General features: G+C 35.8%; 1 non-coding gene across 1 annotated transcript; it reads right to left on the bottom strand.

Annotated features, from left to right (window-relative positions):
• Nucleotides 1-55,984: 55,984 nt before the first annotated feature.
• On the bottom strand, nucleotides 55,985-56,091 carry LOC137757544 (U6 spliceosomal RNA). Its single transcript, XR_011072385.1, has one exon. It is a non-coding gene; the product is annotated as a U6 spliceosomal RNA (small nuclear RNA).
• Nucleotides 56,092-72,089: the final 15,998 nt, after the last annotated feature.

Below are 72,089 nucleotides of genomic sequence, written 5' to 3' on the forward strand. Positions count from 1 at the left end.
ACATGAGGATGAACCAACTGAGATTTTCCTGCCTGAAAAATAAAATAAAAAAGATGAAGAAACATCATCAGAACTTCAGAAACTTGTGTAACAGCATCTAGCGACAAACATATGCATAAAAACAATTCTAATAGTTGAAGAGAATGAGAAAAGGACATAAAGGATATTTGAAGAAATAACAGATATCACTTCCCAAATTTGATTTTAAAAACATAAATCTACACATCCAAAAGCACAACAAAATCCATGCAGAATAAGCTGAAAGAGATCCACATCAAGATATACATTGAAAGCCAAAGAAAAAGAGTGAATCTCTAAAGTAGCAAGAAAGAATAAGCTCATTGCATGAAAGACAGTCTCCGTAAGGTAAACAACTGATTTCTCATCAGAAACCATAAGAGGCAGAGGGAAGTAGGATGGTATATTCAATGTGCTGAAAGAAATAGTATCAATATAACCCAAGAATCTATATCCAGCAAACTATCCTTCATAAAATGTAGGAGCAATTAAGACATCTCCATACAAACAAAAATTGAAAGAACATGTCACTAGCAGACATGCTATAGAAGAAATACTAAAGAGAGTTTTTCAAGATGAAATAAAAGGATACTAGATAAAAATCTGAATACATACGAAGAAATAAAGAGCATTAATAAAAGTAACTACATAGGTAAATATAAGACAGTATAAATATATTTTTTATTTAACTCCTTAATTTTACAACCTGATTATAAGACCAATTTCATAAATCAATAATTTAATACAATATTGATGTTTACAGAGAATAAAGATGTAACTTGTGTAATAATAATAGCACAAAAGAGGAAAAGAGAATGGAGCTACAGCGTAGAAAAGTTTTTGTATACTATTGAAGTTAATTGCGTATTAAACTAAACTACACCTTTGTAAATTAAGATATTAATAGTAATACCATTGGCTGACACTAAGAAAATAACTAAAAATACAGCAGTCCCCTCTTATCTCCAAGGGATATATTCCATGACCCCCAGTGGATGACTGAAACCATGATGGATAGCACCAACCCCTATACATACTGCGTTTTTTCCTAAACATGTGTACGTATGATAAAGTTTAATTTATAAATTAGGCACAGTAAGATTAACAATAACTAATAATAAAATAGAATAATTATAATAATATACTGTAATAAAAGTTATGTGAATATGGTTTCTCTCTCTCCCTTAAAATATCATATTGTACAAATGTAATGCCTTTTCCACCGTAACTAAGCACTTATTACACACTGTGGTTATATCATTTGCAGTTTGAGGTGCAGCAGAAAAACTAGTAGGAATTTCTTTTTCCTTTTTCACAATTTCATGGATAGAAGATTTATTCTTACTGTAGATCATTAGCAAACTCAGCATACAATGTTTTTCTTTCCCAATTAAGTTGATAACTTTAAACTTTTCACTTAAAGGAAGTACTTTATGGCTTCTTTTTGGCATATCCAAATTGCCAGCATCACTACTCTTGTACCTTGTGGCCATTATTAAGTAAAATAAGGGTTACTTGGATAGAAGCATCACAGTACTGTGACAGTTGATCTGATAAGTGAGACAGCTACTAAGTCACTAATGGGTGAGATACGATGGACAAAGGGATGATTCACATCCCAAGTGGGTCAGAGTGGTATGGCATGAGATTTTATCACAATACTTAGAATAGCACACAATTTAAAATTTATGAATTGTTTATTTCTGGAATTTTCCATTTAATATATTTGGGAGGCAGTTGACTATAGGTAACTGAAACCATGGAAAGTGAAACTATGGATAAAGGGAGACTAGTGTATATATAGTAAAAAAAAAAAACAAAACAAAACATGGCAACTAAAACTATCTACTAGAAAGTTATCAGCACAAAAGGAGCAAGTAATGGAGGAATAATAGAAAAATAAAAATAAGACATAGAAAATATAGTGCAAATTTGCTAACATAAATCATACATCATCAGCAGTTACATTAAATGTTAATGGATTAAACATTCCAATTAGAAGACGGATGTTGACAGATGGGTAAGAAAAAATAACTTTATCCAACTATAAGCTTTCTATAAGAGGTGCACTCTAGACTCAAAGACAAAAATTAATTGAAAGATGAACATGTTATACCATGCAAACAATATCTAAAAGATACCTGGAATAGCTACAGTAATATAAAACAATATACAATTAAAATAAAAATTGCTATTATAGAAAAGAAGTACATGTCATAATAATAGAAGTATAAATCCACCAGGAAAACTAAACATTTTTAAATGTCGATACACCTAATGATGGAGCCCCAAAATATATGAGGCAAAAGTTGACAGAAACAAAGGGAGGAATTTAAAACTTAAAAATAATAATTGGAGACTTCAATACCTCATTTCAATAACAGATAATAAAGAGGCAGAAGATCAACAAGAAAATAGGAGACTTGGGCAGTTCAAGATGGCAGCGTAGGAAGAGCCTGAACTTACCTCCTTCCATGGACACAACAACTCTACAGCTACATATGGATCAATTTCCTCAGAAAAGAACCTGAAAACTAGACGAACACCTGTTCCACAAGATAGGATAAAAAGGATCACATCAAAATGGGTGGGAGAGGCAGAGAAACACTCCCACCAAAAACCCCACCCCTGGTATGGTGGCACACAATAGGGAGGGATCTCATCAGATGGACACTTTTCCCAGAGGAGCAAGGTGTTGGCACCCCATATCAGGCTTCCCAGCCTCTGGGACCTACACCAGAAAAACAAGTCCCCAAAACCTCTGGCTTAGAAAACCAACTGGGCTGATGTCCAAGGGTCCCAAAGTACTATAGGAAACTGAGACTCCCCTCTTAAATGGCTCATATGTAGTTTCACTCACCCTGAGACCCAGTGAAATAATAGCAGTTTGAAAAGTGCAAATACTATATGTGAAGGAGAGTCATTTGTGAATCTAGAAGTATCAACTGGGAGGGCGAGGAATGGTGGAAATGCTCCCCCGAGATGAAGACACTGGTGGACACCACCTAAACTGTGGGTGAGCTTGGCACAGAGGCAAGTCATCACAGCACTGTCATGCTGCCTTGCTGAAGCAGGAGATCTCTGGTGGTTGCAATGCCTGCCCACTTCCTGGCTGGGGCAGGCAGGCATTCTCCTGCTCCCTAGCTAAGTTCTGCAAGTGCAGGAGGCTGCAACACTCTCCCAGTCCCTGGCTGGGACTGGTGAGTGTGAGCCATCACTGCATTATCCCTCTCCTAGTCTAAAGCTGACTTGACACTCCCCTACCCTTTGGCTAGGGTTGGCAAGTGCAAGCAGTAATGGCATTCTCCTACTCTTGGCCTAAAGCTGATGCACACATACAGACAAGGTACTCTCCTGCTGCATGGCTGAAGCTTGCAGGTGTGCACAGTCAAGTCATTTTCCAGCTGCCTTTCTGAAGCAAGAACACAAGCTCTGCACCCTACACTTACCAGCTGCCTAGCTAAAGCCAGCGGGCACAAGCAATCCACACAATAGTATACCACTTGAACTCCTGGCCCTGGTGGCCAATGTGGGTAGTGTTCCTGAGCTCCATAGGACTGTAAAAATTAGAAAGATGGTTCTTGTCAGATCACTACCCCCAGGGCACTGCACAGACAGCAGACTGAAACACAATCTCAGTCTTCCTGTGACAAAGGCCTATTTACTTAGTTTGGAGCTTCACCCTGAGGGATAAGCTTCAGGTTTCCCACACATGTAGAGGCTAAGGAGGCACCCCCATGGAACATAAACAGGAAGACACCATCCTTGTGCACCCCACTGGCCTTGCTCCAGCTCAACAAGACTCCCCAGAATGAAGCTTATACATTCATCAGGAGCCTCAATTTTTGCAACTGTCACCCAGGGTACACCTCCAGATCTCCTGGTCTGGAGGCCATCAGAAATTACGATTGTGTCCCCAAAGGACTGTATATATCTGCATCCTTTAATAATTACTGCCTAAGGGTCTGGCTTCCAATCAGCCTGAAACTAGGTGTTAAATGAGATCCTCCCCTTGGAATACTGAAAGCTCTCAGCATACTCTCAAAAACAGGAGCATATCAAGAATAAATTAGGCAGCATAGATAACCACAAAGATTCAAATGGTAAACAAGAGCTCTGGCAGGGTTGAACAAGAAGGACCATCACCTACACAAAGCCACTCCACCAAGACTGAGAGAGGTAGCAGTTTTGCCTAATACATAGAAATAAACACAGAGAGCCAAGAAAAATGATGAAACAGAGAAATATGTTCCAAATGAAAGAACAACATAAAACCTCAGAAGAAGACCTTAAATGATATGCAGATAAGTAATCAACCTGAAAAAAAGAATTTGAATTGTCATAAAAATGTTTACCTGACTTGGGAAAAGAATGGATGAATACAGTGAGAACTACAACCAAGACTGAGAAAATATAAGAAAGAATCAATCAGAATTGAAGAATACAATAACTGAAATGAAAAATACACTAGAGTGAATCAATAGCAGATTAGATGATACAGAAGAATGGATTAGCAACCAGGAAGACAGGGTAATAGAAATCACCCAACCAGAACAGCAAAAGGAAGAAAAAAATTTTTAAAAGAGGATAATTTAAGGTATCTCTGGGCAACACTGAGCATACTGCCATTCACATTATAAGGATCCCAGAAGGAGAACAAAGAAAGAAAGGGACAGAAATTTTATTTAAAGAAACCATGGCTGAAAACTTCTCTAACCTGTGGAAAGAAACAGATATCCAGATCCAGGAAGCACAGAGCAGCCCAAACAAGATGAAACTAAAGAGATCCACATTGTAATTAAAATGTCAAAAGTTAAAGAGATAATTTTATAAGTGAGAGAAAAACAATTAGTTACATATAAGGGAACCTCCACAAGACTATCAGGAGATTTTTCAGCAGAAATTTTGCAGGCCAGAAGGGAGTGGCATAGTATATGCAAAATGCTGAAAGGAGGAAAACTCACAAGCAAGAATACTCTTATCTGGGAGGGATAGACCATCCAGATGGAATATCAGTAAGGAAATATTGGCCTTAAACAACATGAGAACAGATGAATTTAATAGATTTATACAGAACACGTCTCAAAAAACTGCAGAATACACATTTTTTTCAAGTGCACATATAACATTCTCCAGGATAGATCACATGTTAAGCCACAAAATGGTCTTAATACATTTAGGAAGACTGAAATCATATCAAGCATCTTTACCAAACACAATGGTATGAAACTAGGAATCAATTACAAGAAGAAAACTGGAAAAAAATAAACACATGGAAACTAAAGGACACACTACTAAACAACCAATGGGTTAACTAAGAAATCAAAGGGAAATCAAAAAATACCTGGAGACAGATGAAGTTGGAAATGTGATGTTCCAAAACCTATGGCATGCAGCAAAAGCAGTTCTAAGAGTGAAATTCATAGCAATACAGACTTAACTCAAGGAAAAAGAAAAATCTCATATAAACGATCTAACTTTACACCTAAAGGAACTACAAAATGAAAAACAAACAAAACCACAAGTTAGTTGAAGGAAGGAAATAATAAAGATCAGAGTGCCGACAAATGAAATAGAGACTGAAAAACAGCAGAAGAGATCAATGAAACTAAGATCTGGTTCTTTGAAAAGATAAACAAAAGATAAATCTGTATGATAAAAACTCTCAACAAAGTGTGTATAGAGGAAACATACCTCAACATAATAAAAGCCATATATGACAAACTCACAACTAATATCATACTCAATGACAGAAAGCCAAAACCTTTTCCTCTAAGATGAAGAACAAGACAAGGTTGCCCACTCTTGACACTTTTATTTAACATATTATTGGAAGCCCTAGCCACAACTTGAGCAAGAGAAAAAGGCATCCAAATTGGAAAGGAAGATGTAAAATAGTCAGTATTTTCAGGTGACATGATACTACATATAGAAAATCCTGAAGACTCCACCAAAAAAATTAGAACTAATAAATGAATTCAATAAAGTTACAGGATACAAAATTAATATAGAGAAATCACTTGTGTTTCTATACACTAATAACAAGCTATCAGAAAGAAAATTTAAGAAAACAATCCCGTTTAGAATTGCGTCAAAAGGAATACAATACCTGGGAATAAATTTTACCAAGGAAGTGATAAACCTGTACTCTGAAAACTATAAGAGATGGATGAAAGAAATTGAAGATGACACAAATAAATAGAAATCATACTCATGGACTGGAAGAATCAATATAATTAAAACATCCATACTTCCCAATGCAATCTACAGATTAAATGCAATCCCTATCAAAATACCAATGGCATTTTTCACAGAACTCAAAGAAAGAATCCTAAAATTTATATGGAACCACAAAAGACTCCATAGTGAAAACAATCTTGAGAAAGAAGAACAAAGCTGTAGGTATCACACTCCCTGATTTTAAACTATATTACAAAGATATAGCAATCAAAATGGTATGATAATGGCATGAAAAGAGAAACATAGATCAGTGGAACAGAATAGAGAGCCCCAAAATAAACCCACATATATATGGTCCATTAATCTATGACAAAGGAGGCAAGAATATACAATGGAGAAAAGACAGTCTCTTCAACAAATGGTGTTGGGAAAACTGGACAGATACATGCAAAAGAATGAAACTGGACCACTATCTTACACAATATACAAAAATAAATTCAAAATGAATTAACTAAGGGTGAACCCTAATGTAATGTATGGATTTGGGGTGATAATGTTGTGTCAATGTAGGTTCATGAATTGTAACCTACATTGTATAGCACTCTGTTGGGGATGTTTATAATGGGGGAGGCTATGCATGAGTCTTGGCAGAACATATATGGGAAATCTCTGTACTTTTCCCTCAATTTTTCTGTGAACCTAAAAGTGCTCTAAAAAATAAAGTCTGCTTTAAAAAATAAGCAATTACTTCCAGGGTGTAGGATACAAGGTCAATGTACAAAAGTCAGTTGCTTTTCTATATACAAGCAACGAGTAATTGGAATTTAAAATTAAAAACACAAGACCATGTACATTGGAATAAAAAATGAAACGCTTAGATATAAACCTAAAAAATATGTTCAAATCTATTTGAGGAAAACTATAAAACTCTAATGAAAGATATCAAAGATCTATTAAAAGTAGTGATATTGGTTCGTTTGTACTTTAGTACTTTAGTTTAGAGTAAACTGAAGTCCACAGGTGGGTAGGCTTACTCCTAATGTGTTGCAACCTACAAAGCAATACCATGATTTCACATAATGAAGGGGTACTATTCTTCATGCTTTGTAATTGACTTCAGATTTACCATGGATCCTTTTCAACTTACGATGGGGTTATGTCCCAATAAACCCATCGTAAGTTGAAAATATTTTAAGTCAAAGACGCTTTTAATACACCTAACCTACTGAACATCATAGTTCAGCCTAGCCCACCTTAAACATGCCCAGAACACTTACATTAGCCTCCAGTTTGGCAAAATCATCTAACATAAAGCCTGTTTTATAAGAAAGTGTTGAATATCTCATGTAATTGAATACTGTACTGAAACTGAAAAACAGAATGGTTGTCTGGGTACAGAATAGTAGTAAGTGTATGGGTTGTTTACCCTTGTGATCATGAGCTAAGCAGGAGCTGTGGCTCACTGCTGCTGCCTAGCATCACAAGAAAGTATTGTCTCACATATCGCTACCACAGGAAAAGATCAAAATCTGAAGTATGGTTTTTACTGAATGCACATTGCTTTCATACCATCATAAAGTCAAAAAATCGTTTTAAGTCGAACCATCGTAAGTCGGGGACCATCTCCAGTTTTCCGATTACTTCTCAAAATGACTTTTATGTTTGAGTATTCTTCATTTATTCTTTTGCTCATTTATTCATTAATTCATTTAAAACATAGTCTTTAAGTTCTTATCATATTCTAGACACAAAATCTCAGACGCTTATTTCCTTGTCTCGATACTAACTGTGCTAGTAAATTCCTTGGGTATCACCCATACATCAGGCACACTTAAAATGCCAAATATCCCCAATATTGCTTTGTGCTTTGTTTTAAATGGACCATCACCAATTCACCTGGGACTTTAAATTTAGTTGTTCTATGACTACACATATTCTTCCCTCTTACTTAAGCTGGTGTCTTTTATCTGCTTTCAGTCAGCCTTATATGATCATATTAATAGTAATAATAAGAACAATAAGAACAACAACAATAGCAGTAGTAGCAGCCTGCTTACTAAGTGCCAATCACTGAGTACTTTTCATTTGTTATCTCATTTAATCCCCACAATACTGAGGATCTAGGATCAATATATACATTTTTAAGATGAAAAAACTGAGATACACAGGTAAGGAACTCACCCACAGTCACACAGGTAGCCATTATTAGAACTAGGATTTAAACATAGCCATTCTGGTTCCAGGAGCCCTCTCCTAATCACTATATTACCTTCACTATAATTTTCAATAGATCTAGTGATAGCAATGATTATTAAATATAGTATTATGATTCCTAATTTTCGCATTCCAATTGTATTTGTGAGTTTGATAACTTTTAGAAACATTGTGGGTCCATTTTATCCTGAACCTTAATTCTGTTACATACTTCCGATGTGTTACTATCTATCGTAGTCAGTTGCATAAAGAACTTAGGCATTTAGGTTGTTTCCATCAACTATACTTCAATTAAAAAATAAATAAAATTAAATTTAAAATAAAAAAAAAAAGAACTAAAGCAGAAACAGTGTCTGGCCAAACGTGGTACCCACCTTTGGCACCATAACTGGCCAAGGATATAATCATATGATACTAACACGGCAGCCTCCATCATGACTCTATGGATAGTGTATGAGGCAGTTCTCATAAGAGTGCAGTTTCCAGAGACTTCCCTGGTGGTGCAGTGGTTAAGAATCCACCTGCCAATGCAGGGGACACGGGTTTGATCCCTGGTCCGGGAAGATCCCACATGCCATGGAGCAACTATGCCCATGCACCTCAACTACTGAGCCCATGCGCCGCAACTACTGAAGCCCATGTGCTCTAGGGCCCATGTGCCACAACTACTGAGCCTGCATGCTGCAACTACTGAAGCCCGTGCACCTAGAGCCTGTGCTCCACAACAAGAGAAACCACCGCAATGAGAAGCCCGTGCACTGCAACAAAGAGTAGCCCCTGCTCACCACAACTAGAGAAAGCCCTTGTGCAGCAACGAAGACCCAATGCAGCCAAATAAATAAATAAATAAAATAAAATAAATTTTAAAAATATGAAAAAGAGTGCAGTTTCCATAACTTGAAAGGGGTCTGCACAGATCAGATGGAAAATCCAAATATGCAAAATAAAACAGAAAAACTTCTCATCCTTTCCTATATCCCTTCTCCATGGTGGCTACTGAGATCTCTAAAGCTCCACAAAACATAGCCTAAAACTTATATAGGGGAAGACAATTGGATTGAGAATCAAAGGTGAATTTGAATTCAAAATACTGTGACTTTGAACAACTCATTTGAACATTCTGACCCTCACAACACAGGGGTAAAATGATTACCCTTAGCTTGTGTGTTAATCCAATGAAATAAAAATGAGTTTATGGATGTGAACAATGTTGGAAGTTGGATATGATTATTGTACTCTTCAGACATAGATTCAATGCAATTCCTATCAAAATTCCAATGGCATTTTTTATAGAAATAAAAAAATCAAACCTAAAATTTATGTGGAACCACAAAAGACCCTGAATAACCAAAGCAATCCTGATAAAGAAGAACAAAGATGGAGGCATCAAACGTCCTGATTTCAAACTATACTACAAAGCTATAGTAATCAAAACAGTATGGTTCTGGAATAGAAACAGACACATAAGCCAACAGAATATAATTCAGAGCACAGAAATAAACCCATACATATGTGGTCAACTATTCTTTGACAAGGGTGCCAAGTATATTAAATGGAGGAAAAGATAATCTCCTTAATAAATGGTGATGGGAAAACTGGATATCCACATGCAAAAGAATGAAACTTGACCTCTACCTTACACCACTCACAAAAATTAACTCAAGATGGATTAGACTCAAATGTGAGACTTGAACAAATAAAACATCCAGAAAAAAAATCATGGGGAAAATGCTCCTTGACATTAGTCTTGGCAACAATTTTTTTGGATGTGATAGTGATACCAAAAGCATCAGTAACAAAAGGAAAAATCAACAAGTGGGACTACATCAAACTAAAAATCTTCTGAAAAGAAAACAATCAACAAAATGAAAAGGCAACCTACAGAATGGAAGAAAATATTTGCAAACCATCTATCTGATAAGGGGTTAATATCCAAAATATAAAAGGAACTCAAATAACTCAATAACAAAAATTTTAAAAAAATAATAATAATCCAATTTTTAAACGGGGAAAGGATCTGAATAGACATTTTTCCAGAGAAGATATAGAAATGGCCAACAGGTAAATGAAAAAGTGCTCAACATCACTAATCATCAGGGAAATGCAAATCAAAACCACATTGAGATATCAGTTCACACTTGTTAGAATGACTATTTTCAAAAAGACAAGTGCCAGTCAGGATGTACAGAAAAGGGAACACTTGTGTACTGTTGATGGAAATGTAAATTGGTACAGCCTTTATGGAAAACATATGGAAGTTCCTTAAAAAATTAAAACAGAACTACCATATGATCTAGAAGTCCCACTTCTGGGTATATATATCTGAAGGAAATGAAATCACTATCTCAAAGACATCTACACTCCCATATTTATTGCAGCATTATTCACAATAGCCAAAACTGGAAACAACTAAGTGTTTGTCAATGGATGAATGGATAAAGAAGATGCTGTATGTACATGTATGCGTGTGTATATATTTACACATATAATGGAATATTATTCAGCCATAAAAATGAAGAAAATCCTGCCATTTGTGACAATATGGATGAAGCTTAAGGGCATTATGCTAAGTGAAATAAGTCAGACAGAGAAAGACAAATACTGTAAGATATCAAGTATATGTTAAACATAAAAAAAAGAAAAACAACACTTACAGAAACAGAGAGTAGATTGGTTGTTGCCAGGGGTGGTAGAATTTGGAAAATGGGTGAAGGTGGTCAAAGGGTACAAAATTCCAGTTATACGATGAGTAAGTCCTGGGGATCTAATATACAGCATGGTGATGATAGTTAACAATACAATATTGTCTACTTGAAAGTTGCTAGAAGAGTAACTCTTAAAAGTTCTCACCACATATACACCTATGTGAGGTAATAGATGCATTAACTAACTCTACTGTGGTAATCATTTCACAATACAGACAGTCCCTAACATATGATGACTTGACTTAATGATATTTTGACTTTATGATGGTGGAAGAGCTATATGCATATAGTAAAAACTGTACTTCAGATTTTGAATTTTGGCCTTTTCTCAGCTAGTGATACACAGATCTATTCTCTCTCCTGTTGCTGGGCAGCAGCAGTGGGCCACAGCTCCCAGTCAGCCATGCAGTTATGAGGATAAACAACTCATACACTTACCACCATTCTGTACCCAGAAAACTATTCTGTTTTTCACTTTAATTACACTATTCAATAAATTACATGAGAAAAACAAATATCGTATATTAACACATATACGTGGAATCTAGAAAAATGGTACAGATGAACCTATCTGCAAAGCAGAAATAGACACAGACGTAGAGAACAAACGTATGGATACCAAGGGGGGAAGGGGGGGGTGGGATGAATTGGGATATTGGGATTGACATATATATGCTACTATGTATAAAATAGATAACTAATGAGAACCTACTGTATAGCACAAGGAACTCTACTCAGTGCTCTGTGGTGACCTAAATGGGACGGAAATCCAAAAAGGAACAGATATATGTATACATATAACTGATTCACTTTGCTGTACACCAGAAACTAACACAACATTGTAAAGCAACTATACTCCAATAAAAATAAATAAATAAAAAATAAAAAAATAACATGAGATACTCAACATTTTCTTATGAAATAGGCTTTATGTTAGATGATTTTGCCAAACTGTTGGCTACAGGAAGTGTTCTGAGCACGTTTAAGGTAGACTAGGCTATGCTGTGATGTTCGGTAGGTTAGGTGTATTAAATGCCTTTTTGACTTAATGATATTTTTCAACTTAAGATGAGTTTATTGGGACATAAGTTGAGGATGATCTGTATATATGTATATCAGATCATCATGTTGCACCTTAAACCTATGCAATGTTATATGTCAGTTATATCTCAATAAAGCTAAAAATAAAAAAAGATAAAGGTACCTAAATGATAAGGTACACATGATTAGCCAGAGCACTCTCCAGAAACCTTAATGAGATTTTTTAACTGTTCAATCTGTGGGCTGAAATGTCAATTGCCACAACTCTCATGATATAATAGATAACAAGAACAGTGGGATGGAAGATTGCCCAAATAATTAAGGGTTACAAAGGCAGTATATTTAAAAGGAATGATTTTGCAGGTGCTATGATGATCTTTTAAATGAGTCAGCTTGACTAAGCTACAGTCCCCAGCTATTCAATCAAACACTAATCTAGGTGTTGCTGGGAAGGGCTTTAAGGAAGATTATTCTGGGTGACTTGCGTGGGACTGACTACATATATAATTTGTAAGACCTCAGAAGCATGGCTGAGGCTTCCCTGAGAGAGAAGAAATTCTACCTGGGTCTAGGCCATTGCCCACAATCACATAATTCAATTTCTTGATTGTGTGTGTGTGTGTGTGTGTGTGTGTGTGTGTGTGTGTGTATGTTCTATCTATCTACATATCCTACAAGTTCTGTTTCTGCTGTTGAATACTGACTGACATAAGTGTGTGCCACGTGCACACACCTACCCCTCGGGCCCCAATTCCTCTAAGAGTTGTCAGCATCTCATCTCTCTTTACCTTTAAAGGACTTTGCTCCTGCAGGTATCTACTCTTTCTCCTGTATCTTCAATCCTCTATACCTCTCTGCTGGATTGTCTTCCTTAGCATTCAAACATTTCCTGGGATCTCCTGGGATCTCACAGTTTCCTAGATCTCTAATTACAGTACTCATTTTTAGTACTGTTGTCAATGACTGGGTAGACAACTCTGCTTACCTGTGGAATTCAGTATTAAGAAGTATGATTTTTTTCAGATATAAGCTGAATTATCTAATAATAGCTTTATTAACAATAAAGGTGATATTTTGGTCTCTAACCGTGGATTCTTTGTCTTGTCTCTTAATTGGCTCAGAACTTGGCCAGGGCAGAGGGTATTATTTATTTATCACCTTGCAAAACCCCCAAAAGTTTAGGACTTGGAACAGTACATTCAAAATAATTTTTTGTATTACTATAAAGATCAGTCATATTTTGAAATCATGAGTACAATGGATGCCTATTTGGTGTTCTCTTCTGGGAATTGCCTACTTGACTAATAAGGCTGAACTTCTAGAAACCATATATTTGATTTTGTCACCATGCTTCTGGCTATAATACATTGTTGTGGAGGTGGGCAGCTGACACAAGTTGAGGTATTCAGTGTCTCCTTGGGCTTAGAAAAGATGGAAGGGCGAAGAGAGTGAGAGAGGTGTGGACAGTGCATCATGGGAATTAAGATTAATATATACAAAGTTACAGGGTATAAAACTTATGATACTTTCATGGAATGATAAACAATGCTCCACTAATGGAATTTGGAATACATGAGAAGCATGGAAAGAGATTTGAGTGTAGAAAGATAGTTTGAAGTCAGATCATGAAAAGCCTTAGTCCATGAATGGTATGGAACTTTTCCTGAATCGTATAGGTTTCTTCTGAGGAATTTTTATCACAAGAATGGTACTGTTACATGATGCGTGCAAAAATGTTTGGAGGACCATGAGATTGGAGGCAGAGACAGTATTTCAGAGACCATTGTAATTGTTCAAGTCTGACTTCAGGAATAGCAATAGAAAAAGAAAGAGAAGGTAGATTAATGAGATCTTTAGAGCATAAAAAATTGGGGTAGTTGGTGATAAACTAAAGTCACATATTTATTTATTCAACAAATATGACTATTGTGTGTTAGTTACTCACAAAATACTAGAACTCAAAGGTACCTTAGATAATTTAGTTCAGTGCCTTCATTACCAAGCTGAGCAAACTGAGGCCAAGAAAAGAGAAGCAATTCCTAAGATAACATAATAAATTAGCGAAGTAAAGAACTGAGATTAGAACAGTCTTCTATTTATTAGTGAAAGGGTAGGGTTTTTTCCTTCCAAAACACATTAACATTCATAGCAAAAATATTTTCTATTTTAAAATGAGGGAAATTGCATCTCCTACCAGTTAACTCTAAAGAATTCTGATAAAATATTTTGCCTGACCATATGTGCGTGGGTTTATCTCTGGGCTTTCTATCCTGTTCCATTGATCTATATTTCTGTTTTTGTGCCAGCAGTCCCACTACTGGGCATATACCCTGAGAAAACCATAATTCAAAAAGAGTCATGTACCAAAATGTTCAATGCAGCTCTATTTACAATAGCCAGGACATGGAAGCAACCTAAGTGTCCATCAACAGATGAGTGGATAAAGAAGATGTGGCACATATATACAATGGAATATTACTCAGCCATAAAAAGAAACGAAATTGAGTTATTTGTAGTGAGATGGATGGACGTAGAGTCTGTCATACAGAGTGAAGTAAGTCAGAAAGAGAAAAACAAATACCGTATGCTAACACATATATATGGAATCTAAGAAAAAAATAAAAGGCCATGAAGAACCTAGGGGCAAGATGGGAATAAAGACACAGACCTACTAGAGAATGGACTTGAGGATACAGGGAGGGGGAAGGGTAAGCTGTGACAAAGTGAAAGAGTGGCATGGACATATATACACTACCAAACGTAAAATAGATAGCTAGTGGGAAGCAGCCACATAGCACAGGGAGATCAGCTCGGTGCTTTGTGACCACCTAGAGGGGTGGGATAGGGAGGGTGGGAGAGAGGGAGACACAAGAGGGAAGAGATATGGGAACATACGTATATGTATACCTGATTCACTTTGTTATAAAGCAGAAACTAACACACCATTGTAAAGCAATTATACTCCAATAAAGATGTTTAAAAAAAAAGTAACTGTGATTAAACTTCAAAAAAAAAATATTTTGCCTGTCTAAAACATGTAAATATAAACAATTTTCCCAGTTTAATTTCTACTAATTAAAGAGAAAAATCTACCTACCTCATTAAATCTGTAGAGGACAGCAACTATAGAAGATTTATGAAGACATTTGGAAGGACATATGTTTAGAGAGTCTATCCAAAGCATAATATGAATAGAAATGAGAAAAAAACAAATGAAAGTCATATTAGCAAGTATAAAATGCATGCTGCTTAAATCTCATATTTAGACATCCTTGGTTCCAAACCAAAAAGATAAAAATGTTGGCATTTCTCGTAATTGTTGTGTGAATGAAATGAGAACATGCATAAAGCATATATTCCACACCTGGCCCACTTTAGCAACACAATAAAAGGAGGCTATTGTTACTGTTGATGGTTTCATTGTTATTATTTGCACATAATCAGGCAGACATTATTCACAATGAAAAATGATTTCTATGATTTCTGGATTTGTTAGCATCTGTGTATCCTTCACATTGATTTAAATAAGTTCAGTTCAGTTTAGTAGTTACTGATAACAAACTATGTGCTAACCACTTTTCTAGCCACTGGAATTAAAAGAAAAATTAGTCCTTTTTCCAAAGTCATAGTCAATTGGGAAAGTTATTCATATGTAATGGATTATTTTAAGAAAAGATATATGTGCAAGGATAAGTATGATATGGGAGCAGAGATGATTATCATTAAACCTGCCTAAATGTGTATAAGGATGCTTCTTAAATGTGGGATGCTTATACTACATTGTCAGAGATAAAGAGACACTATCCAGGCCAATGAGATTCCAGGTAGACGGAATAGCAAGAGCAAAAGTACAGAGGCACAATGTAGTATGGGACATTTTAGAAATTATAAAGGAAAACACTGGAGTAAGTGTATGTATACATATATTGATACTTACACACATACATATATATATGTGTATATGTGTGTGTATGTATATATATATATATACATACACACACACACACACATATACACATATATCCATACATATATCCACCCTGTGTGGGTATATATAAATATATATATATACACACACACACACACACACACACGTATATATACATATATATCTCCACCCTATCCCACACTTATTCCAGTGTTTTCCTTTACAATTCAGAAAATATATATTTTATGTAATAAGTGAATACTAAGAACATTTTTGTACCAAAAATGAGAACATAAATGAAATGGACAAATTCCTATAAAGATGCAAACTACCACAACTGACTAAATAAGAAATGGAAGATTTGAATAGATTTTTAATAATATATATGTGCATATAACCTGGCTCTACCGCTGCTCTTTGAGTGTCCGTGCCTTGACACTGGAGCCACTGCCACAGCAGTATCACCTGTATCCCAACCTCAGAGCCACTGTTGCTCCGTGAATGCCTGCACTCTGGACCCCGGCTCTGTGACCAGTCCACAAGGGACTGTGCCTTGCAAACCTATAGCAATGCTGCAGTGAGAGGACCTGAGCCCCAGGCACTGGAACCACCAGCAGCCTGAACTCTGGAGCCATAGTCCCTCCAAGTACGTTCATGCATACACACACATATACATACACAAACCCATGCTACTCGATAGCAAAACAAACAATCTGATTGAAAAATGGGCAGAGGAACTAAATAGACATTTTTCCCAAAAAAGACATACAAATGGCCAGGAAGTACTTGAAAATGTGCTCAACTTCACTAATAATCATTAGGGAAATGTAAATCAAAACTACAATGGGGTATCACCTCACATCTGTTAGGATGGCTATTATCAAAAATGAAAGAGATAACAAGTATTAGCAAGGATGGAGAAAAGGGAACACTTATATACCTTTGTTGGAAATATAAATTGTTCCAGCCATTATGAAAAACAGTATAGGTATCCCTCCAAAAATTAAAAGTAGAACTACCATATGAACTAGCAATACCACTTCTGGGTATATATGCAAAGCAAATGAAATCAGGATCTCAAAGAGATATCTGTACTGCCATGTTCACAGCCAGGATATGGAATATATGGCTATATGTGGTGTGTATATATATATATATATATATATATATATATATACACACACACAGTGGAATATTATTCAACCTTTAAAAAGAAGGAAATCCTGGGACTTCCCTGGTGGTCCAGTGGTTAAGACTCCACACGCCTAATGCAGGCGGCCTGGGTTCGATTTCTGCTCAGGGAACTAGATCACGCATGCCGCAGCTAAAAGATCTGACATGCCGCAACTAAAAGATCCTACGTGCCACAACTAGGACCCGGTGAGGCCAAATAAATAAATAAATAAATAAATAAATATTTAAAAATAAAAATACAATAAAATGAAAAGAAGGAAATCCTGCCATTTGTGGCAACATGGATGAACCTAGAAGCTATTATGCTGCGTGGAATAAGACAGCCACAGAAAGACAAATACTGTATCACCGCACACGTGGAATATAAAAAAGTTGAACTCATAGAAGCAGAGTAGAATGGTGGCTTCTAGGAGCTAGGAGGGAGGTCTTGGGCAAAAGAGGAGATGTTGGTCAAAAGTGTACAAACTTTCAGTTATAAGATAGATAAGTTTTGGAGACCTAATGTATAGCATGATGACTCTAGTTAATAATAATGTACTGTATACTTGAAATTTGCTAGGAGGGTAGATCTCAAGTGTTCTCACCACAAATAAACAGGTAACTATGAGATGACAGATTTGTTACTTCTCTTGGTTTTGGCAATTATTTCACAATGTATTTATATAATAAAACATCACACTATATACTGTAAATATATATAATTTTCATTTGTTAATAGTTCCTCAGTAAAGCTGGAGGAAAAATGCTAATTATTGGTAAGAAGAGTGAAATTTGTGGCATTTTAACTTACTCCAGTTTCATCTTCTCTTCCCTATATCTGCAGTAGTCATGAAAATAACAGATTGCTTCCTAGGTATTGGTGCCCAGTACTGGAGGGAACAGAACAGACCTCATTCATAATAATTATAATTACAGTTGCCCCTTTAACAACACACAGGTATGAACTGTGCAGGTCCACTTATATGTGGATTTTTTTCAATAGTAAATACAACAGTACTACATGATCTGCACTTGGTAGAATCTGTGGCTGCAGAACTGTAGATATGGAAGGACCATGGATATGGAATGCCAACTATAAGTTATACCCGAATTTGCAACTGCATTGAAGGTTGGCACCCCTAACCCCCACATTGTTCAGGGGTCAACTGTAATTATTTGCTCTGAGCTGTATGGTGACTTCTTGGAAGATCTGCTCCAAAGACTTGTTTTTATTTCACTTAACTGGGAACTGGCCTAGTGCTAAGGCTGCAATAGGCTCAGGGGGTATTTGTTGTATACATTTACAGAAAATGTCTTAGGTTGCTTCTGCCTGAGGTGATAGATAAAGTTTCCGCCAATCAATACAATAACCAAATACCTTGGGAGGAAAGGGTGGGGAATGAGATGTTTAGAGGACCTTGGAAACATTAAATATATTCCTGGCAATCTAGAAAGCCACACACGTGCTCAGTGCTGTGCACATGTTCAGGGAAGACCTGAGAAGGCCCTATGATTTCACCTCCTGCTTACTTGAAGCACTATGGAAGCAGTAAGTAAAGGCTAAACTATGTGTACACTGCCTAGCTATGTGTTAAAGGCATGCTTCAACACACACAGATAGTCCCTGGGCAAAGAATGGAAGACTTTTTTGGGGCTATAGATGTTTAAAGAAACCTCTGTACAATTATTAGCTGACCACTGAGCTAATAGAGCAGAGTCTTCAGTGACCACATTTGAAAAATAATACAGACATTACAGCATTTAGTACAGGTAAGTCACTAAACAAACACATAACAAAAAACAGAATAAGCAGTAGCAACAACAAATCCTGGGAAGGGAAAAGAATATGCTATTTAGAGTAGGCACATCATAATCAAAAAGGCCATCTAAAAAATTAGGCAGAGAAATAAAAAAAACGTACAAGCTATACACAGGGAAAAAATATCAACAGAAACTGCCTGAGGAAGCCCATTGGACTTTCTAAAGAAAGACTTTACATCAGATGTTTAAATATGTCAAATAAACTGAAGGAAACTATGTCTAAAGAACTAAAAAACGTAGGGAAATGATGTTTCACTAAATTGAGAATATCAATAAAGTGATAGAAATTATTAAAAAGAGCAAAATAGAAATTTTGGAGTTGAAGAGTAAAATAACTGAAATGAAAAATTAACTAGAGGTTCTCAGAATCAGATTGTGGAAGGCAGAAGATAGTTTCAGTGAGCATGCAGATTGGTCAGTTGAGCTTATCCTGTCAGCAACAGAAAGAAAAGAGAATGAAGCAAAATGAATAGGGCCTCAGAACCTTAGGCACATCATTAACGGTACCAACACATGCATAGTGGTAGTCCTTGAAAGAGAGGAGAGAAAGGTATGGGGGAAAAATCTATTTAGAGAAGTAAATGCTGAAAACTTCCCACATTTGATGAAAAGGATTAATCTACACATCCAAGAAGCTCAATAATCTCAAAGTAGGATAAACTGAAAGAGATCTATACCTAGACACGTCATAATCAATTTGTGAAAAACTAATGATAAAGACAATCATGAAAGCAGCAAGAGTGATTCATCATATACAAGAAAATCACAATAAGATTAATAGTTGATTTCTCATCAGAAACCATGGAGGCCAGAGAGAAGTGGGATTACAATTTAGTGTACTTAAAGAAAACATAGTGTGTTAACAAATTCTATAACTGGCAAAACTATCCTTTAAAAATGAAGGAAAAATTAAGACATTGCTAGGTAAAAACCAAACAAACAAACAAACAACGAGAGTTTGTCTTTACCAGATCTGCCTACAACAAATATTAAAGGCAGTCCTTCAGCCTAAAATAAAAGGACCCTAGATAGTAACTCAATTCTACATAAAGAAATAAAGAACACCAGAAAAGGTAACTACATAGGGAAATATATTTTTATATAAAGTAAAGTATTTTTCTTTATAAATTCTTTTTTACTATTTGATTTAAAACACAGTTTCATAAATCATAAGTCTAGGTTGATGGGCATACAATGTATAAAAAGATGTAATCTGTGACAACAACAGGATAAAGGTGGAGTGGCGAATGGAGATATACAGGAGCAGACATCTGTGTACTATTGAAGGTAAGTTGGTATTAGCACGTTCTAGGTTGTTATATATTTAAGATGCTATTTGTAATCTCCTGGGCAACCACTAAGAAAATAACTCAAAGATACAGTAAAAATATAGTAAAAAGTAAGATTAAAACAGTACACAAGAAAATATCAATTTAATTGTAATGGAGGAAATGAGGGGAAAAAGGACACCAACATATCAAAAACAAACAGCAAAATGGCAGAAGTCCCTCCTTATCAGCAATTACTTGAAATAAATATGGATTAAACTCTCCAATTAAAAGGGAGAGATTACCCCCACACCTATAGTCAATCTTTGACAAAGGAGGCAAGAATATATTCAATACAAGGAGAAAAGACAGTCTCTTCAGCAAGTGGTGTTGGGAAAGCTGGACAGCCACATATAAATCAATGAACTTAGAACACACCCTTACACCATACACAAAAATAAACTCAAAATGGCTTAAGGACTTAAATATAAAACATGACACCATAAAGCTCCCAGTAGAGAGTTTTAGGCAAAACATTCTCTGACATAAATCATAGCAATGTTTTCTTAGGTCAGTCTCCCAAGGCAAAAGAAAAAAAAGCAAAAATAAACAAATCAAATCTAATCAAACTTATAAGCTTTCATGTAGCAAAGGAAACCATAAATAAAACAAAAAGATAACCTACAGAATGGGAGAAAGTATTTTCAAATGATGCTACTGACAAGGGATTAATTTCCAGAAGTACAAACAGCTCATACAGCTCAATATCAAAAAAACAAACAACCCAATCAAAAAATGGGCAGAAGACCTAGATAGACACTTCTTCAAAGAAGACATACAGATGGCCAAAAGGCACATGAAAAGATGCTCAACATTGCTAATTATTAGAGAAACGCACATCAAAACTACAATGAGGTATCACCTCACGCCAGTCAGAATGGCCATCATCAAAAAGTCTACAAATAATAAATACTGGAGAGGATGTGGAGGAAAGGAAACCCTCCTACACTGCTGATGGGAATGTAAATTGGTGCAGCCACGATGGAGGACAGTATGGAGGTTCCTTAAAAAACTAAAAATAGAGGTACCATATACTCTAGCAATCCCACTCTTGGGCATATATCTGGAGAAAACTCTAATTCAAAAAGATGCATGCACCCCAGTGTTCATTGCAGCACTATTTACAATAGCACAGACATGGAAGCAACCTAAGTGTCCACTGACAGATGAATGGATAAAGAAGACGTGGTATACAATGGGATATTACTCAGCCATAAAAAAGAATGAAATAATGCCATTTGCAGCAACATGGATGGACCTAGAGATTATCATACTAAGTGAAGTAAGTCGGACAAAGAAAGACAAATATCGTATGATATCACTTATATGTGGAATCTAAAACAAATGATACAAATGAACTTATCTATGAGACAGAAATAGACTCCCAGACATAGAAAACAAACTTACGGTTACCAAAGGGGAAAGAGGGGGAGTGATAAGTTAGCAGTTTGGGATTAACAGATACATACTACTATATATAAAATTGATAAACAACAAGGTCCTACTGTATAGCACAGGGAACTATATTCAATATCTTGTAATAACCTATAATGGAAAAGAATCTGAAATATATATACATATATCAATATAAATATATATATATATATATAGCTGAATCATTTTGATGTACACCAGAAACTAATACAACATTGTAACTCAACTGTATTTCAATTAAAGAAATAATAAAATAAAAGAGAGAGATTGGCACAACAGATTAGAAAACATGATCCAACTATATGCTGTCTATAGGAGACTAATTTTAGATCCAAGGACACAAATATGTTGAAAATTAAAGAATGAAAAGGGACATTCCATCAGAATAGCACCCTACAGAAAGCTGGAGTGGCTACACTAATATCAGACTAAATAAAACTTAAGTCAAAAATTGTTATGAGTTAAGGAAGCGTGGATGGATCTAGAGACTGTCATACAGAGTGAATTAAGTCAGAAAAACAAATATTGTATATTAATGCCTATATGTGGAACCCAGAAAAATGGTACAGATGAACCGGTTTGCAGGGCAGAAATAGAGACACAGACGTAGAGAACAAACGTATGGACATCAAGGGGGGAAAGTGGCGGGGGTGGGGGTGGGGTGGTGGGATGAATTGGGAGATTGGGATTGACATACGTACACTAATATACATATTAGTGTACAAAATAGATAACTAATAAGAACCTGCTGTATAAATAAATAAATTTAAAAAATTTTTTTAAGTTAAGGAAGGACATTATATATTTATAAACATGTCAATTCACCAAGAAGATATAATAATTAGAAACATATACACACTTAATAACACATACACACTTAATAACAGAGCCCCCAAAACGTTTGCAGCAAAAACTGGCAGAATTGAATATGGAAATCAATATTCTATAATAAGAATTCTTTCAATAATAAATAGAAAATCTAGACATTATCAGTGAGGAAATACTAGATTGAACAATACCATATACCAAACAGCCCTAACAGACGTCTATAGAAGACTTCAACCAACAAAAGCCGAAGATACACTTTTTCAAGTTCACATAGTACATTTCCAGGATAGACTACATGTTAGGCCACTAATTAAGTCTGTACAAATTTCAAAAGATTAAAATCATACAAAGTATCTTCTCCAGGCAAATGGAATGAAAATAGGGAAACTGGAAAGTTCACAAATACGTGGGAATTAAACAACACAGTCTTAAACATCCAATGGGTCAATGAAGTGATCATAAGGGAAAGTAGAAAATACTTCGAAGAGAACAAAAACACTCTAGCATAGCAAAATGTGCGGGATATAGTGAAAGCACAGCTTGGAGGGAAATTTCTAGCTGTGAAAGCCTCCATTAAAATTAAGCAAGATATCAAATCAGTAACCTACATTACAACTTAAGGAACTAGAAAAAGAGCAAACTAAATCCAAAACTAGCAGAAGAGAGGAAATAATAAAGATTATAGCAGAGATAAATGAAAAACAATAGAGAATTAATAAAAATAAAAGTTGGTTCTTCAAAAATAAAAACAAAATTGACAAATCTGTAGCTAGAATGACTCAATAAAAGAAGACTCAAATTACTAAAATTGAAAGTGAAAGGGGTTATTACTACTGACCTTTCTAAAACAAAATTAATTATAAAACAATACCATAAACAACTGTACACCAACAAATTATTTAACCTAGATAAGATAGAAGAATTACTAAAAACACAAAAACTACCAGAACTGACTTAAAAAAGCAGAAAATCTGAAGAGAATAGTAACAAGTAAAGATTTTGAGTCAGTAATCATAAACCTCCCAACAAATCAATCCCAGGGCTTCACTGGGTAAATACCAATATAAGATGATGGTACTCTTCCTAATTAATTCTATGAGGCCATCAATACTCTGAGACCAAAACCAGGAAACGATACCACGAGAAAAAGTAAACTACAGACCAATAACGCTTATGAATATAGATGAAAAATCCTAAACAAAACACTAGCAAACCAAATCCAGCAGCATTTTCAAATGCAACATGACTAGCTGGGATTTATACCAGGAATGCAATGGTGGTTCAACATATAAAATCAAAGTTATACAGCACATTAACGGAATCAAGGAAAAAAACCCACAAATGATCATTTCACTTGGTACAGAAAGAAAAAAAAAAACACTTGACAAAACCCACTAACATTTATGATAAAAAAAAAAAAAAAGAAACACCACCCAACATACTAGGAATAGAAGTGAACTTCCTCAAACATGATAAACAGAATATATGAAAAACTCATAGGTAACATCACACTCTATGACTACAATCCGGTACTGAAATAAACAACAGTATTTCCAATTATGGAGCCAAACAAAGCTCTATGGTAAAATAAAATGAGAAAACTGTTTCCATTTTACCTTACTTGGCGTTGCATCTTCGTGCTCAGCTGAGGTCTCCTAAGGCTTCTAGCCAATGATTTGAGTATGTTTGGTTATAAATTCTGGCACATTCCTGTGGAAGGTGAGACTCCTTTAGTAAGTAACTTTGGCTTGAGGATTCCTCCCCATCAACCTGGCCAAACCTCTCCTAGAAATGCAGTGCAGTATGAAACTCTTTCTACCCAGTTTTCGTTTCTCCCCCTTCCCATTCTTCATACAAGTCACACCTGCGTTGTCATCTGAAGCTCTCCTACCTACACCTGAGTATTTTCCCCAATAGACCTCCGGCATATCTAAACATGCCTCAGTGTCTGCTTCTCAGTGGACCTGAGCTAATATATTCTGTATGCTCCAATTACACGTATCTCTTTTATGTATAATTGTATTATGGCACTTACCATACTGTACTCTAATGATAATTTCTTTATCTTCACTCTCAGCAGGCTTCAACCTTGGTGAAAGTAGGTGCTGCATTATATTCATCTTTGTAATCCTCAGAACCCAGCCTATTGCCTAAAACTACAGTCCAGTATTTATCTTTTCCCATCTTCATACAACTGAAGGTTATGTTATTTAGATAACAGTGGCCTACTGGCTGTGAGTGATGGCGGAGTACAAGGCAGAGCCGCATGTTACAAATGGTTTACAGATGTATGAAGATGTCATCAGGTTAACTAATTGGGACCTGAGGCAGCTGCATCTCCTGGGCTGATTAAGTACCCTGAGCTGCCTTGTCTTTTTATCCCAGGGGCTGTACAAATATCATCTTTCTATTGGTGCTATGACATGAAATCGTTTAGAAAATGTTATTATAGAATATACCAGAATCTGCGTCAGAGGACATTTCTGCAATTTGCAAAAAAAAAAAAAAAATAAGTTGTAGTGGATTTTGATGTGTCCATCCCCTCCCACAATGGAAGTCCCTGACTTTGCACATTGTAGTAGTTCGTTAACTGTTTAATGAATGAAATATGTTTCACTCTGCACAAAAATTTTTAAATTGCAATAAATAGGTATAATCACATAGTGGGCTTAATAAACATTTGCTAAACTGAAAATTGAAACTGAAAGTAGAAAATACTAGGATGAGAATGAGCTTCACGCTTTCGGATGAACTTTATAACTTCTTGTTATCAAATTATCATCAATTAATTGGCTCTGCCTTTGGATGGATTTTCTGCTAAAGGGGGCTATTTCGACAAAGATCAAAGTTCTGAATAAAGTCTTAATGCAAACTGGAAAAAAATATGCCGGAAGAAACTCATATGCATGAATAATCCATAATAATGAATTGGCAAATAGGATCCTGGGTGAAAACATGACTTTAGAAATTATGAGCCTCCTTATTTAATTTTCAGTATGTTAAACCTGATTGCTAGATAGACTCATGAAGCACTGAAGCTTGAAGGGGCCTCAGAGATCTAGTCCTGCTGTCTCATTTTATAGAGAAAGAAATGGGGACTCTGAGAAAAGTGATTGGGCAAGGTCGCAGAATGAAATGGTGCCATAGTCAAAAATAGAACTAAAATTTTCTGGATCTTAGTCCAGTGTTTTGGTCTGTCTTCTCAGAATTATTGTTCTAGGAAATGTTAATATTTAAGGTCACTGATAAAATGTCTCCCACAGGAGGTATATAACTGGCAAGAAACCAAATTGGTGGGAAAAGGCAAGGATTAAACAGAGGAGTAGCTGTGGAGGAACCAGATTTTGAAGAAAGAGGAAAAAGGGGGTTTTTGCTGCATCCCTTACAATTGGACCCAAGCAAGATATACACGATAGTATATGCTTTTTCAGAACCCAGACTTATGTGTAGTTATAAATTATCTCATTTTTTATTAATGTATACTTCACATACAATAAAAATCATACCTTTGGTGTACGTTGCTGTGAAATTCCACAAATGCACATAGTCATATAACTATGGCAACATTCGAGGTATAAAAGAGTTCCATTATCTCAAAAAATGTCCCCATTCCCATTGATAACAAACATCTTCTCCCACCTCCATGTGCTGAAAGCTACTGATCTCTTCTGTCCCTAAGTTTTGTCTCTTCGAAAGTGTCTCGTTTTGGGTCTGATTACTTTGAATTAGCTAATGCCATTCAGAGCCATCCATGTACCTTCAAGGTACATGGACGAATGAGTTAACTACCAGTAGTTAACTCGTTTTTATGGCTTAGTAGATTCCAATGTATGAATGTATCAAAATCTGTAAATGTATCAAAATCTGTTTAACGATTCCCCAGGTTAGGAATATGTGGGTTATTTCCAGTTTTTTATTATTACGACCAAAGCTATGAACATCCATGTGCAAGTTTCTGGTTTATATATGTTTTAATTTTTCTTTGGAAAATACTTAGGAGTAGAACGCCTGGGACATGTAGAAAGAGTATGTTTAACTATACAAGAAACTGCTAAGCCAATGCCCTTCTGAGATTGCTCTATTTTCCTACCAGATGCAGAAGATAATCATGAAGGTAAAAATAGCCCTTCTGTAACAACTGTCACTTCTTCAAGAAAGCCACCATTTCAAGAGGGCCAATACTTTTTGGCCATTGCCACAGGCTGAAAAAGAAAGTGACTCAAAATCAGCCAATTTAGGACCAAGAGACTCAGGAAACTGAACCACATCAAGTGGAGCCAGTAACTATCGTGTGTGGGCCAGAGACCTCAGAACTCTCTACTGTATTTCCAGAGGTCTAAAATTGTCAACCATGTAGAGGCCAAATATTACAACAACAGAATATATAAATGGTGATGATTAAAATAAAATTAACAAGTTAGGAAAAGTCCTTCTTTCCAGGGGATGTGTGTATATCTTCATGAGTTCTCTGATGATGGGAAGAAGGGAAGGAAAGGGGACAGGCAGGTGTGTGAGAAGGGAGAAAAATGGAGTCCTGCAGGGTTGAGGACCACAGCAGCAGGCCCACAATTAGCCAGACATCGGGGGTGAGGACTGAGTGAGGACTGAGCACTGAAGACAGCTTACCAGAACCCAGATGGAAAGAGGTTTTGAGGTGTGAAAGGTGACAATGACACTCCTGAAAGACAGGCAGACAAAGGAATTGCCAACTGGTGACCTACCTCCTACTGATGTTTGTTGCACCTCACAGTATGTTGTAAGCATCTGAAGACCCTCAGAGGGAACAAAAAATTCACTGTATCAAAAGTCACCCACAGCACCCCCAAAGACTGAAATAAGGGAATAACGAAGTAATGGGAAAAAGTGTTAGAGGACACAACCTCAACCTTGATTACTCTACTTTCTTGCTAAGACACTTGGGGTGGAGCAGTAGCCTTGCAAAGGCGGGGCAGTGGGAGGGAGCCTCCCCAGTGCAAGAGCTAAAGGGGAGCGTTTTCTACAGAGATTTTGAAAACAAAAATAAAACAGCATAGAAGCTGGTCTCGTTCGCATTAACTATATCATTTCTAAACAATGTCAGCGAGTAAATAATCTCTCCCCCCAACTCTTTGTTGGTGTAAATTCTAAAAGATTGCTATGGTTAACATTCAACTTTAATTATATATATGTATGATTATATATGGTTATATGATACATATGAATCATATAATCATATATATGTTTGCATGTAATTATAATGTACATGTATAATTATCGAATTACATATACATAATATATGCATATATGTATATATAATTATGTTTATTATATAATATATATACATAAAACTATATATATACATAAGATTTTATACATATGTGTGTATGTGTGTGTGCAAGATTCAAATTAGCACATTTTTTGTACTTATGTTTAGTCATTGTGCAGCATATTTTATTTGGAGAACTTTGTTACACAGCTGGCCCCAGACACAAGCTGACTCACTTACTTCTGCTCCTTTCTAAGGTATTTTCTGAATGATCTGGAATTATTTGAGCTTGCTTCAATTGCACTTCCTGTCTGCAATCTCTATAGTAATATATGACACACATACCTCAGCTTTTACACAGTAGCTTAGAAGTAGACAATGAAAGCACAGTGATTATAAAGACAAAAAAAAAAAAAAAAACCCTCACTTTTTACAGTTCAGTCATTTTATGTAACCACTTGTTTTTATTTGTCTAAATCCATGAAACAAAGAATGAACTGCTAGATGTAAACTTTTTGAAGGTGTGTACAAAATTTTACCGTATTAGAACAAAGTATTTTACTGAATTTGAACAATATCTTTAAAAGTGAAATTTATTATTCTTTAATTGTTATTTATTTTTAAACTGCAGAGCAAATCCAGAAATTAAAGCACTACATTTGTTTTATGACTTAGTAGTTAAGTAAATTGTACTGTTTGCAAAGTCTTTGCTTTCCTTAAAAAACTCCTTATTTTTAGTATTATAAAGTGTTCTATAAAAGTATATTTACTGTATTTTTTCTGATTATTATTATTTCTTTTAATTCATGCATACTACTGGGGGATTTTTCCTATTTAAGAGAATGTGTTAAAAAAAATATGCCTCTCTGAGTGTCAAATACACTTATTATGCCACTGGAAGGGAATATTTTATTGCCCAAAATGCTTTGTAACTTGGCCCTAGTGTCTGGGTTTTTGTTTTTGTTTTTCTGTTCTTTGCTTTCATTTTAAACAGCTTTGTTGACATATAAATGACTTGCAATAAATCACACATCTTTAAATTGCAGTTTGATAAGTTTTGATATATGTGTGCATCTGTTAAACCATCACCACAGTCAAAAGTGAATACTCTGATCACCCCCAAGAGTTTCCTTTTGCCCCTGTGCAATCTCTCTGTTCCACCCCCTTGTTATCCTTTTATACCCAGATAACCATTTACCTATTTTCTGTCACTATAGTTTAACTTACATTTTCTAGAGGTTTCTATAAATGGAATCATGCAGCATGTACTATTTTACGTCTGTGTTCTTATATCTAACTTATTTCAAGCAGCATCATCATTTTGTTTGTTGTATACATCAATATGTCATTCCTTTTTAGTCCTCAGTAGTAGTATTACATTGCATGGATATGCCCAAATGTGTTTATTCATCCACCTGTTGGTGGGCACTTGAGTTATTTCCATTTTTTGGCTATTACGAACAAAGCTGCTTTGAACATTTGTATACAAGTCTTTTAGTGGATATATGCTTTTATTTATCTTTGATAAATACCTAAAAGTGGAATATCTAGAATATAAGGTAGGTATATGTTAACTTCATAAGAAACTGCAAAACACTTTTCCAAAGTGGTTGTACCATTTTATTGATAAATTTCTACCAGCAGTGTGTGAAAGTTCCACCAAATCTTCACCACACTTGCTATGGTCCAACTTGGTAATTTTAGGAATTCTAGTAAATGTGTCATGGTTTCTCATTGATTTTAATTTGTATTTCCATAATGATTAATGATGTTCAGCATCTTATTATGGTCTTATTGTCCATCTCTTTATCTACACGTCCTTAAATGTTTGATATACTTCTCCACTCACACATCTGGTCTGATTTAGCCTTCGTAGTTGGGGGTCTCCTGGGTGATGTTGAACCTCCCCCAGCTGGAGAAGTCTTCTGATGGTTTCCAGTAGGATGGAATCCTACTCTTCCCCAGGAATGGAGGGTTTTTCTGTTCTCTTCCCCCAGCTGTGATGGGTCTTCTTCACCTGTGCCTTCAGGACAACAGGGTTTTTTGCACTTCGACCAGGGGTTTTAAAACTCTGGTTTCATAGGGGACACAGGGAAATACAGTCCAGTAAGGGCTATGTACCATTCCCAAAGTAGCTGCTGCTCCCCACCCTCAGGCCTGCACCAAGACAGAGTTTCTCTGGTCTCTAGGCCTTCTCTAATTCATTCTCATAATCATCCAGAGAGCTTCACGGAGAAGTCTGCAATTGCTTTGTATCTTCATTGTATCTGTAGATCCCAGGAGTTCTATACCTTCATGCTAGCCCATGCTGCCTTTAGTAATTCTTCAGAAACGTTAGCTGTATTTTGCTTATAGTTTATGTGTCTAGCATCTACCCCAGGTAAGTAGTGCTCACAGCCCTTCTCTCCTGGAAGTGCCTGTCCTTCCTTAGATTTCAAGCTAGTGGCTTGCCCTGTATCCTCAGTTCTCCGATGAGTTCAAGAGAAGTTGTGATTTTTCAGATTATCCAGCATTGTAAGGTGGGAGCAACGCTCCTTCTAGATTTCTGCACCCTAAGAGGAAGAAGGAAATCTATCCTTTGTTTTTCATATCTAATAATATTGCATTATAATAGTGTAGTACATTCTGAAAAAAAGTTGTTGATTATTTGACATTCATTTGGGTCTAGCATATTTTTTTAAGTTCCATTTACACTTAAAAAGATTATGCATACTGTTGTTGATAGGTATAAAGACATGTATGTATAGAATTTTTAAAATCCACAAAATATTAATATACATTAAAATATGTAATATTTATTAGTCTTTTATTGATGTTGCTGTATTTTCTATATATTTACTTAATTTTGTCTTCTTGATCTATCAGTTTCTAGTAGATTATGTTAAACTCTACAAAAGAACTACTGACTTATTTTCTTCTTCCCATAATTCTGTCAGATGTGCTTCATGTATTTTGAGTCTGTATTTTAGTTCCACTATTGTCATATCTTTTTGATCTATTGTTTCTTTACCAGCACATACTCTCTTTCTTTGTCCTTTATGTTTCTGCTTTCATATCTTATTCATCAGATAATAAAATGTTTACCTTCCCTTTGAAATATTATGGTGTACTTTCTTATTCCTTCATTTTCTTCTTTCTTTTTCTTATGGCATAGTATTTGACCTTAGTTCTGTCACCTTATTTTATCCTTTTCAATTTTGATTTTCTTTTGCTATTTGAATCTTTCACCTTTTGGCACCCTTTTATTTTCAATCTCGGTATCGTTTTTACCTTAAATGTACCTCTCACAGATACTTTGTTTCTAGATGATGTTCCTCCTTTCCTTCATTCTTATCTTCCATTCTATAGAGTCTGTTTTCTTCTGCTTCTTTAATGATATACTTTCTAATTTTATGTTTTGTATTGATTACCCTTATTCTATTAAGACCTAGACTTATATTTATTGTTCATTGTTAGTGTCTCCACCTTATAAAATGCCTATGTCTTGCTCCCAGTCAGATAAGAAGTTCAGCACCTCAAATGAAATTTCCCCTTCCCCTCCTCCATGCCTATTTAACTCACCATATCAGAGGTTTCTTCCCCCTATTGATACTACTATACTTCCTTATGTTTTCATCGTTATCTATATTCTTCCTTCAACACCATATTCTTCTTCTCTTCCTCATCATCCTCTTCTTCATCCTTTTTCTTTATTATTTACTCTAACCTGGCACTGCTGGTATCCAAGGAAATGTGTACAATAGAAACAACTATAAAGGTTAAACCCAACCTCCCTCCTGCCCCCCACCTACTGCCCTACCTTCTTCTTAGCTTGGGCTGCTATAGTAAAAAAACAATCCATCAACTAGATGCCTTAAACAACAAACACTTTTATTTCTCATAGTTCTGGAAGCTAGGAAGTCCAAGATCAAGGTGCCAACAGATTTGGTTCTTGGGGAGAGCCCTTCTTTCTGGTTTGCAAGTAGCTATCTTCTTGTGTCCTCATGTGGCAAAGAGCAGAGAATGAACCAAGCTCTCTCCTGTCTCTTCTTATAAGGGCACTAATCCCATCATGAGGGCTCCACCCTCATAATCTAATCACCTCCCAAAGCCCTCACTTCCTAATACCATCATATTGAAGATTAGGATTTTAAAACACAAACATGCAATCCATAACACCCCCCAAAACACACACACACACACACACACACACACACACACACACACACACACACACACACAATGTCCAACTGCATTCTAGCATGTTAGGCATCTCTTTCAAGACTGGGTTGGTTGTTGAATGCATCTCTGAATTTGATCAACCTCCCTACCTCACCTATACTATCTCAGGGTTAGGTTGATGAAGTGAGGCAGTAGCCTGGGCTCATTCACCATCTTGTCAAGAACAACTCTGTCAGCTTCTCATTTATTCACTTCAACAAAAGCCTCTGTGTCAACTTTCTCTCCAGTCCCCTGAACGCTGCTTCCTCCCTTCACATCAGGTTTGGTATCTGTACATTATATTTTTTAAATATTATCAAACATTGACGTAGAATAATGTAGTAAAAAGAATGCAGGCCCAGAAACCTCATGTCCAAGTCACAACTCATGATAGGCTTTATGTATTCACCTGCAGTGTGGGGAAAATAATGAAATTGCTGCTACCCTAAATGGGACTGTTCGAAAGCACAAATCAGATAATGGAAATACAAATCTTTGGATACTGTTACATAATATACAAATCTATGGGCTGTATCAATTATTACTGCTATGGCCATGTGAAACAAGGACCCAGAGCTTTCTCGGAGCTCAGCCATAGACCTTCTGTGAAATCCAACAACTCAGATGTCACTCGCTGGGAAGCCTCCATATATGTCCAAGAAGGAATTGTTCTCGTTCTTGTTTGACTGCTTACACTTATTTGTTCTTGAAAACTGAACTAACTGCTAAATCTGGCTTTTCTTTTCATCCAGATTAATTGTACCCTTCATGTCTCACAAAAATCTCTGTAGTTATCTTTATTATAGTTTGCATATAACAATGGTCTACTCTCACATTTTTTTCTCTCTGACTAAACTCTCAGAATCCCCATGACAAAGACCATGTCTCTATATCACTGATATCTAACCAACGTAGTTCTTGGTCCTGATAAGGTACTGAGTTTAGTGGCACTGACATAAAACAGCATTACAATTTGGAGATGCTATTTCCACTTGATGCTGAAGCTGTGGAGCACTGGAATGGCCTAAAAGTTAACTGTGGTAGGAACACAGGGGCCTCCATGAGCCACACACTGACTAACCCATCTCTGAATCATGAGTGAATTAATTTATGCTTTTGTTTACATCCAAATGCACTGAGCACACTTCCTATTCTCTGTAACTCTTCTCCACAACGTCTGTGAGATTAGGTTTCAGATTTGCATCATCAAAATTGAGGTTAATAAAAGAAACTATTTCTTTAGAACATGGCGTATCATTTAGACCAATTACTTGTAAACCAAAGGAATACATTCATTTAATAATGTTCCTGCTGATAGCACTGAAAAAACATTAATTTATTGCCAAGTTACATTGTAAAACTCTTTTAAAATAGGACTAAATGAAATTATTTAATAATAAAATCTAATAATGCTTCAGAAGACAACCTAAACTAAGCATCATGCAAGTCAAATAATAGAAGTATCAAGGACAATGAAATTAGTATTTTTATATTTGAAAGCAATTGAGATAGACGTGTACTCATAAATCTTTATGGTTACAATTGAGTTGAAGAGATGAAACAGATTAATTTTAACTGAAGAAAATAGAATAATAGAGGGAAGAGGAGATTATAGGTATGATTCATTCAGAAGAAACATTATTTGTTATTTGGGGGGTATAATGTAGGTTATGCTAAATACATTTAGTCCAAGGTGGGTGTCGGGAAATTGAATCTGAAACCATGAACATTACGGAAATCTCCATTTTCATCTCCAAGACATTATGAAAAGGACTTTTCTTTATACTAAATCTTGAAAACATAAGAATTTATCTAAATGAAAATAGATTTTCTCTTTATTATATCAGCAGCAGATAATTTCTGTGAATGATCTTTACTGAGTTTTGAATAATATTGTTTAATATGTTTGGTGTGCTGCAGTTAAATCTAATAGTTGTAAATCTTGAACATTAAGCTTTGTTTTGTTTAATAGTAAGAATGTGTGCTTCCTCAGTCGAACTCAACCAAATATTTTCCAGAATGATTCTTTTGCCATGAATACTGTGAGTGCTTATTGAACCATCCTTAGTGATTATACCTTTGTAAAAATAATTAAATAAGAGAAAAGTAATGATTATTGGTACACTTGACTTTGTGCCTTCTATATGCCAGGTGCTAAACTAGGTAAACCATTTTCATGCATCCTCTCTAGTGGCAATATAGTGATTTCTTGCTTTTTTGGAATTGTGACTTTTCTATTTGATATTATAACTACACATGCCAAATATAGGGCTCATTGGACTCTCCCCAGAGGACTAACTTTGGAGTCCAAGCTGTAAGATCCCCTACATTTTTAGACAAAACCTCCCAACAGGACATGCTTACACACATCTCGTATAGTAGATTGCTGTGAACAATATGCTGATTTCCAAGATCAGCTCTGGAATAATCTTGGATTACAGGAAACCATACGTCATACCATATACAAAATATAATTCTAAATGGATAAAATATCTAAATGTAACAACTAATACTATAAAACTCTTAGAAGAAAACACAAATGTTTAAGTATTTGGGGCCCTGGATTGGCAACAGTTTCCTAGATCTGACATGAGAAACACAACCAAGGAAATAATAGATATCATCCACATTTAAAACTTTTGTGCATCAAAGTGAAAATCCACTTCAAATTTCTTTTGGTTAGCGAATAAAGGTACTAATGGAGGGCTTTCATAAAAGCAAAGTGGCATAAAGCAAACTTCCAAAAAGCGGGGGATACCTGTATCCCCCAGGTCAAGGTCCTTAACTTAGTCACTTCTCCAAAGTCCCTTTTACCGTGTAAGCTAATACATTCACAGGTTCTGGGGATTAGGGAGTAGACATATTGGAGGGGCCATGACTCACATCACAATCACAGTTAAGAAAGACAACATGACAAGTACTTTAGTATCCCACGTATCTCTCTCCTCCCCACAGATAATTAATACCCTGATTTTTGAGATAATAATAATTCTCTTGCTTTTTCCTATATTCCTGCCACTTAAGTACGCATTCCTAGATAATAACTTGCTTCATATCGAAGAACTGAGTAGCAAGCACAAATCGAGCTGTGTTAGGAAGGGGTAACATTGCCACTATTAAGTAAAGACTCCCAGGATTAGATAAGCTGAAAAGTCAGTTCACAGGTTCCCTGAAAGTTTATAAGATCCCCTGTTGGGAAAGTCAGTGCATAAATTCATAGTGAGCTCCAGGAAGGATAGGGCTAACCAAGGTCAGGGCATCTGCCAGACCTGTAATGTGAACCAGGTACTGAATGTCTGGCAGAGATACGGTCAGGTTGGAAATGCATTTTCTTCATAATTTAGAACTTCCTGCTCCATTATCTTGATTCCAGTGTTGATCTTTGAGATCTTTGTCTTGTAAATATGTGTACCTACTAAGGATTAATATTTATCGAGTCTTTTGTACTTTAAAGTACAAATTATTTCCTTTAATTACAGACTGATTTTTATGGTCTATCTACACTCGTTTACAATTGCATCTTACACTTCTGCATTTATTTTATGTGAAAGTTTGAAAAACAGCGTTCTAATCAGACACTGATTCTCTTCTAAAGCATGGTTTCCCTACAGTTTAAGAGGATTCAAGCATAAAAGCAGGTTATATTATTCATTGCTGACTGGTATCCTAAGATCACTTTTCCTCCACCTTGAAATTCTATAGTTGACCTTTGAGCAATATGGGTATAAACTGCATAGGTCCAGTTATACACGTATTTTTTTCAATAGTAAATACCACAGTACTACACAATCTGCGTTGGTTGAATCTGTGGATATGGAGGAACCATGGATATGGAAGAACCAGGGATACAGAGAGCCAACTCTAAGTTATACATGGATTTTCGATTGTGCAGAGGGTCGACACCCCTAACCCCCTCTCCCCCGTTGTTCAAGGGTCAACTATATTATTCTTCCACACAAGACTCACATATATACCCATATGTACACTCAAACACAACCAGCCCAGGCAGAGCTGATATTTACCCCGGACAATTGTTTGGAGCACAGAGGGGTTGCTCTGCTTTCCATCTAGGCTGGTGTTGCCTGTGGTGATTACAAGGTAGCAGAAAACTAGGCGAGGATTAGAGTCCACTGACTGAGAAACTCAGGCTAATTTTTTGTGGAACAATCTAAGGTGGATTTTATTATGAGTCAAATCAGTTGCCTAGAATAGGTTTTTGATAAAGGCATCAATAATAATGGTACAGTGAAATCAGAGAACACTTCCAAGGACTGAATTTTTAAATTTTGTATGTCCATAAAATATTATATTGAGAAAATAAAGCCTTTATGGGCCTTTAGGGACTTTTAAACAAGAACATACATGCAAGAAAAAAAGGAACTTTCCAGTATCACTAAATGAATGAGGCTGAAGCAGTGGTGAAAATGTGGCTGTTTACGCATAACTACAATACTTCATTAGCATTGATGGAGAAAAGAAAGCATATAAAAGTACATATCATGCATAGAAAGTACCTTATTTTTATGACTAGCACTGATGCATACACTTCTATTAGCTCTTCAGGTTCCTTTAAGTGGAATCAGAGAGGAAAGCTTGTTAGTGGAGTTCTGCCACTTAAGTATATAAAATAAAAATGTCTTTGGAAACGAGCCAGATCTTTGAAGTTTCACTCTTTAGTCCAGACCAGTAATACCAAGGCAAAGAATTGACCTTGACCTCAAAATGCCACCATTTTAAAAAGGCATGCCTGATATTTTAGTATGAAATAATCCTCACCCGCAGAGCAAAAGGCAAGGAGACTGAAAAATATTTTATGATATTTTCTTTTCCCCACATCATAGCTGCAAAGTCATAATAAATCTGGCTTTCTAGACGGCTGGAGAACTGAATTGGATTTGATGAAGTGCTACCCTTGGGGCCAAAGGCTTCCTTTTTGAAGTCTCTTAAAATATAATTAGCTTATCACTCACTATGTCATAAGCATTATGCTAAGCATTTTACATACACTAGCTCCCTTAATCATAACAATCTCCTCATGAGAGAGAAACTCATTAATTTTATCCCCATTTAACAGATGAACATAGTTGTGTCAAATAAGGTAAGTCACACCACAAACCAAACTAACAGCAAATCCTGTTGCCTCTACTTTGAAAATTAATCCAGACTCCCACCATTTCTCAACATCACTACTGCTACGATCATCAGACAACACTTGGTAATTATAATAGTCTTTTATCTAGTCTTACAATAATTTTACCATTTTCCAGTCTGGTTACTGAAACCAGAAGGGCTGAATGACATCCACAAGATAATATAGCTGCTTATTACTTGAACCAGAACAACAACACATGTATTGCTACTCATTTCCAACACTCTGAAAGTTTTCTTTAACAACACGATGCTTGTTTCTAAACTCAGTGTCAATGTTTGAATGAAAAAAAAATGATCTCATGTGCGAGGCTGCTGCTAAAGAGATGATTTTTGCTTGAGTGTTTCCTTTGTCTGTTTTTTTGGGTGGGGACACTTTTATGGACTGGCAATCATACTTTTTAAAAAGAATTGTTATTGATATACAGATACCCTATCAAAGACTCAGAATGACTTGGTAGGAGGTATGTGCCTGAATGTTATTATCATGAAAACAGGGATAATTGAAAATAGGTTATTGTGAGGTCAAACAGATCTTGGAAGCAATTATTTTCTGTATATACCCCAAAGTGCCCCAGTTTTTAATACTCAGTTATTAATAGATGCCTATAGAAAAATTAAATGAATGTACATTACAGTTAAAAGTTGGAGGAATATTAAAATCCGTAGTATAAATGTATTTTATAGAAGTGCTAATTATAATATGGATACATTTTAAAGCTTGGCATGCATTTATTTATTTTTCTAAATTTCTCAGGCCTCTCTCATCTTGCTGCAGGGCCAAGAGCCTCCACAGGCCCACAGTGGTTCCCCTGGGTCCTGGTACCGCCTGCTACATCCTCACCACTCTCCAAGGGGTCCTAGTGCCACAGGTCACAACACAGCTCACAGGCCTGAGTGCCCTCCCCTTGGAGGCCTCCCAGGCCACGTGAGGAATACAGGAAATGAGTCACATATGTAAAATATATAATTAAGCATTCAACCACAGCAAACAGAAATTTTTAATCCAGAAGCCCATTTTCAAGATAGTCATACTACTGGAGTATAAAGCAAAGTCTTCTGTTTTGCTTTTGTGCTTCATAATTCGTTTGTGTTTCCTTGACCCTGCTACAGTTTATAATACTTTGTTGTCAGAGTTTTCTAAATGTCTGACCCTGGTTATGCTAAATTGAATGACTACTCTTGTCCGCCAGAAAATGTTTTGTCATCAAATCCTGTGTGGGCATCACATTATATTTTAATCACTTTTTAGGGTATTATCTAAATACAACAAAAATTGGTAAACCATGAGTTTTCTAAAGCAAGTGGGTGAAAACATAAATACCAACCAACTTCCACAGCTGATATCCACTTAGGAAACATGATTTTAGAGAGAAAGGAGTAATTTAGAGAATTATGATTTGGTTATATATGCTAATTAAACTGTGGTTTCATTTAAATCCTTTGTTAGTAGACCGAGGTTAATCATCATGTAAGAGTGTGAAATATCAGAATATAATTTCATATAATTTCCCAACTACCCAAAGAATTATCTCCAAGGACAACTGGCATCTGCTGAGTCATTCTATTCTTCCCTTCAAACTGCTCGAGAGAATTGTTTGAGAAAAAAATTAAATAGTGATATACAAAGGAACAAGTCACTAAACTAGAAGTGAGAACACCTGGATTCTAATCTCAGCTTTGCCTTTTAATATCCAGGTTAACTTAGTTGAATTATTTACCTTTTCTAAGGCATAACTTTCACGCCTTTAAAATGGGTATACCAATCTGCCTTATTATAAACAGTATTAAGATAAAGAGTATTTCTAAAAGCTTCCATATTAATGGGTTAATGGGATGTGTGAGAAGGAGTGAATATGATACCTAAAGAAAAAACAAACAACTCAAAGCCCACCTTCAGCACATATTGTTACACGCTGTAAGAGAAAGGATTGGAAGTGAGAGTGGGTAAGAAACATAAAGGGACCTAACTACTAAGAATTGTTTCAATGGCTACAAATTGACTTTTGAAAGCACCTAGTTCATCAATTACAAAACAAGCAGGGCACAGTAGTTTTCTCTGACACTGGTGGCAGGATTCCAACCCAGTTACCTGCTCTATATGAAGTACAGCAGGGCAAAACATACAGCTGAACGTGAAAAACATTTTATTAATATAATCAATCTTATAAGAACTTGCACTCTATGATAAGAGAAAAGAGTAATAGCAACATCCAGGAGAAAAGTCAAGGGATCAGAGAAAATACTCTATTCGTGTTAATTTGGGTCAATCACAGACCTAGACATCTCTCTTATTTTCCTAAGATAAGCAAACATAAAACATAACAAAACCAAAATGATGTCTTGTTATCATAGGTCTTGTATCATATCATAGATCCCATAGCATAAAATTGAGTTGACCATAACAAAGTAGATAAAAAGTATATTAGTTAGTGCAGGAAAAAGAATATGTATTTTTACCTATATCTCCTCTTCAAGCTCAGTATCATTCAAGAGAGCAAGGGCACTATTAAACTAAATGAAAACGAAGGAATAAGCAACAAGATAAAATTAAAAATTAAAGAATAAATGAGAGGTAAAAATTAAAAATGAAATGGAATAAATAATACACGAATTTCTAGAAATTAAAAATTGCATATAAGAACTCCTACATAGAGGAGCCAGTGTGTCAGAAGACTAAAGCAGTGTTTTGGAAAACAAATGCAAGGAGCTTCCTGAGCAGATGAAGAGTACAAATAGGTGCTAATTGTTTTTGGTTTTGTTTTTTTAAATCTATTGCTATGTTACGAATTAACTCAAAAAGCAGCAAATTTAAAAATGCACACATTCATTATCTGACGGAATCTGTGGGTCCAGAAACTGGGAACAGTTTAGCTGGATCCTCTGGGTCTATGTTTCTCACAAGCTGCAGTTAGGCTCTGCTCTCATCTAAAACCTCAACTCAGGAAAGTTCCACTTCCCAGCTCATTTATGTGGTTGTTGGAAGGACTCATTTCCCTCACAGGCTGTTGAACTGAGGCCTCAATCCCTCATGAGCTACTATCCAGAAATCTCCTTTGATTCCTTGCCAGGCGGGCTTCTCCATCGAGGATCTGACAATGGGGCAGTTGACCTCATCAGAATGAGAATTGCTAGCAAGATGAAAGTCACAGTCTTTTGTAATGTAATCATAGAAGTGACATCCCATTACTTTTGCCGTAATCTCTTTATTAGAAAAAAGCCACTATGTAGAGCCCACATTCAAGGTGAGGAGATTATACAAGAGATCAGTATCAGGAGGTAGGGTCTTCAAGAGCCATGCCAAAAGATGGCTTTCACAGTAATAATTCTAGTAAAGATGATAACAATAACTATAAACACATAAATAAATAAATAAAAGCAACACACAATCAGAAATAAATGGAACAATATTTTCAGAAATTTGTAATTCAACAGCTGGGTATATGACTATAGTTTTCATATATTTAGGCATCAGAAAAGTAAATGCTCATAATTTTAACCAAAGTATAATCAAATGTTGACAAATTATGACCAGCCATTTAGGATCCTAAGTTAAAAAAAAAAAAAGATGTAATCTAACCAACATAGAAGCAAATTAAAACTAAAAGCTTATAAATGGGAAGGGAGTGGTAAAACTATCTTGGCAATCAACATAGAAACCATTTATACCTGCAATAAAGTTAGAATCTGAATATATTAGTATGGTTGAAATACAAAATGTAAAATTATTCTTCGAAGAGAAGGTAAATAATGTAAAACAAATAATTTTAGATAATCTAATAGTTCCAAAACTCCAAATTATATAAAGAAAATAATTAAGAAATACAAGAAGCATCAGAAAAAATTTAAAATGCTAAGTTACCTATTTCTGTAGGAAGTAGATAATGCATACCTGTAATTTTGACTTTGTAGTAAAAAATATGTAAGTTCAAGGCTGTTTTGAAAAAAGTGAGCATGATTAAAATGTGGTAAGAATATATTATCCAATTTATCCAATATTTTTTTGGATCCAGCTCTTAAGGAAAAGGAAATAAAAGCAAAAATAAATAAATGGGACCTAATTAAATTCAAAACTTTTGCACAGCAAAGGAAACCACTGACAAAATGAAAAGACAACATACTGAATAGGAGAAAATATTTTCAAATGATATGACCAATAAGGGATTAATATCCAACATATATAAACAGCTCATACAACTCAACATCAAAAAAGCAAACAACCCGATTAAAAAATGGGCAGAAGACCTGAATAGACATTTTTCCAAAGAGGAAATGCAGATAGCCAACAGGCACAAGAAAAGATGCTAAACATTGCTAATCATCAGGGAAGTGCAAATCAAAACCACAATGAGATATCACCTCACACCTGTCAGAATGGCTATCATCAAAAAGAACACAAATAACAAATGTTGGCGAGGATGTGGAGAAAAGGAAGCCCTTGTACGCTGTTGGTGGGAAAGTAAATTGATACAGCCACTGTGGAAAACAGTATGAAGTTTTCTCAAAAAACTAAAAATAGAACTACCATATGACCCAGGAATTCCACTCCTGGGTATATATGTGAAGAAACACTAAAGCACAAATTTGAAAAGATACATGCACCCCAATGTTAATAGCAGCATTATTTAAAATTGCCAATATATGGAAACAACCTAAGTGTGTGTCTGTGTGTGTGTGTTTGTGTGTGTACACACAATGGAATACTACTCAGCTATATAAAAAATGAAATTTTGCCATTTGCAGCAACATTGATGGAGGGCATTACGCTAAGTGAAATAAGTCAGACAGAGAAAGACAAATACTGCATGATCTCACTTATATGTGGATCCTAAAAAATACAAGCTAATGAATATAACAAAAAAGAATCAGACTCACAGATATAGAGAACAGACTAGTGCTTACCAGTGGGGAAAGGGAAGGGGGGTCACAACACAGGGGTAGGGGATTAAGAGGTACAAACTATTATGTATAAAATAAATAAGCCACAAGTACATACTGTATAACACAGGGAATATAGCCAATATTTTATAATAACTATAAATGGAGTATAATCTTTAAAAACTGTGAATTACTATATTGTACATCTGTAACTTATATAATGTTGTATAGCAACTATACTTCAATTAAATTTCAAAGCATTTGATAATACTAAAAATAATAAGAGCATAGAGGCAGCATAGAAAGGAAGAATGAAACAGAGTCGATGACTTTAAAAGAAGTTAGTGATAAGGAGGCATAAAAATAAAATTCATAAAATTGAATTACAGAATTTTGATCAAAAATAGTAATACTGAATACAAATGGATTAAATTATGCTACTAAACAATAAAGTCTCTCATACTAGAAAAGGACTAAATATAACATGTATATGGTGTAATCCAATTTAAAGTCAAAGGTTGGGTGCCATGCAGGTTGTTCTCTACACTAAAACTTTTTATCAATAAAAATGAAAAATGTAAATGAATGAATCCCTGACCCATAAAATAAGATAAAGAACAAAAAAGTAAGTCAATAGCAAGTGCAAAAAAAAATACTAAAGATAAAAGAAAAAGCCTGCGAGGTAGAGAAAAGACTATATCTAAATAATACATCAAAATCTTGTGCTTTTTTTTGGAAAAAAACCGTAAATCACTAGATAAGATGATCAATAAAACATGAAGAAAGAACAAAATTGCAAAATGATATGACAGGAAAGAAATAACAATTGAAATAGAGAAAAAAATTTAAAACTCAAAAGAGACTAAGTTGCAAACATCTTTGCAAATATGTTTAAAAACCTAGATGAAATGGGTAATTTCTTAGGGAAATACAGATTACCAGAAGTTATCTTATTTGTTTAAAAAGCTCAAGCAGACCAATTTCCATTGAATAAATAGAGGAATTTATTAAGTGCCCCTCCCCCCCAAAAAGCACGAGGGCAAGGAAGGTTCAGAGAAGAATGATAGCAAATCTTTAAAGACCAGATAATCAAATGCTCTAGAAATTATTCAAGAGCATTGAAAAGAAAAAATAAATCTTCTGTAATTCTCTTTAGAACTAAGTATAACATGGTCTAAAGCAGACAGAGTAAAAAAGAAAGACTACAGACAACATCACTCATGAATACCAAAGCAAAAATATTAAATAAAATATTAACAAACAGAATCCAATATCACATTAAGAAAACAATACACCATAATCAACTGGGATTTGTTCCAATAATGCAAAGTTGGTTCAACATTAGGCAAACCATTAAAAGCATTACTACATTAATAATGAAAAGATATATTACTATTTCCATTGATCGTGAAAAGGCATTTGACAAGCCGCCAACATAAAATCAGTTACTGGCTTTAGGATATATAGGATATATAGATAAATATATTCTAAAACCAGTAACTTATTTAATAGGGAAACATTAGCATTATTTCCATTAAGATAAGAAACAAGGCAAAGATTTCCACTATATCACCTACTGTTTCAATTTGTACTAGAATTATTAGTAAATTTAATTAGACAGGAAAAAATCAATTATATATAATACATAATAGTACATGATGAAGAATAAAACTACTTCTATGTGTACTTAGAAATTTTAAGAGAATCCATGATTAAACTAACTCAAACAGTAAACAAATTCAGTAAAATAGTAAGATATAATATTAACATAAAAATCAATAGTCTTCAAAAACAGGAACACTAAACAGGATATAATGACAGAAGAAACCCTATTCACAGGAATAAATGGACGATTAATATCCTTGGGGATAAATTTAACAAATAATATGCAAACTTACATAAGGAAAAATTTTAAACTCTCCAGAAAGACTCAAATAGAACAAATAAAAAGGCATCTATTATTCCTGGATAAGGTAATTCTATGTTAAAAGATGAGTATTCTCATAAATTCATTTATAAACTCAATATAATCCCAATAAAAAATACCCACAAACTACTCTACAGTGTTAGACAAATTGATACTAAATTTCATATGGGGAAACAAACATTCAAGATTAGCAAGGAAACACTGAGAAAGAAAAAGTATAAAGAGGGGACGAGCCCTACCAGACATTAAAGCAAAATATAGTGTCTAATTAAAGCAGCTTGCTGTATGAATAGAAAAATAGACTAATGGAATAGAATGGAAAGTTCAGAATTATATCCAAGTATATATGAAAATTTAGTATATGAAAAAGATAAACTTACTTTTAAATCTCCCACCATAAACAAGAATAAACTCTAAATGAATAAAGTATCTAAAGTAAAAATGATAATAGTAACAATAACAACACCACAATAAGAATACTAGAAAAAAGGCATGGGTGCATTCCTCTTTAATCTGAGTGTTAGAAAAAAACTTCTGTGACTCAAAACCAAAGATTTAAAAATTTGACCATATACATACATATATACACATATATTACATGCAATAAACACCATTTGAAAAGTTAAAAGACAGCAAAGGAATAAAGCCCAATAGAAATCTGGAGAAAAGACAAGAACAGATAATTTACAGCCATACATATACATGGAATATAGATACTGCCCACATAATCCCCAAAGTAGAAAAATGCAAATTAAAACAATACTGCAATCTCATTTCTCACTTATCAAACTGGTAAAAATTTTTAAATGTATCAACAAATCTTGACGAGGCTGTGGGAAATCATTGTTGGTGGGAATGCAGACTGGCAAGACCTTTCCAGAAAGAAATCTGGAAATACTTAAGAAAACTAAACATTCAATTTATCTTCTGACCCAGAAATATGACTTGTTGGAAACTACCCTGAAGATACACTTCCAAAAATACAGAAGACATATTTACAAGTTTATTGATTGCAGCATTGTTTGTAATTGTAATGTTTAGGAAATATAGGAAATCATCTAAATGCCTTTCCCTAGTAGAGAAATTGAATAAACTATGATACCTCTATGTAATCCTAATGCAGCTGTGAAAATAAAGAATGATATCCAGGAAGTTCCCTGGTGGTGCAGTGGTTAAGAATCCACCTGCCAACACAGGGGACATGGGTTCGAGCCCTGGTCCGGGAAGATCCCACATGCTGCAGAGCAACTAAGCCCGTGTGCCACAACTACTGACCTGAGCTCTAGAGCCCACGAGCCACAACTACTGAGCCTGTGTGCCACAACTACTTAAGTCTGCATGCCTAGAGCCTGTGCTCTGCAACAAAAGAAGCCACTGCAACGAGAAGCTCGCACACCGCAACGAAGAGCATCCCCCACTTGCCGCAACTAGAGAAAGCCCGTGGGCAGCAACGAAGACCCAATGCAGCCAAAAATAAATAAATAAAATAATTAATTAATTAATTTTAAGAAAAGAATGATTTCCTTCATATATTAATTTTAAAAAGCAAAGTGCAAATAGAGTGTCTTCAGTAGGCTACTCTCCATGTAAGAAAGAAGGCAACATAAATATGCATGCATCTGCTTATCTGTGCAAAATAAATACAAAAAAGTTACATCAGAAACTAAAGAAATTAAGTATTGGGAGAAGGTGCAAAGAAGGAGAGAATGGGAATGAGTTAGCAGAGATGAGGAACAAATAACATTTATGTGAACATTTCTCTAAGCATACATTTTTGTATAGTTGTATCTCTTAAAGCCATAGTAATGTTTCACAGTTTTCTGAAGTAAATGAACAATTAAAACTAATATGAATGTGTGGGGAAATAAAAACCAGAGCAAAGAAATATATTGATATTAGAAAGAACCACACAGAAGGGAGTGGGGAAGAAAAGAACTAACCTAAATTACTTTGGAAAATGTCATTTTGACTGGATACTGTAAGGCTAAAGACAAAACAGAACTGTAGATATTGTACTCTATTACTAAATTTGTTTTCACAGAAGTATCGTTGAACGAATATGTGAATACACTGTAGATAATGAGAGCCAGTTGTGTAAGGGGGGATTGGGGGAGGTATTCTGAAGGAAGAGTGTCATCATCAATTTCTGTCCTCCATTCATTCCATGAAATATAGTGCTTGCCAATGATCAATGATCTAAGTCAAATGCAGAGAATAGACTCAACCAAATGAACATCATCCTATTGCTCATTGCCGTAGGGGGCTGAAAGACTTCCAATGTCATTGCTCATGGGAGTATTTTGCCACTGTCTATCAGTGCACGCTTGGCTCCAGAATTTCAAAATTAACTTCCCTCCTCTTCCTCTGCCTCCTCCTCCTTCTTCAAGATATTTCATAACCCCTAGTGACATCTTGCAGAACATTAGAATTTTGCACAACCCTGGATGAGAAATGCTGCTCTAGGGTCACCACTAATATCGTGAGATAATACATCTAACAATCTAATGGGTCTTCTGATAGCAGGGGCTGAGACGAAGTTTGGAGAAAGGCTTGTGATATGCAGCACAGCCGTGGGATGAGCATTTCCAGTGAGTGAACCACCTTGGACTGAATTAGCTGGGCTTGAATATTCCAGCTTTGCTCAGTCACTAGATGTGGCCTGCCCCAGTAAGGGCATGACATGAGGTAAGGCAGCATCTGTAGCTGAGACACACCCTGAAGGAGCTGACAGCTGGGTAACTAGTCCTTTCCTGAAGCAGATAATAAGTGAGGCATCACCATGTCTAACACAGTCCATCTCACGTACTTCCCAAACGCCCCCCTTCCACACATATTTGGGGAGCTCCTCCTATAGGATTCTGGTGGGCCTTTCTTACTAAGAAGAAACTAGAAGAGGAAAGTTAATGGACAAACTGCAGCCTCATTCCCTGCACAACTGAGGCTCATTGTCTCTCCCAAAATCTATTTTAGATTTTCCTGATTCTCAACTACCACCTGTCGACTGAAGAAAAAAACACTACCTAAAAGTTGTGTTATGTTTTATTTGGAGACCTTACTAAGGACTAGAGCCTGCCTGGGAGACAGGCTCTCAAATAGCTCTGAGGTAAGGGAGGAGCCAGGATATAGAAGAGATTTTGCTGGGGGAAAAAAAAATGTAGTCGAACATCAAAAGATTACCGCTAATCACAAAAAACAGACATCTCAAGTTAATGATTTTAGCACTTTTCTATGTATGGGAAGATGCAAGACTCTGGGCTCAATGAAATTATTCCTTTGATATGCACCTTAACTATCTGGGGCCATTATCCTGTATTTCTCCATCCTGCATTCCCCTCAGGGCACACCATCAGGCAGGTTGCAGAGGCTGAAGGCTTGATGGCTGGCAACATTCTTTGTTTACTGAAATGGCAGGCAACATTCTTTTGTCTACATACCTATGCTGGCCTCAGTGGCTTACCTGGCACCCAACCCAGACCCCCATTCCTGAGGGACCTGAGGTAACCATCTCCTACTCAGGCCTGGGATGCTTTACCTGTCCTTTTACAATCATATTTGGGTAAATAAATACCAAGAAGAATCCAAGTGGATCACCAAAGTGTCATACTTAGCTCTCTGAATATATTCTCACGTATTTTCTACTAATGAAATATAAATCAGGATCTTAGTAATATGAGGCATTCCTGCTCTGTCTCTTAAGCGGGATGAGAAAACATGGAGCCACCTAGAGTGTGTGTCCTTGTTGTAGTTTCATGAATTTGACCCAATATGTTTTACAACTGAGCCATGGACCAAGTGTATTGAATGTCTGAATATTATAGCTGCTAGTTGTGTACTTTTCTAGGAAAAGCATTTCATCAGTAAAGGACTACACAATAGTGGTTTCTGCAACTTCTAGAAGAAAACTTTATATTATTACTGGGACTCATGAATTTATCCTTCCTTTATTTTTACAGTTATATGAATATGTGTAAGCCATGTCAGAAATGAGATATATGACTATCATATATCTAAGTTTTAATATCATCAGAAATAACTGAATAACAGAATCTGAATGTCTCATGCTTAGACATATCATTAATTAAAACTTTACATGCCTCCTAGCAAAGTATATATGGCCTTTTCTTATTTGTTAATCACGCAAACCATCAACATGTCATCAAAATAATTTCCTAATCTTTTTCCTGCCCAAAGACCAGCACGACATCTGTGTGAACCAGCTGATCCAACCCAGTTTTATTGTTCTGTCTCTGCCATACATTACAATATCTGTATTTGTTTTCTTAGTTTCCACAAAATGGCCTCTTGCTATTGGTATGTGTTTCATGAGAAAGAAAATATGAATGGGAATAATGATTTTCAGAATGGTAATATTTCAAATTGGATATTTAAATTGGGTTTCTATTTTATATCATAGGGATACTTCAAACTTCAAGTTTATTGATATATGATAAAATCTATGACTGAAATAAAATATAGATCAGATATATTAAATGTAATTATTGGCTATGGCAATTTTCCACAGTACCTCAAAACCCAACTTTAATCATCATTATATGTACATGTTTTAGAGGTTTTATACAAAAATTATATTGATAAACAGACACAGAAAGAACTTTTTAACAAGAACACATATTTTTGTCTGCTTGATATTTAGTTTGAAATATTTTCTCTATCAAATATATCCTTAAAGTCTATTTTTACATTCATGAATTCACAAGAATTCTAAGGAAGGCCAGGATAAATTTTTCAACAAGTTTGATAGATTTTTTTTTCAGAACAGACATTTCATTTACATGGACCATCTTAAACCAATAGCTAACATAGTATATCTGGATATTGGGGTCACATCATAGCTGAATTCATGCCTAGTTAATACTAAATATATAGTGACTGCTGACTAAATGCCCAAAACTCTTCTAAGCACGTTATATGTATTAACACAGTTCACACTCACAGTAGCCTATTAAGTAAATACCATTCTTCTCCTTCTCCTTCTCCTTCTTCTTCTTCAAGTTTTACAGATAAGAAACCTGAGGCAAAGACAGTTTAATTGATCTGCCCCCAACTAATAGGATAAAAGTAAAAATCAGTTGCTGGTTACATATATTTACAAGCCAACAGTGCCCTAAAAGACTTTCCAAATAAATTATTTTCTCCTAAGTGCTTATACTATGACCCTGTAATATTTTTTTTTATCCCTTCGTTAGCCACTCTCTCTTTTGAAGCCCTGGGTAAATTCTAAATAAGTTTATGAATGAAATAATTCAATTTCTTTATAGTTCATTTTATGAACACAGGACCTCCGCAAATATTGGTGAATTAGACTAGGGATGGGGAACTTACTTGATTTGGTATAATCATTATGATAGCTAATTTTATGTGCTAACTTGACTGGGGTAAGGGATATCCAGATAGCTGGTAAAACATTATTTCTGAGTGTGTCTGTGAGGGTGTTCCCAGAAGGAATTACCATATGAATTGGTAGATCACCCTCACTAATGTGGGTGGGCATGATCCAACTCATTGATGGCCTAGATAGAATAAAACGGTGGAAGAAGACTGAATTTACTCTCTGCTTGAACTTGGACAGCCATCACCTCTTGCCCTTGGACATCAGTGGCTCCTGTTCCTCAGGCCTTCAGGTTTGGACTTGGAAATACACAACTAGCTTTTCTGGGCTTCCAGCTTGCAGATGGCAGATAATGGGCATGAGACAATCTCTCATAATAAATTATCTATCTATCTTGCTATCTTGCTATCTATCTATCTACTATTGGTTCTGTTTCTCTGGAGAAACCTGATTAATACTGTCATATACCACTTATAGTCTACATATTTTGTAGTAGAAAAAACTGGACTTGTATTAAGACAGAGGAATGATTTCCAGCTCTGTACTTAAAAATTTTATGACCATGTGGGAGTAACTTAAAATGTCTGTGCTTTAGTTCTATCATCAATAAAGTGAAAAAACATCTGCCTCACGGATAGCATTTATAATGCATACATCATGGTGCTTGACCTATTATATATGCTCAATGAATCTAAATAATATAAATCCTATTTAATCTGAAGACTTGACTTCTGTATATCCTCTTAAGGATTTATCTCAAGTCTTCCATCCCATTTCCCCCACCAATATATAATCAACAAGTATTTAATTTTCACTATGACCCATTTAATTACTATGAAAAAACTGGATATTAATGCAAGATTTTTGATCAGTTATTTCTGTTTTGCCTGTTTTTGTTTGTAGTTGACCAGCAGACTTGCTGAATTGTTCTCATTACTTGACAATGTTCTAGGAGATATGGTGTAACTCTAACAGGACTTCCTTTTGACTACCCTGTTTTTACCTCTGTTCCGATTCAGTTATTTCATTAAAAGACAGCCTTCAACATTTTTCCTCAGGTAGAGGTTTATGGGTGGTATACCCTCTGAATCCACACATATGTAAAAATATATTTTTTTAAATTTTACTCTCCAGATGACTGCTGTTTGGGATGGGTACAGGATTTTGGAATCACAGTCTTTATCTTCTACCGGCTTGTAAAGAATGTCCTAGTCACTTCCTGCTTCTTGTATTACAGCTCAGAAAACCAGTAAGACTCTGAATCCTTTGTAAACTACCTTGGAAGTTTTAAAGATATTGTTACATTATTGGAATTCATAAATTTCCCTAGGATATCTGTATGTATACCTTTTCTCCCATCAATCTCCCTAGGAGCCCTTTCAATTTGCTGGTTCAACTAAGCCTTTTCACTCTTGAGCCCCTTCAGTTTGCTGACTCCAGTCTTTCGGTGAAGCTAAATTTCTTCTATCATTTGTTTAATTCATATATTTCTTCCAATTGATCCATTTTCTTCTCCAGAAATTTTTCATTTTCCTGGATCTATCTATAAGGTTTATTATTTTCCTCTTCATGGTTTTTGTTTTTATCTGTTTTAGATTTTCTTCAACTTGATTTTTTGGTCTACTAATTCAGTTCAGTTTTCAGCATTGATCATATTCTTTTCCATTTTGTCAATTGCAATTTTAAATTCAAAATCATATTCAAAAGAAATTTTTGATATATTCTAATTGTACCTCTTTAAGAGCTAACTTCTGTCTTTTTCATTAATTCTATTTAAATGGTGATCATCTGTATTGAAAGTTATATTGACTTTCTTCCCTCATGTTACTGAGACCCTATAATGGAGTTATCCTTCTCATTTCTAAATCACCATTTTCTATTCCCCTAGCACCCATAAAAGTCGGCTAGAGGGTCTTTTTTTTTTAACATCTTTATTGGAGTATAATTGCTTTACAATGGTGTGCTAGTTTCTGCTGTATAACAAAGTGAATCATCTATACGTATACATATATCTCCATATCCCCTCCCTCTTGTGTCTCCCTCCCACCCTCCCTATCCCACCCCCTTAGGTGAACACAAAGCACCAGAGTTGATCTCCATGTTCTATGAGGCTGCTTCCCACTAGCCATCTATTTTACATTTGGTAGTGTATATATGTCCATGCCACTCTCTCACTTTGTCCCAGGTTACCCTTTCCCCTCCCCATGTCCTCAAGTCCATTCTCTACGTCTGCATCTTTATTCCTGTCCTGCCCCTAGGTTCTTCAGAACCATTTTTTCTTTTTAGATTCCATATATATGTGTTAGCATACAGTATTTGTTTTTGCTAGAGAGTCTTTTTGAGAAGTGGCAAATAATCCAGTGGCAGAAGGCAGTGGTTTTGTGGGTCACCATTGAATGAATAGGAAACCATTAGGCAACCTGCTGAGATGTGGGGATGAAAAATTTATGCTTCCAGGTTTCTTGGAGATACAAACAAAACTTTAGGAGTTGAAAAGAAAGAGCAATTTCTTCAACTGAGCATATTATTTAAAAGAATTGTCTTTTCAATATGTATAATGGACAATAAGTTGATATAATGTTTATCACAATTCTCAGGAAAGAAAGATTAAACACTGTAAAGGTAGGAGAGGAGAATTCAAAGAGAAGATAAAGAGGCTTTTTATGTGCTTTCTTCCACACTAGTCAACCACAGACACAGGCAATGTCCTTGAACCACCCTTCAGTTCATGCTTCCTGGATTTCCTCTGTCTGATGTTGAAACCTGGCTACCTTTTTGTTTAGCTGTAGTTCCCCTCATGTACCAGGAGCAATTCTTCTAGGGCAGAAACATCCCACCCCAATCAGTTTCACTGGGTTCGTCAGGGATTGGGAAGGACAATCAAATACTATATACAGCAAATTAGTAAACATACAAGTTTAGTTCTTTGAAGGGATTCATAGACTGAGGTCCCTTAGAAAACCCTGAAACACTGGTCTTTATCTTCAAGCTCTGAGGAGAGGCAAATCTTCTCTTCTGCTGCTATTCCCTCTACTCTCATCTGGCAGTCTCCAGGACTGTCTCTGTCACAAAGATCTCAGAGAACCTTCTACCTTAGTTGGACCCCCCAGGCTCTACAAACATGGCGATTCTACTTGCTGTTTCATTCCAGATACAAAGCCAGAAGGAAAAAGGAGTCAGTACTTGAGGATCCACCTTCCCATGCCATCCAAAAGGGTAGGGGATACAGAAAGAAAGGCAACAGAGAATATTCCTTTGTCAGTGAAATGCCCAAATTCAGATCCTTACTCAACTCAGTGAGAATCTATCATATTTATTTTTAAAATATGAAAATGGTGTCAGGGGAAAATGCCATTGCTTCAGACTCAATGCAGGTATGAAAGTAGTCAATATCACTGAACCCAAATTAACCATGAGATTCAAAATACATTTTAAATATGTTTATGATAAACAGTCTGTTGTGACTTAACCTATTCATTTATACTGAAATGACATATTGCTGTACTAACCAATTACCACATAAGAGCATTAATGGTGTTAAGGAATTTCAGCTGTAAGCTTTACACTGAATAGAAAACAGAAGAAATGAACATAGAAGAGGTAGAAATAGGATACGTCCTTTTCATTTATCCAGCTAAAATTTAGTTTAGCTTTCTAGGGTACACCAGGTCAAAGAATATTTAACACTTGATTCTGCTGATTGACTTAAATTTCCCATTCCTTTCTATGGCCAGAAAACCACTTCCTCGGCAACCTTAAAAAAAAAAAAAAAAGGAAAATAATCTGCTCAATGTTAAATGTAATTCACTGGCCTCATTTTCTTTTGTTAGAAAAGTCCCAGCAAAACATGGAAAACAGCCATGAATCAGGCCTGTACATTCCAATCAAGTTCCCTGGTTTTGACCTCCTTAGGGATGAGGTAGAAGAGGATGGTGCTAAGACCCTAGAGAAGTCATGCTGGGTCACTGACAAAACACTTTTCTTTGAAATCATTAAAATCCTATTGAAAAAGTACCAAAGGTAACTCAGTGGGGGAAATGACGGTCTTTTAAACAAATAGTTCTACATACTACATAGTTTTTGAAGGCATAGTTTTGAAGTTTTCAATGCCTACATGTTTTCTCACGAATAAAACCAAAGTGAGGCCTCACTGTCAGATTACCTGTATGTTCCCTTCTGAATCCACTGGATTCTGTGATTTAATTGTGTTTAAACAAGGCTGTCATCAACAATCATCTTGACTTTAAAAAGTGTATTCTACTTCAGAATTATGTGTGGAATAAATACCTTAAAAGTGAAAAAATAAACAAATGGTTCTAGAACAATTCCATGACCATATATACAAAAAAAAAAAGAGAACCTATACACACACTTTACAATTTCACAAAGATTTACTAAATCTAGATCATAGACCTAAATATGAAATGCAAAACTATAATACTGCTAGTAGAAAACAGAGGAGTTTTTAAGATATAATACCAAAAGCACAACCAATGAAAGAAAATTGATAGTTGGGCTTCATTAAAATTTAAAAAAATACAAAACCTCTGCTCTAAGAAAATGAAAAATTAAGCCACAGGCCAGAAGAAAATATTTATAAAACACATATTTAATAAAGGACTTGTATCCAAAATAGACATATTTAAAATCGAAAACAAGAAAAGCCAATTAAGAAAAGAAAAATGACATAAACAGACACCTTACCAATGAAAATATATAGATTGCAAATAAGCACATGAAAAGATGCTCAAGATCATATGTCTTTATGAAGTTGCAAAGTAATCAACAATTATAGTCCACTAAACATTTATTAGAATGGCTAAATTAAAAAAAAAAAAAAACACAACCCTGACAATAAAAATTTCTGGTAAGGATGTGGAACAACAGAATCTCTCATCCATTGCAGGTGGGAATCCAAAACAGTACAACCATTTGGAAAACAATTTTGCAGGTTCTCAAAAGCTAACCATAGTTTACCATATGCAATCTAGCAATTTTGCTCCTAGGTATTTACTAAATTGATTTGAAAACTTACACCTACATGAATAGCTATCTGCATGTGAATATTTATAGCACTTTTATTCATGATTGCAAATATTGGAAGCAAAAAAGACGTCCTTTAATAAGTGAATGGTTGTACAAACTGTGGTGTATCCATACAATGAAATATTATTCAATGATAAAAAGAAATGACCAGTCGGGCAAGGAAGACAGGGATGGATTTCAAAGCCATATTGCTAACTGAAAGATGACTGCCTTAAAAGGCTACCTATTTTATTATTCCAATTATATGACATTTCAGAAAAGGCAAAAATATAGAGACAGAAAAAGATCAGTGATTGCCAGGAGTTCAGAGAGAGTGGATATGTTGAGTAGGTGAAGCACAGGAGATATTACCATCATGGAAAATTAGGTAACGAGTACATAGGCTCTCTCTGCATTATTTCTTAATGCTGCATGTAAATCTACAATTATCTCAAAATAAAAAGTTTAATTAAGAAAACCAACCAGGTGAAACCAAGTTAATAATACATTTCATTTACCCCAGTATATCTAAAATATCATCATTTCAACATGTAATCAATATAAAATAGTAATAAGATGTTTTGCATTTTTTTGGTATAAGCCTTCAAAGTCTGGCGTATATTTTATATGGATAGCATATCTCAAATCAGATGCTCAGTTTCCTTGGGAATGCTTGATCTATGCTTGATCTATATTTACATTTCATAAAATTTAATGTTGAAAAATTAGATTCATATGTTCAAGTTATCCCAAACATACTTAAATATTTCCAATAATTGAAACAGTTACCAAAAAGGCATTTTCCTTTAATGTCTCTATCGACATGGCCAAAACTGGCTCAACTCTTTTAGAGAAATTGATTTCACTTTGAAGCAAAAATGCATCAATTTCAAATTACATATGTCCAAGTGAATTAAATTCACTAATTCTTGTATCAACTCAGTATTATTAATACGGAATTCAAAGGGAGTATTTCATAAGCTGAAAGTACTTTCAGTGTACCAATATATGCAAAATGTTCTTCACATTTGTCTTGTAGTTTTTGCAGTCAATGTATATAACGCTGTCTATTACAATTAATACCTTCATGTTGATTCAGGATAGGAAAATGTGTAATGTCATTATTATTTATATAAATTCTGAAAGGTTTCTATTTGCGTATAAAATTGTGTACCTCTCTAGCTCCGTCACAAGCTTTTCCTTTCCTTGGAGCTTCAGTTCCAACTCATTGAGATGCAATGTAGTACTGGTGAGAAAATGTAAATCATAGCATCAATTTTGGCTTTGATTATTGAATATTTGGCAAGTATCCCCCCCCCCTTTTTTTAAACATCTTTTTTGGAGTATAATTGCTTTACAATGGTGTTAGTTTCTGCTGTATAACAAAGTGAATCAGCTATGCGTATGCATATATCCCCATATCTAATCCCCCTTGCGTCTTCCTCCCACCCTCCCTACCCCACCCCTCTAGTTGGACACAAAGCACCGATCTGATCTCCCTGTGCTATGTGGCTGCTTCCCACTAGCTATCTATTTTACATAAAAATATGGAACGCTTCACGAATTTGCACGTCATCCTTGTGCAGGGGCCATGCTAATCTTCTCTGTATCGTTCCAATTTTAGCATATGTGCTGCCGAAGCGAGCACCCCCTCCCCCCTTTTTAAAGGAAATCTCGAATTGAAGTTAATGGTGGAGTAAATATTTGTAAAACCCCTTCATGACTCAACCAATGAGCGTTGACAAAGACCATAGATCATTACATTTGCTGTCTTTCATTACTTTTGAGAGTTCCATCAACTGGTGCTGATGCACAACATTGCAGTAATATACAAAACAACTTCACCACTGTACTTTTGATATAGAGTCTGCTTCAGAACATTGAGCAAAATAGTTTTAATATGTATCACGCTGGGAATGAAGTAATAAGAGAAACATCATCCCATAAATCCAGATGTTTTACCTGACTTAGCTGGAATATCATCTTTTTTTCTTATTGAGCTTAAATTCTTTTTTTGACAAATGTAAAAGATTCAGATCTATCCCATGAGTTTGATTTCATAGGCTTCAAATTGATATTTCTTCATAAATTTGGATGCACTTTGACACAAAATATATCCAAAGTGTTACCTGGGCAATGTCTCTTACATTACATGCAGTAGTGACCTCTGAGTTGAGACTGGTCCCAGGGGGTCTTTTACAGTACTATATGGGCTCCAAACCTAGAAGCATAGAGTAAAAAACAAGGGAGTCCAAGGCCATGATGCACTATACCCTATATGACTGTAAATTTAATCCAAGAGTTCTCTAGTGATTATAGCTATCTGAAAATGGAGTGCACTGAATGGATAGATTGTGAAGTTTTCCGTATTTGAAGTGTTCAATTGAAGTCAGAGTTTGGTAGGGATCCCACTTGTTCTTTTTGATTGTTACAGAATTTTCAGCAGCAGGCATAAAACTAGTAGTATAATAAAAAATGGGTCTCTTCACCCCTGTCCACTTTATCTGAATACTAGCTAGAGACTGGGGATCTAGAGCACCAGGAAAAATTTCTCAAAGCATCCTTTTCCTTGTGGTGTCACAGAGTACTTAATTCTAAACATCAACCATAATGATAGGGTCTAGACAGAGTATTGTTTCTTATGATTTTGAAAATAAATTGTCTCTAATTCTTTACCTATATTCATAACAATTGGAAATACATTTGAATGCATATTTGATCAAGCTGCAAGTCTTCAGGCTTCTTCATCCTTAGGAAAATACTTGAGGAGAAAAAGAAAAAGATATGTTTCACACCACATCCTATCAGCTCACAGTACTTAAGTTCAATATACCAAATAAAGGCCACTCAAGGCAGTGAACACAGTTCATCTCCAGAGACAGGACCATCAATCAAATGATTTTGCTTCCTCTCCCATCCTTGAGCATCCTGGGACCTGGCTATTGGTCTTTAACAACAACAACAACAACAACAAATCTGCTTTGCTACAAAACCAGTGAAATATTCAGATCCTACCTGTATGTGTTCTTGCCTATGCAGTAACCTCTGACTCTTAGCTAGTCTACCAAACTGTTATCTGTGAGAGACAAGTATGTATATATACAAGGATGTAGGATACTGCCTGGAAATTAAAAGACACTAACATAATAGGAAATATTATCAGTAAATTCTACTTGACTATGGGTAGCTCACATTTCAGAACAGGAAATAGTTGTCATGGGCACTGAGATGGAATATTTGTTTCCATGTTACTAATATTTTATCAGCTGAAAAGTCAGTCCCTTCCAGGTGTACCCACAACCTAGTAAATGTCAAAGATGAATGTAAGAGACTTGGGGATTCTCTTCATTGCCTTTATTAGTATGCATTAGTGTTGTTTTTGTAGATAGGTAAACATTTTCAGTGACTCATCAAATATTTGATAGGGATACTGTTCAATACCTTCAAGTGAGACAAAGGAATAAAAGGCCACCTATGGCCTTGGTGTCTTTAGGGAATAAAGATAGAGAATCTGGCAAATTCTGTGTGTCCCTTAAGTTCATTATAAAACAAGTATTTTTCACAAGTTGTTACACCATGAGCGATTTAGTAGAGTCAATATCCAAGCCTACACCAATTCTCCTGGTCCAATTACTGCTGTGTATCTATAGGTCATTCTTTTACTTTTTGAGTTTGTATATTTGCTGAGTGTTGAATCTCACAGGCATAGAGAGAGTCTTCTTCCTGGAATCCTCTCCTAACTTCTTTCTGCTTACCTAAATGTTTCCTCAGTTTAATTTTCACCTCCCTGGAGAGGCTTCCTTGATGGCTTAGGCTTTAAAGCTCAGAAAGACTACAGCAATTTTTGTGTATGCCACATGGGTGGTATTTATCTTGTGTGGGCGCCCAAGCCATCTATCCTTCGGTAGACCTGGGACCTAGCACAGGGGACTGCAAGTAGGAAGTGCACAGCACAGGTGTGCTGTGCACTCAGCCTCTCACTGTTCCAGGGGGAAGCATTCCGTTTATTGGATAAAAGAATTAGGGGGTGGAATATTATAGTGAAAGAGAAAACTCTCAGATTTTATAATTGTGAATATATGAAATGCTGCCTTATCCACAGCCTACACCAGATCTATATAGTGATGTACTACTGTCATCCGTATTGCCAAAACAAATGTAAAAAAATAAACAAAACCCCTGCACAACATGATACTGGTACTGTATTTTAGAACCTGACAGCAGGCTATTTTTATCTTTAGCCCAAGCTGAACGTTGACTTCGCCTTGATTTCACTCCCTTGGCAAGGGCAGAGACTACAGCTTAGAAGTCTCTATAACCTCCCACAACCCAGTGTTTAACCTACAGATTTATACATAGTAATGCTCAGTGAATGCCTGCTAAATCAGTGGGCTTTAATGTAAGGTACATGTCCTTGGGGCACACAGATAATTTCCAAGAGGCCCACAGGCATGGCTACACCTAAGGGCACCAGTTTTCAGATCTTCCACCGCCTATGTACCCTTTCTAAAACTAACCTGCCTGAACACACCTCTGGTCCAGGCTCATGCTGGTTCTGCTTTCACATGTCCACTTCAAAATTGTCCTCCCGCTTTACAAAAGAAAGGCATCCAACTCAAAAATCTGGAATCTTACTATAGTGCCTTACGTTATACTGATAGCCTCCCAGATGCCAAGCAAAAGGGAAATTTGCAATACAGTGAAACTTCCTTTAACAAAGAATGGTATTGAAATGTGGTATTTGGAGTTATCTTGGAAAGTTCTGAATCCAGATACATTGTAGAATGGGGTGGTGAAGAAAAAAAATTGCTTAACGAACTCTCTTCCTCCATATCCCAAGCATTTTCAAAGAATTGATTATCAGTAGAGTTTTGTGAGAGCAAAACAAAGAAAGCATTGTTAAGAAATATGGATGGTGATGGTACTTTATTTCAGACAGGTGACAAACTCAAGGTAACGCTTTGTGCCTTACCCATCTTAGATTTAGAATTCAGAAGTCAGATGCAGTCATGGGGAGTATATTAATACACTTATTTAAATTGGAAAAAAATATAGTCAGACTTTTTCTGACAGAGTCTGATTGGTTTCATAATGAAGACTGCCGTTGATAATTAGTTTATTTGACAAGCTGATTGCCAAATTTTTAATAAGCTAAATCTGCAACCCCACAATTTTGAAAAAAATATATTTAAAGCTCATGATAAGATGAATCATTTTATATAAAACATCTTTTATTTTCAAAAGTGAGTTGAAATTAACAATATTTTAACTCCTCAAAGCTTTCCAAGTATATAAAGGTTCCTATAAGTAAGGGAGGAATACATGTAACTAGGACCCATTTAAAAATTTTCAGAATAGTTATGAGCACACATATTCCATAAAGGCAGGGGTCTTTATTTTCTTTGGTTCACTGCTTTATTTTAGCCTACAACAATACCTGACACATAGTAGACACTCAATAAATATTTGATGATAAATGAATAAAGTTTTCTGTATTCCCCTGGTATTGGTTCTCAGCATGTTGAAGAAAGAGCAGTATATCAACTTTTAGAATCTTTTTTTACTCTTTCACAGTTTTCCACTTGCAAAGTTGACAAAGTTGAACCTTTCACATAATTTAGTGCCATTTAGTTTTGTCTTTTTCTCCTGGATTTCACACATTTTTTTTTCTTCTTTTTTTTTTTCTTTTTTGCATCTAAGGGAAGGAAAGTTTGGTGATATGCCTCAATTCAATTAAGTTTTCTTAGAAATCCAAACTTTGGAAAGACTTTTATAGCTCCCATACTTATTAGAAAAATGAAGACAAAGCTAAATTCAATGACTTAAACTCACTGCTATTTCTAGTCAGAGTATGCTGCTCTTGGCTGTGATCATAATGTGCTCTATAGTGAATGAATTGGCCTAACAACAATAGCATCAAAAAGAATTAAAAAACAGGAATAAATTTAACCAAGGCTGTGAAAGAACTGTATGTTGAAAACTATAAGACACTGATGAAAGAAATTGAAGACAACACAAACAGATGGAAAGATATACTATGTTCATACATTGGAAGAATCAATACTGTTAAAATGACCATACTACCCAAGGCAATCTACAGATTCAATACAACTCCTATCAAAATTCCAATGGCATTTTTCACAGAACTAGAACAAACAATCCTAAAATTTGTATGGAACCACAAAAGACCCTAAATAGCTAAAGCTGTCTTGAGAAAGAACAAAGCTGAAGTCATCATTCTTCCTGATTTCAAACTATACCACAAAGCCACAGTAATCAAAACAGTATGGTATTGGCATGAAAACAGACACATAGATCAATGGAACAGAATAGAGATCAGAAATAAACTCATGCACATATGGTCAACTAATTTATGACAAAGGAGTCAAGAATGTACAATGAGGAAAGATAGTCTCTTCAATAAATGGTGGTGGGAAAACTGGATAGCCACATGCCAAAAAAAAAAAAAAAAAAAAAAGAGAAACTAGATCTCTATCTTACTCCATACACAAAAATCAAATCAAAATGGATTAAAGACTTGAACATAGGACCTGAAACCATAAAAGTCCTAGAAGAAAACATAGAGGATAAGCTCCCATTGATCTTGGTGATGATATTTAGATTTGACACCAAAAGCAAAAGCAACAAAAGCAAAAATAAATAAGTGGGACTACATCAAATTAAAAGGTTCTGCACAGCAAAGGAAACCATCAACAAAATGAAAAGGTGTCCTACAGAATGGGAGAAAATATTTGCAAGTCATGTATCTGATAAGGGGTTAATATCTAAAAAATATGTTTTTAAAAACTCACACCACTGAATAGCAAAACAAGCCAACTATCTGATTGAAAAATGGGCAGAGGAACTGAATAGACATTTTTCTAAAAAAGGTATACAAATGGCCAACAGGTACATGAAAAGGTGCTCAACATCACTACTCATCAGGGAAATGCAAAACAAAACAACGAGATATCACCTCACACCTGTTAAAATGGCTATCATCAAAAAGACAAGAAATAACAAGTGTTGGTGGGGATGTGGAGAAAACGGAGCCCTTGTGCATTGTGGATGGGAATGTAAATTGGTGCAGCCACTGAAAAACAATATGGAAGTTCCTAAAAATTATTAAATAGAGCTATGATATAATCCAGCAATTGCACTTCTGGGTATATATCCAAAGGCATGAAAAATAGGATCTCAAAAAGATATCTCACTACCATGTTCATTGCAGCATTATTCACAAGAGCCAAGCTATGGAAACAACATAAGTGTCCATGGACAAATCAATGGATAAAGAAGGTGTGCATGTGTGTGTGTGTGTGTGTGTGTGTGTTTGTATACAGTGTATGTATGTACATACAACAAAATATTATTCAACCTTGAGAAAAAAAGGAAATCTTGCTATTTGCGACAGCATGGATGGAACTTGAGGACATTATGCTAAGTGAAATAAGTCAGACAGAGAAAGACAAATACCACATAGTATTACTTATACGTAGAATTAAAAAAAAAAAAAAAAGTCAAACTCTTAGGAACAAAGAGTAGAAAAGTGGTTGCCAGGGGCCAGGGCAGGGGGTGGGAGAAATAGGGGGGTTGATAAAACGGTACAAACTTTCAGCTAAAAGATGAATAAGGTCTGAGGATCTAATGTAAAACATGGTGACTACAGTTTGATATAACACTATATTGTATAACTGAAATTTACTAAGAGAGTAGAACTTAAAGGTTCTCACTAAAAAGAAGCATAAATACTTGAGGTGATGGATGTGTTAATTACTAGATGGTGGAATTTGGCCTAACAGAAACAAATTCAATCTCACTATTCTGATTGGGCTTGCTTCATATAGATTATTCAAGGGTCAAAAAGAATTATATTACATTTAAATTTTTTGGTTTAAAAACCAACAGCAAATCTTAAAACATCTTTTCTGATAACTAGGGTGAGAGCTATAGAATTTTATAAGTAATGAAGGTTATATGCTTTGTTCATTTTGAAACTAAAAGTTTGTGCTCAGATATGAACCTGTTGTTTATTTTTCTTGTTTTGTGAAATTTGTTTTGATTGATTGCTTCTAGAATGAGAGCTGCAATAGGTGTGCTCCATCAAGTTCAAGTCCATGTCTATACCATGGTCTTTTCCCAAGTTCCAAGCATAGGTTCTGACACAGGGATGAATCTCAAAAACATGTGTGTGTGTGTGTGTGTGTGTATACACACACACACACACACACATATACATATATATGTATATATATGCATATTCTCTACACGGTCCAAACCAGAACAGTAAAGATATTAAAATCACACAAGATGAAGAATAGTTGAAACTTAGTAATTATTATCCTGAAAAACAGAAAATTTATAGTTGATCAACAGCTTTTATCTTGTTATGTGAAAGATATTTGTTTGTATATGTCAACAGGATTCAAACAAATAATTAAAAATTATAAGAATTGTAAACCAAAAGGAAGACATTCCTAAGAACTCAGGCATATAACTAGAAAGATTCAATTGTCTATAACTAGAAAAATTCAAACATCCTTTTAAAGGATGCTGTAGGTTGTATTTATTTTTAAGAACAAAATTAGATATATTTAATGCCCATTATTGAACTAAAATCCCATAATCCTATAAATCCTATGATGCTACAGTTAACTTGTGTTGAACATTTATTATACGTGTTCATCACTGACAGATAGTTTTACCTAGTTTTTTTCTTTAGACCTATGTGATAAACCTTATTATCATCACTGTTTTACATATTAACAAACTGAGGTATTTAAAGTAACTTACTCATGCTACCACAGGCATCAGGTGGGTGAACTAGGTCTTGAAACACTGGAAGGCTACCCGCAATTTTAGATTGAGTAAAATAACTCTCACCTCTATTATCTTCTTTTATTGTGACAACCAGGTACTTGGTGGTTGGGTACAGTAAGTTACCCTTACCCCTTTAGAACAGTGAACGTTCAAATATGTAAAGTCTATGGGCAACTTGTCTAATATTACAGTTAATTACTGGCATCAAAAGTGGATCTTCAACTCAAAATCCCCAACAGCCAGCAGGGATTTTTACAGTAAAAAAAAAGTGTAAGAAGTATGTGGAATCTAAAATATGACACAAATGAACTTATCTATGAAACAGACTCATAGACATAGAAAACAGACTTGTGGTTGCCGAGGGGGAGGGATGGATTGGGAGTTTGGGATTAGCAGATGGAAAGTATTATACTGTATATAGAATGGATAACAAGGTCCTACTGTATAGCACATGGAACTATATTCAGTATCCTGTGATAGACCATAATGGAAAAGAATATATATATGTATAACTGAATCAGTTCGCTATAGAGCAGAAATTAACACAACATTGTAAATTAGCTATACTTCAATAAAATAAATTTTCAAAAAAGTGTAAGAAGGAAACAAGCCAAACTCTCTAAACGTATTTTTTTGTAAATACAATGAGTTCAATAACCCAATGACAGCTGATGTAGGAGAATTCTTTAGTATTAGCAATTACAATATCCTCACAGGGTTTAAGCCTTAAAAATCCCTGCCTTTAGCCATGATACATGAACTGAGACAGGAAGAAGGAATAATTGAACGGCTTTGGGGAGATTTACATGACCAGCACCTGTGGTAAACTGTCCCATGGATTCTCACGCTCAGTGAGTTTTACATTATGTGAAATTTAAAATCCCACTGCTGAAGTTTACAGACATTTTTGTCTTCTGTTTTTGAAGGAATTGGGAATAAGTCATCTAAAACTTACATGATAATCCTTACCCTGAAAACCTTACACAACTTTAGTAAAGCAAATGAGCAAAGCAAAGTGCTTTGTAACTTTCTGTATCTACAGACGGAACAGTCTGTCATCATATTCCAAGAAAACAGTAAACGATCTGATACCATTTCTTAGGAAGCCAAAAACTTATTTTATCAACTATCTCTTTTAAAACAATTATGTCTTGATTGAATAGTACCCTCATTTTGTTTGCTCAAAAATAAAGAGATGGATTGCTTGGACTGATTCCTGGCAAGTTTGAAGTCATCTTAGTATAAAGAGATGCTGACTGAGTCAAACCTTTGTCCTCCTAACTCTTGGCCATGTGGCTAAGACAAGACACGCCCTGCTTTTCAGGTAGTTGTGCATCACATCAGCCATCTCTGAACTCTCTGGTCACATTCCCAAGATTAAGCTCTGAAATTGAGAGTCTTTTAAAGGTTTACACTCAGCAGCAAGATAATCCTCATGGAAGAGTGCACATGAATTAATCTTCACAAAAAATGAGAGGTCACATTTTTCAACACTTTTTGAAGCCATTTCCCTCAGCTGTTGATTGGATTTTTGAATTGTGGCTTTGGCATCGAAATAAAAATTTATAAATTCCATAAATTAAATTGAGTTAGAATACCTGTCATACTGGAAATAGTAAGAAAGTAAGGCTGTCAGTTGAGAGAGAATTACTTTTTAACCCTTAATATAGCGAAGGTTAGTTGCATTGTGAACTCTGAAGCCATATAGATGACATTTTCATTCTTGATTACATTAAAATCCATTGATCTATCCTGAATGCTGAGTGGGTCTTTTTTGTGATTTCTAACATCCTGCATGGGTCATCTGGAAAATGTTCATAGAGTTATGTAGATCTTCCAAATATTGACATATTTCATTATATGGTATCAAAAATCACATTCCTTAATATTACCACCAGTCTGATCAGAAAAGACTTCATGTATTGGGAAGCTGTCAAACTTACAGCGACAGACACACATTTTCCAAAATTATATACTTTAACACTTTGAAAGCTTGAATTTTACTATTGGGAACAAATGCTGTCAGTTAATTTCCTTGATGTTATAAGTTCATTTATATAATTTTTGATAAAATGCTTGTCAAATACTGGAGTCTGAATAACCATGGTTTGTCTGTCAGTTGTTCTTTCTAGAAACAATAAAATTCCATAAAAGAAAGCAGCCAGTTTGACTCTCAACTCAGTCACACAAGTCCTTTCTGTTAAAAGAAAACCATGAGCCGGTGGAGTCAAGATGGCAGACTAGGAGGATACAGAACTCGCACTTCCACACAACTAGGGCACCTACCAGGCACCGGTGGGGGACCACGGACACCTAAGGGGACGGGAGGAACCCCCAGAGACTGGGTAGGACGTGGGGCACGGGGGGGAGTGAAAGGGGAGGAGAAGTGGAAGCAGGATGGGACTGGTGTGCGTGCTGGGGGAGGGGAAGGGATCCCACGCCCCAAGGGGGAAATTGGGGGACCCCTGGGAGGGCAGAGGATCAAAAGGGAGCGTGGCCAGGTTTCCCCTGCCCACTTGGGCCCACGGGAGCCTGCTGAGATAGCAGGCCTGATCCTCTGCCCACCGAGGCCCCCTCCAGCTGTGCGGGTCCTGAGGGAATGGGAGGCAGGGAAGGGGAGCAGAAGTAAAGGCCGGACCTCCAGGACCAGCACCCCTGAGGGGCGGCTTGGGGAGGGGAGGAGTTCCTACACCCAGCAGGACCCACCCACGGTTAGGGGTCCAGTGGGAACAGGGGAGACCCTGGGGGAGATGGTGGGGGAGGGGTGCGAAGGAACGGAAGGGAACACGGCCAGCACTTTCCCTGTCCACTAGGCACTGGGGAGCCTGTTGGGCTCCTGGGCCTGATCCTCTGCCCTCGGAGCCTCCCTCCTGCCATGCAGAGCCTAAACCCTGCCCCTACACCCCCACCCAGGACCCTAACTCTACACTCGGAGACCCCCTCTGAGACCCCCTCCAACATGCTGGGCCTAAACCCCACCCACACACCCTCACTCAGGGTCTAACCTCCAAACTCCGGAACTCCACACTCTGGAGGCCCCCCATTGGATGTGCTGAGTCTCCACTTCCACACAGGTCCTAAGCAGAGACACCGCCCCATGCTTGAAGGTGGTCCCGTCCACAAGGCCTTTTCCAGCTGCATGGATCCTGACCCTAGGCCCTGCCCCATGCTCAAACGTCGCCCCCAACCTAGGCGCCACCTCACCCTAAATCCCACCCTGCATAAGTTCCACCCCTGCCTAAACTCCACCCCCCCATAGCCAAGGCCTTTTTTTTTTTCTTTTTTCTTCTTTTCGGTTGGGGTTCTGTTTTTACCTTGCTGTTGTTGATTCATTTATATTTTTATTTTTTCTAATAAATCTATTATTTTTCTAATTTTATTTTATTCTTTATACTTTGTTATTGTTCTGCTCTTTTTGGCTTGTTCCCCCCCCCCTTTTTTTTTCTTTTTTCTGTTGTGGTTTTGTTTTACCTTGTTGGCGTTGTTTCAATTATATTTTTATTTTTCCTAATATATTTTTTATCTTTTCAATTTTATTTTATTTTTTATTCTTTGTTATTGTACTGCTCCTTTTTTTCTTTCTTTTTTTTTTTTTTTTTCACCACACCACATGGCTTGCAGGATCTTGGTTCCCAGGCCAGAGGTAGGATCCAAGCTCCTGTGGTGGGAGTGCCGAGTGCAACAACTGGATTAACAGAGAACCTCAGACCCCAGGGAATATTAACTGGAGTGAAGCCTCCTGGAGGTCCTCCTCTCGGCACCAAGACCTGGCTCTACCCAACTGCCTGCAAACTGCAGTGCTGGAGGCCTAAGGCCAAACAACCAGTAAGACAGGAATATAGCTCCACCCATCAAAAAAAAAACTGAAACGACAAAAAAATATGTTACAGACGAAGGAGCAAGGTAAAAAACCTACAAGACCAGATAAATGAAGACAAAATAGGCAACCTACCTGAAAAACAATTCAGAGTAATGATAGTAAAGATGATGCAAAATCTCGGAAACAGAATGGAGAAAATAAAAGAAACATTTAACAAGGATCTAGAAGAACTAAACAGCAAATAAACAACAAAACATTTGAAATTAGAAATACTCTAGAAGGAATCAATAGCAGAATAACTGAGGCAGAAGGACGGATAAGTGACCTGGAAGATAAAATAGTGGAAATAACTGCCGGGGAGAAGAATAAAGAAAAAAGAATGAAAAGAATTGAGGAAAGTCTCAGAGACCTCTGGGACAATATTAAATGTAACAACATTTGAATTATAGGAGTCCCAGAAGAAGAAGAGAAAAAGAAAGGGTCTGAGAAAATATTTGAAGAGATTATAGTCAAAAATTTCCCTAACATGGGAAAGGAAATAGTCAGTCAAGTCCAGGAAGCGCAGAGAGTCCCATACAGGATAAACCAAAAGAGAAACGCACTGAGACACATATTAATCAAACTATAAAAATTAAATACAAAGAAAAAATATTAAAAGCAGCAAGGGAAAAGCATCAAATAACATACAAGGGAATCCCCATAAGGTTAACAGCTGATCTTTCAGCAGAAACTCTGCAAGTCAGAAGGGAGTGGCAGGACATATTTAAAGTGATGAAAGGGAAAAACCTACAACCAAGATTACTCTACCCAGCAAGGATCTAATTCAGATTCAACAGAGAAATCAAAAGCTTTACACACAAGCAAAAGCTAAGACAATTCAGCATCACCAAACCAGCTTTACAACAAATGCTTAAGGAACTTCTCTAAGTGGGAAATGGAAGAGAAGAAAAAGACCCACAAAAACAAACCCAAACCAATTAAGAAAATGGTAACAGGAACATACATATCGATAATCACCTTTAATGTAAATGGATTAAATGCTCCAGCCAAAAGACACAGACTGGCTGAATGGATACAAAAACAAGACCCTGATATATGCTGTCTACAAGAAACCCACTTCAGACCTAGGGACAAATACAGACTGAAAGTGAGGGGATGGAAAAAGATATTCCATGCAAATGGAAATCACAAGAAAGCTGGAGTAGCAATACTCATATCAGATAAAATAGACTTTAAAATAAAGACTGTTACAAGAGATAAGGAAGGACATTACATAATGATCAAGGGATCAATCCCAGAAGAAAACATAACAATTGTAAATATTTGTGCACCCAACATAGGAGCACCTCAATACATAAGGCAAACATTAACAGGCATAAAAGCAGAAATAGACAGTAACACAATAATAGTGGGGGACTTTAACACCCCACTTACACCAATAGACAGAAAATAAATAAGAAACACAAGCTTTAAATGACACAATAGATCAGACAGACTTAACTGATATTTTTAGGACATTCCACCTGAAAGCAGAAGAATACACTTTCTTCTCAAGTGCTCATGGAACGTTCTCCAGAATAGATCACATCCTGGGTCACAAATAAAGCCTTGGAATATTTAAGAAAATTGAAATCGTATCAAGCACCTTTTCTGACCACAACTCTATGAGATTAGAAATCAATTACAGGAAAAAAACAGTAAAAAACACAAATACATGGAGGCTAAAGAGTGTGCTGCTAAATAACCAAGAGATCACTGAAGAAATCAAAGAAGAAATTAAAAAATAGCTAGAAACAAATGACAATGAAAACAAAACAATCCAAAACCTATGGGACACAGGAAAAGCAGTTCTAAGAGGGAAGTTCATAGCAATTCAAGCTCACCTCAAGAAACAAGAAAAATCTCAAATAACCAACTTAACCTTACACCTAAAGCAACTAGAAAAAGAACAAAGAAAATCCAAAGTTAGCAGAAGGAAAGAAATCATAAAGACCACATGAGAAATAAATGACAAAGCAATGAAGGAAACAATAGCAAAGATCAATAAAACTAAAAGCTGGTTCTTTGAGAAGATAAACAAAATTGATAAACCATTAGCCACACTCATCAAGAAAAAAAAGGGAGAAGACTCAAATCAATAGAATTAGAAATGAAAAAGGAGAAGTAACAACTGACCCTGCAGAAACACAAAGGATCATGAGAGATTACTAAAAGCAACTATATGCCAATAAAACAGACAACCTGGAAGAAATGGACAAATTCTTAGAAAAGCAAAACCTTCCGAGACTGAACCAGGAAGAAATAGAAAATATAAACAGACCAATCACAAGCACTGAAATTGAGACTGTGATTAAAAATCTTCCAAAAAACAAAGGCCCAGGGCCAGATGGCCTCACAGGCAAATTCTATCAAACATTTAGAGAAGAGCTAACACCTATTCTCCTCAAACTCTTCCAAAATATAGCATAGGGAGGAACACTCCCAAACTCATTCCATGAGGCCACCATCACCCTGATACCAAAACCAGACAAAGATGTCAAAAAGAAAGAAAACTACAGGCCAATATCACTGATGGACATAGATGCAAAAATCCTCAACAAAATACTAGCAAACAGAATCCAACAGCACGTTAAAAGGATCATACACCATGATCAAGTGGGGTTTATCCCAGGAATGCAAGGATTCTTCACATATACAAATCAATCAGTGTGATAAACCATCTTAACAAATTGAAGGAGAAAAACCATATGATCATCTCAATAGATGCAGAGAAAGCTTTTGACGAAATTCAACACCCATTTATGATAAAAACCCTCCAGAAAGTTGGCATAGAGGGAACTTACCTCAACATAAAGGCCATATATGACAAACCCACAGCCAACATCATTTTCAATGGTGAAAAACTGAAACCCTTTCCACTAAGATCAGGAACAAGACAAGGCTGCCCACTCTCACCACTAGTATTCAACATAGTTTTGGAAGTGCTAGACAGAGCAATCAGAGAAGAAAAAGAAATAAAAGGAATGCAAATAGGAAAGGAAGAAATGAAACTGCCACTGTTTGAGGATGACATGATACTATACATAGAGAATCCTAAAGATGCCACCAGAAAACTACTAGAACTAATCAATGAATGTGGTAAAGTAGCAGGACACAAAATTAATGCACAGAAATCTCTTGCATTCCTATACACTAACAACATAAGATCAGAAAGAGAAATTAAGGAACCAATCCCATTTATCACTGCAACAAAAAGAATAAAATACCTAGGAATAAACCTACCTAAGGAGGCAAAACACCTGTATTCAGAAAACTATAAAACATTGATGAAAGAAATCAAAGATAACATAAACAGATGGAGAGATATGCCATGCTCTTGGATTGGAAGAATCAATATTATGAAAATGATAGTCAATGATACTACCCAAAGCAATCTACAGGTTCAATGCAATCCCTATCAAATTACCAATGGCATTTTTTACAGAACTAGAACAAGAAATTTTACAATTTGTATGGAAACACCAAAGACCCCAAATAACCAAAGCAATCTTGAGAAAGTAAAACAGAGCTGGAGGAATTAGGTTCCCTGACTTCAGACTATACTAAAAACTACGGTAATGAAGACAGTATGGTACTGGCACAAAAACAGAAATATAGATCAATGGAACAGGAGAGAAAGCCCAGAGATAAACCCACACACATATGATCACCTTATTTTTGATAAAGGAGGCAAGAATATACAATGGAGAAAAGACAGCCTCTTCAATAAGTGGTGCTGGGAAAACTGGACAACTACATGTAAAAGAATGAAATTAGAACACTCCCTAACACCATACACAAAAGTAAACTCAAAATGGATTAAAGACTTAAATGTAAGGCCAGACACTATAAAACTCTTAGAGGAAAACGTAGGCAGAGCCCTCTATGACATAAATCACAGCAAGATCCTTTTTGACCCACGTCCTAGAGTAAGGGAAATAAAAACAAATATAAACAAATGGGACCTAATGAAACTTAAAAGATTTTACACAGCAAAGGAAACCATTAACAAGACATAAAGGCAACCCTCAGAATGGGAGAAAATATTTGCAAACAAAGCAATGGACAAAGGATTAATCTCCAAAATTTAGAAGCAGCTCATGCAGCTCAATATCAAAAAAAAAAAAAAAAATAGCCCAATCCAAAAATGGGCAGAAGACCTAAATAGACATTTCTCCAAAGAAGACATACAGATGTCCAACAAATACTTGAAAAGATGCTCAACATCACTAGTCATTAGAGAAATGCAAGTCAAAACTACAATGAGGTATCACCTCACACCTGTTAGAATGGCCATCATCAAAAATCTACAAACAATAAATGCTGGAGAGGGTGTGGAGAAAAGGGAACCCTCCTGCACTGTTGGTGGGAATGTAAATTGATATAGCTACTATGGAGAACAGTATGGAGGTTCTTTCAAAACCTAAAAATAGAACTATCGTACGACCCAGCAATCCCACTACTGGGTATATACCCTGAGAAAACCATAACTCAAAAAGAGACATGTACCACAATCTTCACTGCAGCACTATTTACAATAGTCAGGTCATGGAAGCAACCTAAATGTCCATCAACAGATGAATTAATAAAGAAGAGGTGGCACATATATACAATGGAATATTACTCAGCCATAAAAAGGAACGAAATTGAGTTATTTGTAATGAGGTGGATGGATCTAGAATCTGTCATACAGAGTGAAGTAAGTCAGAAAGAGAAAAACAAATACAGTATGCTAATGCATATATATAGAATTTTAAAAAGCGGTACTTATGAACCTAGTGGCAGGGCAGGAATAAAGAGACCGACGTAGAGAATGCACTTGAGGGAACGCGGGTGGAGGGGAAGCTGGGATGAAGTGAGAGAGGAGCACTGGCATACATACACTACCAGATGTCAAATGGATGGCAGTGGGAAGCTGCTGCATCGCACAGGGAGATCAACTTGATGCTTTGTGACGACCTAGAGGG

The sequence above is a fragment of the Eschrichtius robustus genome, chromosome X (assembly GCF_028021215.1).
Source record: "Eschrichtius robustus isolate mEscRob2 chromosome X, mEscRob2.pri, whole genome shotgun sequence".
Taxonomy (NCBI): Eukaryota; Metazoa; Chordata; class Mammalia; order Artiodactyla; family Eschrichtiidae; genus Eschrichtius; species Eschrichtius robustus.